Source organism: Triturus cristatus, chromosome 7 (genome assembly GCF_964204655.1).
Source record: "Triturus cristatus chromosome 7, aTriCri1.1, whole genome shotgun sequence".
Lineage (NCBI taxonomy): Eukaryota > Metazoa > Chordata > Amphibia > Caudata > Salamandridae > Triturus > Triturus cristatus.
The window spans coordinates 1803842205-1803914293 of NC_140590.1; the positions used below are offsets into that span (position 1 = coordinate 1803842205).

A 72089-nucleotide genomic window follows, 5' to 3' on the forward strand; every position below is an offset into this window, starting at 1 on the left:
CTGAGGGTGTGGGTACGGTCCGTACCACGCGTAACCCTACATCACCACTACAATGGTGCTACGGACCGTACCCACGCCCTCAGAGCGTGGGTACGCTCCGTATCATGCGTACCCCTACGGCACCACTACAATGGTGATACGGTCCGTACCCACGGCCTCAGAGCGTGTGTACGGTCCGTACCACCATTGTAGTGGTGATGTAGGGGTACTTGTGGTATGGACCATACCCACGCTCTGAGGGCGTGGATACTGTCCGTACCACGCGTACCCCTACGTCACCACTACAATGGTGGTACGGACCGTACCCACGCTCTGAGGGTGTAGGTACGGTCCGTCCCACCATTGTAGTGGTGACGGGTACGCGTACACGTCCACTTCCGTTGTTGCGGTATGCAGGGATTGGTGGACATGCCCCCCGAAGTGACCAGACCCTGGAGGTAATGTATGTCCTCCATATTGTATGTTTTAATTTGTGTAGGGGGTATGTTTCATGCCCCTCACCCCCCCTTTGACCCATGGGTGTTGTTCTCACCTTCTGAGGCATGTGCGTCGGGTTCGGTGCACCAGGTCGTAGGCTAGGAGGGCCGGGATGACACGTAGGATGGGGTCCATGGCTGTCCGTCACGTATCGGTGCTCCTTATTCGTGTCATACTCAATTTCCCGGGAGTTTTTGGTTGCCTTAAAAAATGAGCCGTGCGGAGTGACGTAGGCACAAATCGTACTTGCTGGTCCGTAAAACGCTGCCTGACTCCGTACGGACGTCACATACGCTATGTCCGGTATCAGAATTGTGGGTATTTTTTTTTTAGCCGCACGCAGCTTTTTACGAATCGTACGGAAATGGTATTTCTGTATGAATCGCACTTGGTGGTTTGTAAGGTGGATTTCCCGGGTATGAGTTGTACGGAGAATACGCTCCGTACGACCATTCGTACCCGAGTTTTACAGGATTGGAATCGGCACCTTAGTGGACAATTTTCCTTTAGACTTGAATTTTCTTCTGCAATACTTTCCACAACGGTGACTTTGGAAATGTAAAACTTGCTGTCTAAAGCTTCTATCTCCTCCTTCTCTTGGAATCTCACATGTCACATACTGTTCGATGAAAGACAATACTGTTTCATCAGAATCAGTTCCAAATTTAGGTGCATCCTTGACCCATAGTAGCATATGTATATGAGGTGCACCTCTTGCTGGATACTCCTTTCTCCAAAAGAAATCGGTAACTTCTTCAAGAGGTGGACTCTTTTTATTACAGATAAAAGATATCATACCTTGAAACTTATGATTAAAATATCTGCACACATTTACAGGATCCAATGAACACAGTTCACCAGGACTCTTTATTTCAACATTTTTTATATTAGAATTCACTTCTCTTAAAAACTCAAGCAAATCTTCTTCTGCACAGCTAAGTGTGACAAACCATGTTGGTGTACCTAAGTTCCGTAACATACACTTGAGTTCTCCATGACGACGATACCAATACTCATTTGTTCCACGTTAACATGCCATCAAATTGATTAACTGTGCTTCTAAATTTTCATCTGTTTCTTGAATTTTCTCCCCAAATTCTTTTGCAGAAAGAAGTGATTCATGAACTTCAGTATTAAGTATATGATTCACTGCATAAGACAGATCACTTTCAAACAAAAGGTGAAATATGTATGGAATGCACTGTCAAAATCTAGGATCTTCAGAATATAATCTTGTTGACCGATATTCTGAAGCTGGAAACCGTACAGGCCGGTCATCCTATCGTCCACCTTCTCAAGTAGGAAACAACTGTGGAAAACAATGATCTTCCAAGCTTTTCTCCCATACACTCAGTGGAGTTCCCTGTGCTTTTTTTCATTTGAAATAACTCAATGCTACTTCCTATCACTTCATTTGAATGCAAAGGACATATTGTATAATGTTCATAAATCTCTTCAGTCCTTGACTTGTCCACTTTCTCTATTTGACCACTTGAAATTTCAAAATCATCTTCTAAACGTATTACCTGTTCATCCACATTCCCATTTTTGTAATAAATATTGTTATCTTTAAGATATAAGGTAGCCTTTTCAACTTTATTAACATTCACAAATTCTTGCCATATTTTCCGACTCCTTGTGGGTACACCATTTACTAAAATACCTACTGCCTCATCTTCCTCTTTCTCTCCAGCAATAGTTTCAATGTTTTTCTTAAAATCCAAAGGTAAGTACACCACTCTTCATTTCAGCCCTCTTTGGAAGTCTGTTGGTGGCAGTTTACCTGTTTTAGGCTCCATCCGAATTATAGTTTGAAAAGGATGAACTGATTGAATTAGAACCGACTCATATGTATTCAATTTGTCCAGCTCCTGCGGAATAGCTACTAACTGCAACTTATTATGCACTGCTTTAGCAGGCATTTTGTTCTCTTCTAATGTGTTGTAACAATATCTACATATACGTTGATCACTACCTAACTCAAATCGACCTTCAACAAACAAGTAAGTTGCAAAGTCTTCCCACTTACCATTGTTCTTTTCACTTTTCAAATACAAATCAACATTCCTACTTTGACTTTTATAATGAGTACGTCGACAACAAACAAAAACATAGTTTGGCATTTCAGAGCACACTACATAAACTTTCCAATTTCTTCTTCAAACTGATCAGTGCTGCTAATCACTTTCTCATCCCCTCCAACATCTGTAATTGTCAAACTTTCACTTTCTATGAACTGCTCTTCTGAACCAAAATATCGCATTTCAATATCATCACAATTTTTTTGAACATCTGATAAAGAACCATATAAAAGACTTCCATTCAGTTCACTTAAACTTAATGCAGGACTTTTTACATAGTACAGTTTCTTTACAAAGTTCCGCATTTCTGAATGGTGTACTGCTAACATCCTCAAATGATGAAAAACACTTTTACAAACTTTTCTTGAAAGACAAGTCAGAGAATGCCCATACTTCTCAGTATATTTTCTTACACTACATAGATCTAGTCCTTGTAACAACTTAATCTTCTGTTTTATACTTTTCGGAGTATATTCTCGTAGCAAATTTCGCATTTTATCAATGGATTCCTGTTGAATACTACAAATGCTACTACAACTCCACTTATACACAAGAGCTCATGGACGTTTCCCTTGCACTTCTTCAGCTATTAACTCTTCTGCACTTTTCCCAACAATTTCCTCCTTTGGAAGGGGAACACCATCCTGAACTTCATAGCAACGACCTCCAGTATCAACTGCAAATGATAAATTATTTTCCTGGAAGTAACTTTCCTCATTAAAAAAAGGCTCAGTACTAGAAGTATGTCTCCAATGTTCACTAAAGATTTTACAAAAGTTGGTTCTGTCCACTAGTCTTTTTTTTCTACTTTTGTCTTTCAATCCTTTCACTATTTTATCCAATACTTTCAATCTCTTTAAAATCAAAATGAACAACTTCTGTTTCAAATTGAAAGCAGTATCCACTATACTTTCAATACGCTGCTTCTCTTTGAATTGGAACATTCTTCTTTTATATTTGCAGCATGTTTTCAATACATTTTGAATCACTCTAGATCGAAAAAGTCTCTGACGATTTTCTTGCAATTGTTTTTGTCTCCGAGTACCAGATACTATTTCTTTATCATCTTTCCTTTTCCTTGTATTTGAAATTGAACTCTGCTTCACCTTACTTTTTTGCTTTGTGTGATGTTTTTCTCATTAAATGTTCGTAATATTTTTTTCAAAAATTGTCTTTTTGCTTTTACTCGAACAAACAGTTTCTCTACTACTCACATTTTTTTCTACTTCAAGATCTTTACTTTTGGTCAAATATATATTTTTCTTCTCTTTTCTCTTTTTTTCACTTATTCTAGGCATTTCCAGATTTCAATCCAAACGAAATAATTTTCTTAAAAAACAAAAAATAGATTCAATTATTTTTCACATATCTTCACTATGTTAAAATAATACCATACAATTACAAAACTTCCACTAACAACTTCCAGACCCAGTGCTGCAACGTGATGGAGCACGACAGATGAGCACTAGGATGACAAGTAGTGCCATAGAACATACAGCAAGTATTTATTTAATTATTTACATACTCCTTTACAATTTATATATAACTGTACTACCTCATACTTTTCACCTCTCCGCCATACCCCACCACCCCACACCACTTTCTCTGCAACCCACCGCACACAACTTTATAAATATTATTTTTTTAAATTTAAATCTATGTACTTAGAATGATATTATCAACCAAACAGTACACATACAAATTTCCATTATTACTAACAATTTTATCAACAACTTCGCAAACATAACACTGCACCCAGGGCTTTAATTGGAGGGGGTGTCTGTGGGGATGTGACCACCAGCACTTTATTTTTGGGAGCCTCAAAACAGGTCTTTATAGGGCTCTATTTTCTGACCTCACAAACGTATTCCACTTTTTTCTTTATTGCACTGCAGTGACACTGTGAGAGCATGCACATTGCTCACTACTTAGAAGTGCAGACATCATGCCAAGTGACTTGCATTGTAGGAGTAGGGAAATCCTTTAAAGAGAGCCATTTTCTCTCAGTATTACCCTTCTCTTTTTGCAACGCACAGCAACATCATCGTGGGGTGATTAGCAGACAGACCACCATGCGTGCAACACCCATTGCCCCGGACTCTCTGACACAGATTCCTGGGCGCACACACAAAGCCGCACCCGAGTACTTCACCGGTCTTCAAAACATAATTTTTTTGTAAAGGAGACTCTGTTCTTTTTCACCCCTTTTTACAACCCCTACATGCCCACTCTGCCTATTGTTGAAAGAATTAGGCTCCCCGAAATTTCCCTCTGGTTGCGCCTCTGCAAACGACCAAAACAAGGCAACTCCAGCACGAACCTGCTCTCACCTTACACACGGTCTTGTTTTAGTGCTACGAAAACAAACACTTTGCCTGCCTCACTAAGTTCTCACACCCCCTCTTTAATATGAACATAAAAGCTTTCCAATTACTTTTATATTCCTATACTGTACTTCACATGGATTAATAGAACTCAAGGTTCCCACCACTCCAAATTAGCTCTCTGGTGTACTTTCTCAAATATAAGAAGTGCAGGTATTCAGTATCTGTCAGTCACGGCCACTTTAAAACAGTGTACCTATAAACAACTCGACAAAATGTTATGTTTCTAAATTAACGTATTACACTTAAAAGCTCCTTTACATTTCTTTCGCTAGATGTACCTTTGTTTAAAACACCACCAGAGAAGGGTGTTGAAGTATGCTCCACAAAGAGTAATTCAAAGCTTTGTTAGTCTTTATTAAAAAATCTGCCTGTCAATGCTTTACGCAAGCCTTTTCAATGCCTTAAGAAGGTAGCTGGATGAGTATAATACGTCGTATTTAAGATCAGGGCGGACGATGCACTGAAATAAGAACGTATATTTGAATAAAGGGCGAGTGGATGCATGGCTAGATGCATCAATGGATAGATACATAGATCAATGTATCAATGTATGGATAGATGGAAGGATGAATGAATGCAAAGACCAGTACTTACGATAGACGGGTGGGCTGATAAATGGTTATGATTGATTCTGGGACATATAGCATATATAGGCGTATCGCTGCATGAATGGCACAGTGCTTACTATAGGCGAGTGCGGTCATAGATGCTTAAGATAAGCGGACAAACAGATTTATATATATATAAGTAGGAATATATCCATCAATTAACAGATGGTTGAATGGCGCAGTGCTTAGGATGCATGGATACTGCGCTTTAATTGGGCCGGATCTGTGGACCGCCACTTATTTTCAGGCAGCCTCCAAACGACTCTCTACCAGGCTCTATTTTTGGCCCTCTCTATGTATGGCTATAGTGGCGGTAACGGGAGTTCTGGGGCTCGTTGTTTGATTTCGTAAGGATAAGCAACGGATGGGTGGGGGTGGGGTAGATGCGTATGTTGCTGATTATAAGACAGATAATTGTAACGTGGGCATGTGTAGTTACTAAAGGTAATATAGTTTCACTGGGCCCATTTATAAACAGTGCTATGGGATGGTTTATGTTTTACCTGCCAATTTGCATGTTTGAATAGTTGCTGATAAGTGTTCTGGTAGACACATGTTAAAATTAAGCCTGTGTATGGGTATAGTGGCGCTACTAGGAATGGGGGGTTTCTGTTTGATTTCGTACTGTTAACCAAGGGCGGGGGTGGGTGTGGGGGAGGTAGTTATGTTGCTGTTTTAAATACAGAATATAGTAATGTGGAGATGTGGAGCTAAACGTATTAAAACATGCAAATTTGCCACTAAAACATATCCCATGCCATAGGGTGCTTTATAAGTGCTCCCAGTGGTACTAGATCACCTTTAGTAGGTCAACATCTGCACGTTACTAGTCTGTGCTTCAATCAACAACATAACCACCTGCCCTACACCCACCCCCGCCCTTTCTTAACCATATGAAATCAAACAGAAACCCCCACCATTCCCAGTAGCGCCACAATACCCATATACAACGTTAATTTTAACAGGTGTCTTGAAGTACTGGGTTTTTCAGAACCAACCCAGCGGTGCCAGGGAACACACCCGAAGACTTCGAGTTCTTCCTGTCCCAGACCACAGAAACACAGAGTCTTCTAGGTGAAGTCAAAGATCGTATTTATTGGCTTCAGACCAATCACAGGTATCCGAGAAGTACAACACGATGTATGTTCTCAGTAGACTGCTCCCAACCAAAAACCAGTCTTTTCTTATATACAAAATATTACGCTCTGGGCAACACCGCCCCTATTTTACAAGTGGTCGTTCACATATTTTCGCTTCAAAGAAACAGCAAAGTCATGATGATAATCCCACATTTCAGCTCGGTCAGCACATAATTATTTACCCAGCGAGGCTCAGAACCCTCATCAGATATCAGCAGACCCCAATAAAATGGGCACCTCCTGCTCGTAAAACAAGCCATAAAGTAGGAAACAGAGTCAGGTGTGAAAGAGATTAGTCAGGGTTCGTGTGGGAAGAACGACTTTATGGTGTGTCAAGCCCTGGTGCTAATCCCATTTGGCCGCAGTAAAAGGAACCGGCCGAACAGGACTGACCTCGGGCCGTGGAGTCAGGTTTGCTCAGGTCACCAAGAAGGCACAGAAGGTGTGCGTGTCCTTTAGGCCTAGGTATGGCCTTAAACCACTGCCTATGTTAGGGCAACCACAGAATGGTTACCGTTCTAAAATGGAACCCGAGGGTTCGATATGTAGTATCGTATACACGGTGAATTCGTCGGTGAAACATGGCGAAAACACTCATACATACCGCATTAGTCCTTTGCGGTTCGCTGATACCAAAATCGGCATGGTGGGACCATGCCTCCAACATGGTTCCGAAATTTACAGTACCACAGTCTGCCGGAACACTTATCAGCAAAGAGTATTCAAACATGCAAATTGGCAGGTAAAACATAAATCATCCCATAGCATGGTTTATAAATGGGCCCAGTTGAACAACACCACCTTTACTAGCTAGTCATCTATATGTTACAAAAGCCGTTTAAACACTCTGTAGAGTGTATAGCAGGGCATGAGAGAGTAAACAAAGTTCTTATTCCCAAACTGTTGATATACAGTCCCTTTACTGTATCTATATTAAAGATATTAAATGGAATGAATAAATTGACGAGTGTCTCAAAAGGGATAGTAAAGCTCACCATCAGTAAAACACGAACCACTTCATCACCACATATATCTGCCACAGCGACACAGCCTGACAAATAGTATCACTTATAATCACATTATATGTCATGACATGATAGTTGAGACATCATCAGTGATGTCATCAGTGATGTCACTGACCATGTCATGAGTGATGTAATATGTGTCATCATCAGCAGTGCATTGCGGGCGCGCAAGTTATAGTTAGCTCAACTAACTATAACAGGCGAAATTCTCTGGTTTTATATGAGTCAAATGTTCAACTAACTATAACGTCCCAGAATCCTATGTTTTTTTGTGTGAATTTCTAAGGTTTTTTAAATGCTAATTCCTAACTATAACATGCCTAAAACCTATGGTTTTTTCATTGAATTTCTAAGGTTTTTTTAAATGTTAATTTCATATTTTAATGTTTCTAAAACCTATATTTTTTGCAAATATTTTTTTAAATATTTTGCAACTCTATTAAACTTCTTTTTTTAACTTTCAAAATTATGTAATGTTTTATATCTTCCCAAAAAAATATGTATTTTTTTTGTTTTTCGGAGAAAATTGCACTCCCATACCGGTAGCGCACTAAGCTCCATCACCATGCGAATCCTATCCGTCATATTGCTAAACTCATAAATGATGCGCATTTCGTATTCGATGACTTTGTGGCACCGCATCCCGCCTAACATCATATACGCATGAAGTCACCCCAGCTGTTACTTTGGTATCCGACGGGTACACAGTACCAAGCCACATGTTACGTCATGTACGTATGGGGTCACGCCCGCCGCACATTGCGTATGCGACAAGTACACGCTGCCAGGCCCTGTGTTACGTCGCAGACGTATAGTGTCGCACCGGGTACACCATTCCCTTGATTTTCTTTTTCTCTCAAAAGTATATCTAAATAACTTTAAACAGTATATGAGAGCAAGCGATAATCTAAAATATTTCAAACATTTATATATTTCTTACTGTAATAAACTTACTTTATGATAAATATATTTTGCCAAAATCGCATTAGTTGCGGCCTCGTTGCTCACTCGGTGTGCGATTGCCATGTGACCTAAAAAAAGCATTTGATTGCTTCATAACATTTCCCGTTGTAACAGTTGGACAACTCCACCCATTTTACTCATTCTCTCTACAACGTTTGATGAGAGACACCTCTTCTGCTTAGAGAGCTTTTTTGATTTTGTTTTGGCTGTGTACACATATCTTATACTACACACAACGTGCAACGTTCATCTTGATCAATATTCATGGTCTGTACATTAGCCTTTCACGTGTGATTGCCATGCATCTCAAACGTTCCATTAAAAAACAAATATGTGTTACACCATGCCCCTGGTGTGTGTGGGTGCACATTATTGTGCTCCCTTTCGGCCTGGATATTCGTGGCTCTAAGAAGTATCAGGAGTCACGGGCAGAGTGCACATCCTAGATCACATGTGTCAAACAGTAAACAGCAATGTGTAGATTTCTTTTGCTGTACGCTCTGTTGTCAGGCTTTACCAATATACTAATGTGTTACATATGAGACTTTCAGATTCACATATGACATGTATTCCTTGACTGTAATGAGTGTTATCACTGTGTATGACGTAGCCTCACTGCTGATCCTCTCTCCATCCGACCACATTCACATGTGTACGCTTTGCGATAGGAAAACTTTCAATAATACCGCACACCATTGACATGCGTGTCTGCGCATATCCACAACCTTGACAACAACATGTAATGTTCACCATTCAATCTTTTCAAACACCATCTCATTAACGATAGTTTCCCCCCTTCCGACACATGCTACACTAATGTAAATTGCGAGGTCAAAACTACAAAAGAAACGCACATAAGTATACTTCCTGGCCAGACAGGAACTGAACAACGCCCAGGTCCCCGGAATAATTATTCTCACCCCTACACTGGCCTGGCGTACGCAAGCCCAGCCCACTTTACGTATGTATAAATAGGATAACCACGACGACGCACATCCCTCTTCTTCCACACTGCCTCAGGTGATATGGCCGCATCCACCATGCATATCACACTGCGCAATAAAAAAAAGGGATCCATGAGGTGTACACAATCCTGGCAATCAACACGGGCTCTAAATTGTGAGCCCCACTGCCCGTCATCTACGAAAGGGATCCATGAGGTGTACACCACCCTGCAAACATCACTCCACATGAATTGTGAGCACTGCTGCCCTTAGTTTTTGCTCACACAACAATGACAGCAGGTAAGCAGAACGACCTGGGGCACAGGGCCTACAATTGAGCGCGGTGTGGTGGGATGGGTGGGGTGCATCACCGTGGCTGTGCAGGTGCAAACAAACGATGTTGCCGTGCGTAATGATGTGATCTCTGACCTGATTCAGTCTCCTCTCTGTCTCATGTTAAAGACCTGCTGGACCGTACAGTAGACCTGAGCCAACGGGCAGCGCTGCCCTAAAAACACCTCTTGAGCGTGATGCTGCGGGAGGGGTGGGATGCATCAGCCTGAGTGCGCACGTGCGAATAAGTGATGTTGCCGTGTATAATGATGTGATCTCTGACCTCATTCAGTCACATCTCTGTCTCATTTTAAGGACCTGCTGTACCATACTGAAGGCCTGAGACAGCGGTCAGCGCTGCCCTACAGACACCTGTTGAGTGCGATGCTGCAGGAGGGGTGGGGTGCATCACCCTGAGTGCGCACGTGCGAAAAAGCGATGTTGCCGTGCGTAATGATGTGATCTCTAACCTCATTCAGTCACATCTGTCTCATTTTAAGGACCTGCTGTACCATACTGTAGGCCTGAGCCAGTGGGCAGCGCTGCCCTACAGACATGTGGCGTTGGCTTTTAAGGCACTGTAGTGAGCTCGTTATTAAGTGTACATTCACACAAGCTTCCGCCACTGCATTACACGCGCATATTATGCTTCTAGCATGCGCGCTGTTCCTTTCTATATAAACCTTTGTATAATGTATCATTATTTAACGTTGTGAATTCTCGAGCACTCCAACTCCTCTTTGAACCATGATTACCACTAACAGTTGGTAGATCGTACTTCAAAAACCTACGATGCACTCAACTCCTGTTTTCTATCAAGCTTGAAATAAACCTTTATTTACCTCCAGTAGTTTGCACCATTAAATTATTCCTCCCTTTTCAGACATTCAATTGATTGCCCCAAGAAGGGCGGAGTGGGAGCTGACCCCGCAATGATGCCCTGGTCATTCTGACACCTTCCATCGAGGTATCAAGACACCGTCCCCGACCGGAGACCTGGTCTACCATACAAACGTATCCCGGACTCGGAGCTTGCACCAACACGTCGTGGGACACACCGGTGGTGGCAAGTAAGCAGTGAAGCCTCGGTGTGCAAGACCTACAATTTAGCACAGTGTGGGGGAAGGGGCTGGGGTGCAGCACCCTGGGTGCACAGGTACATGCAAACGATTTTGCCGAACCTAACAATGTAGGACTATATTATCAAAGAATGGCGATAACATTATCGCAGCTTTAGCGGCAGGAAACTGCCGCTAAAGCGGTGATAATGGGCTTGATGATATACCCTTGTGAATTCCCGTAGAAGCCCAGGTTCACATCAGAACCTGGGCTTCTATGGGAATTCACAAGAGCAGATTATCAACCCCTTATCGCCGCTTTAGCGTCAGTTTCCTGCCGCTAAAGCGGCAATAATGTTATCGCCGTTCCTTGATAATATGGCCCCTAATCTCTGGCCTCATGTGTTTCATTTTAAGGACCTGCTCAACCACACTCTTTCTCGTGGACCCCAACATCCTAGTCAAACGGGTAATGGAAGGGTAAACACTAAGGGCTGGGTGCAGTAGGCCGACACTCTGTCTCCTCATCCCTCTCTTCTTTTGACCCTCCCTCCCCTTCTCCCTTCCACCCACTCCCCCCCTTCCATTCTCACTATCGTCCTTTCATTCGGACTACGTTTCTTTAACTCTTCCACATAGCACTCATACTTATGTTTCATTTTTGTCTTGCAGGTTTCCTAGGCTGCTTCCACTGGAGTCCAACCCACGCTTTTTATATTATACTGTTTGTTTTATTAAACTTATGTTTCTATTAATTTATTTTTTTATAAAGGTTACTTTTTTCAAATAAATAACTGAGTGTATAGGTCTTCTTTTTCTGACAACACTTGTCTATTATTTATTGTGAAAATCATCTATTTATAGGACATTTTATGGGCAAACTTTTCTACTATTACAGTGCACCTACCAAGCATAATCTAACTGACTATTAGAAAAATGAAGCCTGGGTAATTCTACAACTGCAAGAGTTCTATGAGTGTATCACTTTATAACACCATAAGTACTGCCCTTGTGATTACCGAACAAATAAGGCCCTGCCTAGGACCACCAAGGCTTCAGGGACTGCCGAGCCCCACCCTGCATATTTAAATAAAGCCCCAGAGTGTGGCGATCCCCAGACTTCAGTTGGCCTCGAACCCCCCCGAACAATTAGCAAACAATACCCGGGAAGGTGGCGGTCCACTAGGCTGCCAAACATCTCTGTGCACTTCCGCGACACATTTACATGTGACATTAAGATCCCCAGTCCTACAGACAGAGGATTGCATACCTCTGAGGCGGAAGCCGGAGGCTTGTTCACTCGTTTTAAACAAATTGTATTATTTTTGTGTTGTAAGCTTTTAAATTACCTGCACCTCATACAGAGCTCCTCTCTGTCTTGAGCACCATTCCAGGCTTCCCACTGCCAGCGGATCGAGCGCTGCTCCGTGGGCAAGTTCTCAGGGCCGCCATCGCAGCGAACGCGAGGCCACGCCCACTTCCTCTTTCCCTAAATGTGCCTACCACGCAAGCGCAGCGGACGAGCGCAGCGGGCGCACCGTTTGTGCGCCGAAGGTGCGCCTAAGGCAAGCCCGTCTGCGCCCGTCCGCGACGGGCCGGGACCAGGGGCCACAACCCCTTCATCTCCCGTCATGCAAACTCGGCACTACACCTCCGAGGAACTCCGGACCTTCAACTCCCAGGTAACTTTGACCTGCGCCCACAAATATGCCCCACTTGACATACCTCCTCAATGCAATGATTGCAAGACTCACCTTAAGCCTAAACCACACACGTCAAACCTACAAATGCTTAGACTGTATCTGCTGAATTGCAGGTCTCTCTCAAGACACTGCACAGAGCTTTCTCTGTAATTGACGAACAAAAACCCGACGCTCTCTTCTTAACGGAGACATGGCTAACCCCTCACTCCGATCCTGAGTTGGTTCAAATCCTGGGGCAGGAATACCAAATCATAAGACAAGACCGGGAAGGTGAAAGAGGGGGTGGTCTAGCCATCATCTTCAGAGACTGTTTCACCTGTCGCTGTACCCCCAACCCTTTTCCAGAATGCGAAAGCATGTCGTTCACCCTGGAATTCTCCCCCAATATAAGTTTCTCCGGAGTACTTATATACCGCCCACCAGGCACCCCCAAACAGTTCTACGAGTCTCTGCCCCCGTTAGTCGCCGATTTGGCATTATCACCCTCTAACTTTACGTTATTGGGGGATCTCAATATACATTTTGATGACCCCAATAACCCCATTGCTAATAAACTAAGCGGGGACCTATCCGCTCTGCAGCTGCTCCAGCTGGTCTCATCTTCTACGCACGTGAAAGGCCATTTGCTGGATCCTGTTTTCAGCAACTGCCCACATTTAAAGGCCTGTCCCCCTATAACGCTTCCTTGGACAGACCATGTTCTAGTCCCGTTGCTGTGGACAGTTGAAAAATTTACACCCCCTATACCTATTGTCCAAGAAACCCGAAACTGGTCTAAAATACCACTGGCCCAGTGGACCCTGGAACTGCAAAAGACTATTCCCCTAGTCGGTCAGACCCCCTCACAGGCCAATGAATCCTTCAATGAATGGATACAGAACTCTCTCAACATCACGTTCCCCCTGAAGAAAACAGTCTTCAGAAGATCCAGAATCTCAGCTCCCTGGTATTCCACTGAACTACGGGAGAAAAAGCGCTTTTGTAAGAGACTGGAACGCAAATGGCGACTGGAATATGCGGAAGCAGAAAAAACTATCTATAGAGACGCCATCAGGACATACAAAAAAGACATAAAAAGCGCGCAATCTTTATACTATTCAAACCAGATCGCAGAGGCCAGTTCCAGCTCGAAAAAGATCTATAAAATAGTAAAAAGCCTCACCACCCTCCCCACCCCCCCTCCCATAACTGAGAATCCTCAGCTCCGTTGCGAAGAGCTGGCCAACTTTTTTTCCCAGAAAATCAACCTTATCTACTCTTCCTTTCCATCTACAGGACAGACCGCTCTGACTAAAGCAGCTCCATGTCCCCCTCAAGTACACACATCCAATCACCCTCCGGTGCTAGCGGAATTCCCCCAGTTACATGCGGGTCTCCTCACCTCCCTCATGTGCCAGGTGAAGTCAGGCTCTCCGAGAGACCCAGCACATGTCCTAGTCTCCGCCAGTCAAACCATTCTTCCCACACTGCTTAGAGTACTTAATACCTCGATCTCTACTAGCACAGTACCAGTAAAGTGGAAGCAGGCCATGGTAAGGGCTCTGGTCAAAAAACCTAACCTTGACACCAAGAATCTCAACAACTTCCGCCCGATCTCCTTGTTGCCTTGGGCAGCCAAAATCTTGGAGAAACACATAAACAGCATATTAACAACCTTTCTCGAGCAACACCATCTGCTCGATCCCTCCCAGACTGGTTTCCGCCCAAGGCACGGGACTGAGACGGCACTGTTGGCAGTCACAGATGAGTCCAGGAGAATCTTAGATCGGGGAGGTTTGGTGGCAATCATCCTCCTCGATCTGAGCGCGGCATTTGATACCGTGAACCACGGTATCCTCCTGCAGCGCCTCCTGGACATCGGAATAGATGACAAAGCTCTGGAGTGGTTCAGGTCTTACCTGAGTGACAGATCTTTCCAGGTCTATGAAGGTAATGTCACCTCCTCTAGCAAGCCTCTAAGGTGTGGAGTCCCGCAGGGATCATCGTTAAGCCCGACGTTATTTAACGTCTATATGAGGCCACTGGCTGGGATCGTCCGTCCGTATGGTATTAAGATCGTTACCTACGCGGACGATACCCAGCTGGTGATCTCTCTGGCACGGGCAGGTGGACCCTCAGCTAATGTAGACCTCGCTGGCTGTATGGAGATGGTCAAGAGCTGGATGACCAAGTCTTGTCTCAAACTCAATGAAGACAAGACTGAGCTCATGCTCCTGGGTCATAGCGTACCATCCACCATAGGCACTCTCTGGCCTCCCAGCTTAGGCCCTGCCCCTGTTCCCAAAGACGCCATCAAAAGCTTGGGTGTCTGGCTTGACAGGTCCCTGTCTTTCAATCAACAGGCAACAAAACTATCTGCCACCTGCTTCGGCATCCTGAGAGTTATCAGGAAGATCTTGCCCCTTCTCCCCTTTGAAGCAAGGAAAACCGTGGTTCTGGGCCTGATTCAATCGCGGCTGGACTATGGTAATGCCTTGTATCTTGGAGCTCCGGACTCCACCCTGCGCAAGCTGCAGATAATACAGAACTGCGCAGCCAGAACACTCTTACAAATCCCCCGTAGATCGTCAGCAAAACCCGGACTGAGGACACTGCACTGGCTCCCTGTAAAGGAAAGAGTAAACTTCAAATCACTCTGCATTGCTCACCAGACTTTCTGGTCCCTAGGACCGGCAATCAATCTCCCCCTCATCACACCCTATATCCCCACAAGACAGCTGCGCTCCACCACTGCGAATCTAGCCATTGTGCCGCCAATAAAGAAATCAAGGTCCGGAGGCCGCTCCTTCTCTTACAATGTAGCTAAGAGGTGGAACGCTCTGCCCCAGCATCTTAGATCCAATCCTGATATTCTCTCCTTCCGCAAACAGCTGAAAACGCTCCTGTTCACTACATAACTGTGGAGCTGAATCTGCCTCCTCCTAACCCAAACCTCAGTTGGTATGCTCAGCGCTTGGACGCCTCAGGGCAGCTACGTGCGCTTTAGAAATCGGAGTTAATTCATTCATTCATTCACAGAGTCCCCGCAATATCATAATTGGATTGGCCACAGAACATTACCCACCAGGGATCTCATTTAAAAGAACGAGTGAGACCCCGCTTTTTTTGTTGTTTCTTTTTTCTCTCCATTTTTACCATCCGCATCCTCTCTATTAAAGCGATACAAGGTTTTCCTCCCCTTGCTTCAAGTAGTCAAACAAGTATTTGCTATCACAGGGTGGAAACCATGCACCAGCCCTTTAATAGCAAACACAAATGTCCCTCAAATGCACACCCTGGGACATTGTATGTGCTGCACCTGACATGTCGCCCTCCCTAGGACCATGATGCATTTGTTAGTATAAACGCATACTAACACTACTTATACACGTGTAGTACAGCGACCAGAATGTAGTGAAGAAGCAGAGGAAGCGCAAAATCTAAAAATTCAAATCCTACCAGAAGTCGGATGACATAGTTCAATTAGCCGAGGACCCTGGCATGAGTAGAAATAGCTACACGAAGAAAACGGGTCTTCAGCAAAACACAAGCAATTTTGAAATATTGGTGAGTGCTACTTTCTTTCTACCTTCTTCCACTCGTCGCCAAATTTATGTAGTGAAGAGTCAGACAGAAGTGGATCCAATAAATAGATTTATTACAGAAAAACAAGACACCTGAAACAGCCACCAACAGGAGCAGACAGCAAGGCAACCGTCTTCTCCAGCACCGTGTAGAAACTCCGCAAGGTTCCCCTCATGACAGCCCTACATTCTAACATTACATATTTAGATTCTAGTATAATTACATACTAACATTCTACTATAACTTACATTGGAATACTACACAGAGCACATAACTTTACAGCAATGAGCTCATGGTTTCATCCACGAGTCCTGAGACCAGTAGGGGTAAGTAGTTCGCTTCCCACTCCCTATATACCATAAATGCATAGTAACACTACTTACACACTTATACTACAGTGGCTAGTATCCTACGGCGCCCAGAGCCCATCACTTTTCAGCAATCAGCTTGGTTTGATCCCCGAGACTTCCCACCGGTAGGCGTGAGTACTTCGCTTCCCACTTCCGGTATAGTATACACGCACGGTACCAGTCATTAGTTCGCTTCCCACTCCCTGTATGGTATAAACGCCTACTAACACTGCTTGCACACGTATACTACAGCGCCCAGAGCCCATCCTTTTACAGCAATCACCTTGGTTTCATCCAAACCCATACTCAATGGATGACGTCATCAGTGATGTAATTTGAGATGTCATCAGTGATGTCATCAGTGATGTCACTGACCATGTCATGAGTGATGTAATATGTGACGTCATCAGCAGTGCATTGCGGGGGCGCGAGTTATAGTTAGCTGAACTAACTATAACAGGGGAATTTCTAGGGTTTGGTACGAGGGAAATGTCCAGCTAACTATAACGCCCCTGAAACCTATGTTTTTTTCAGTGAATTTCTAAGGTTTTTTTAAATGCCAATACCTAACTATAACGCCCCTGAAACCTTTGTTTTTTTCAGTGAATTTCAAAGGTTTTTTAAATGCCAATTCCTAACTATAACATGCATGAAACCTATGGTTTTTCAGTGAATTTCAAAGGTTTTTTAAATGCTAATTCCTATCTATAACTTATCTCTGAAGATATCATGAAAAGCATTCTTTTTTAAAAGTAGGGTGCACATTAGTTTTGTGGAAAAGCATCTTTGTGATTGGTTAAGAAAAAGCAGTTTCAATGTGGAGTACATATCAAAGGATAAAATTTGCTCAGATCAACCACACCTGCTACTTGCATTTGGAAGGCACTGTTCGAACTTAAAACAATCGTCAACTTTTAACCTGTACGTGTCGTTAAATATTCAAGAAAATGTTACAAAAAAATATCTTTAAGTTTTAAAAAATTTATGAACTTTTAACCTGCACGTGTTGTAGAATGTTCTTTAAAGTGTGTTGATAGAATACGTTGCACTTCTGACTTCTATGTTTTGTTGAATATTAAAAAAATGGTTCATATGGAAAATTAAAAAGAAACCAATAGAGAAGTTTTGAAACCTAAAAGAATCAAGGAACAATTCTAATTTATTCTTTACATGTATTTATGTGTGCAGCAACAAAATTATTGTCCTGCTTAACACCAGCAGAAAGCAGGTGTAAAATCCCTGGTGCTAACGTGTCTTATCGCCGGAATTTGTTTTGCATTGCAATTGGTGTGAAAGTTGTGATGTGATTTTTTTTGTGTGCAGAACAATATACAAACTGAGCAGTGTATCTCATCAAGATCCAGCACCTGACGCACTATTCCCAATCAATATAAATAAAATGAGATTTCTTAATAGATTTTGTGTGTACACTGTAAGTGCAGCCAATACCTCAGTGCAATTCAATACAGGATTTTAGTATTTAGAATAAATCGGAAAGGTGCACCTCGTGTCTTTTTGCACGGGAACGGCTACTCTCCATTTCATTATCAGCACTTTAACGGAAGTAAAGTTGAGATAAATCTAACACACTATTCAGAATTTGGTGCAAACTGCAGATATCACCAGTATTCCAGCGATAAGTCCCCCAAAATTTAACACCATGGTGGACTTCATCAAATAACAGTAATAAAAACAAGAAAGAGTCACACAGCAGTTAAGAGAACAACCAAAAACGTTATACATTTTTTTTTCAAACTTTATTTTTTATAATAATGAATATATAAACGGAAAACTCTTTTCAAACTTTATTTTTTTATTAACATATATATGAACAATAAACTAATAAACAAAATGTAACAACAATAATAAAAAAACAACAAGGCGGAACACTACTGTGGGGACAATGTATGTAGACGACAGACCTGGAAAATAAGAAAGATTATTAAAAAAATACCAACATGTTATTCTCAACAAAATACCACAAGAAACAAATCACAGATATATAAAATGCACACAGCTAACAACATTTTATAAGTTTAACCCCTTCCCCGCTCATGACGGAACCGCTCCGTCATGAGCCACGGTTGCCGTGTGCTCATGACGGAGCGGTTCCGTCATGCCACGACCGTTGGCGGCCGCTCCGCCCACGCGGCGCTCTTTCCCCGCCTGTGCGGGGGGACAACGCAACTGGGAGGAGTCATGACGGAACCGCTCCGTCATGAGCACAGCTCAACCGTGGCTCATGATGAAGTGGCTCCGTCATGAGCACAGCGCCACCGCGCTGCCCCCCCGCACCCCCCAGCGCTGCGGCGGAATTCCCGCCGCAGCTAAGTGGTTAACTTACAAAAACTGTAAAGGTTGCTGCTTTAAAATATTTACCGAATCTGAAGAAAATGTTTTGCAGAAGGCACCACACCAACAACGTTTTTCTTCAGTGGTGAGGACATTTTTTACTTTTTCCAAGGAGCAAACAAAGACCAAAGCCACCTTCGTCACTCGCACGATTTGCCAAAGAGTTCTGTGACGAGGAGATCCTAACAAAAAATACTCGTGCGGCACAGCAAGTATGATGAAACACCTAAGGACCCTTCATCCAAACAATCTTGCATGAGAAGAGTGCAAACAGATGAGAAACACTCCTGTTCTGTATCTGTAAAAAAGAATCACAAATAAATGTATATTAATAACTTTCAAATTTATACTATTCCATTACTGTACAAACACATTTTATATAAAAACTGACTATGAAACTATAGCCCTGAACCACAAGTGTGACGATTATTAAAACACTACATGCATAGTGCATACTACTTTGAAGCAGTTCATGCCCTAAAGCCTACCTCACTAAAAGACTACATGCTAACTGACTAAATGATTACAGTACTATAAGGAGACACACTGGGTGACTCACAGGGTGTTTGCTAGAAGAGTATGAATACTAACTAGGGAATAGAAGGTGTGAAACACAACTGTGTATGTGATTAGAGGACTGCATCAATACTGCATAGGCATTTAAAGCAGTCCATGTGCTAAGGCCTGGCTCACTGCATGACTACTTGGGCACTGACTGAATGATTATCGTACAGCAAGGAGAGTGCCTAGGTGAATTTATAAGTGCTAGGCTTTTCGCACAGGGAATAGATTAGTACTTGGTACTGAATGGGTCACTAGAGGAGTGCAAAGGCAGTGACAAGTGCTGGACTGTATGGATACTGACTATGAAATTGAAAGTGTGAAAGACAAGTGTCTAGGTGGTTAGAAGACTGCATGCATAGTGCATAGGGGTTTGAAGCAGTCCATGTGCTAAGGCCTGGCTCAGTGTATGAATACGTAGGCACTGACTGAATGATTAGAGCACTGCAAAGATAGTATCTTGGTGAATTTATAAGTGTTTGGGTTTTAGCACAGTGAATGGATTAGTACATGGTGCTGAATGGGTCACTAGAGGACAGCAAAGAGAGTGACAGTGTATTTCCTGGAAGTGTATGGATACTGACTAGGGAATTGAAGGTGTGAAAGACAATTGTGTAGGTGGTTAGAGGACTGCATACATAGAGGATAAGGGTTTGAAGCAGTCCATATACTAAGGCCTGGGTCACTGGATGAGTACTTGGGTACTGACTGAATGATTAGAGTACTGCAAGGAGAGTGCCTGGGTGAATTTATAAGGGTTTGGCGCTGTGAATGGATTAGTACAGGATGCTGAATGGGTCACTAGAGGAGTGCAACGGCAGTGACAGGGTGTTTGCTAGAAGTGAACGGATACTGACTGGGGAATTGAAGATGTGAAAGACAAGCGTGTAGGTGGTTAGAGGACTGCATGCATAGTGGATATGGGTTTGACGTAGTTCATGTGCCAAGACCTGGCTCAGTGCATAAATACTTAGGCAGTGACTGAATCATTAGAGTACTGGAAAGAGAGTGTCTAGGTGAATTTATAACTGTTTGAGTTTTGGCACAGTCAATGGATTAGTACATGCTGTTGAATGGGTCTCTAGAGGACTGCAAAGGAAGCGACAGGATGTTTCCTGGAAGTGTATGGATACTGACTAGGGAATTGAAAGTGTAAAAGACAAGTGTATAGTATGTCAGAACAGATTTATTTGAAGCAATCTATTTGGTACTTAGAAACTGACTAAATAATCAGACTACTTCTAGGACAGTGCTTAGGTAAAACTTTTACATTTTCAGTTCTGCCACAGTGAACAGAATAGTACATGGTACTGCACCTTCGTGTCAAACCCTGACTCATTTTATCAATGCATAAGCAAAGACTGGCTTCTAATGCTACTAAAACTTGACAACATGACATGTTTTAAAACAGGTATATGTCAGCAAATACACGATGTTACCAAATGCTTCTCTCACAATCCTTACCCAAATGCACACAGACTCAAAGTGTGATTTTAGACAAGCAACACTATCCTAGGAGTTTACCAAAACTCATTCACTTCTCTGGAAGAGTTAATGGTACTGCACACAATCTACATATTTAAGTACACCACATCAGTGTCAAAGCATGACTCATTTAATCAACGCATAAGCAAAGACTGGATTCTAATCCTACTAAAACTTCACAACATGACAGGTTTTAAAACAGTTTTCTGTCAGCAAATACATGATGTTACCAAATGCTTCTCTCACAGTCCTTACCCAAATGCACACAGACTCAAAGTGTGATTCTAGACAAGCACCACTATCCCTATGAGTTTACCAAAACTCATTCACTACAGTGCAAGTGGTAAGGGAACTGCACACAATCTACATATTTCACGACTGCAATTTACTGTCAATGCCTGACTCATATAATGAAAGCATAAGCCATAATTGTCTTCTAATGCTACTAAAACTTGACAACATGACAAGTTTTAAAACAGTTTTCTGTCAGCAAATACACAATGTTACCAAACGCTTCTTTCACAGTGGTTCCCAAATGAACAAAGACTCACAGTGTGATTCTAGACAAGCACCAGTATCCCTAGGAGTTTACCAAAACTCATTCACTACACTGGAAGTGATAAGGGAACTGCACACAATCTACATATTTCATGACTGCTCTTTAGTGTCAATGCCTGACTCATTTAATCAACACATAAGCAAAGACTGGCTTCTAATGCTACTAAAACTTGACAACATGACAGGTTTTAAAACAGTTTTCTGTCAGCAAATACACGATGTTACCTAACGCTTCTCTCACAGTGGTTCCCAAATGCACACAGACTCACAGTGTGATTCTAGACAAGCACCAGTATTCCTAGGAGTTTACTAAAACTCATTCACTACACTGGAAGTGATAAGGGAACTCCACACAATCTACATATTTCACGACTGCACTTTTGTGTCAATGCCCGACTCATTTAATCAACACATAAACAAAGACTGGCTTCTAATGCTACTAAAACTTGACAACATGACAAGCTTTAAAACAGTTTTCTGTCAGCAAATACACAATGTTACCAAACGCTTCTTTCACAGTGGTTCCCAAATGCACAAAGACTCACAGTGTGATTCTAGACGAGCACCGGTATCCCTAGGAGTTTACCAAAACTCAATCACTACACTGGAAGTGATAAGGGAACTGCACACAATCTACATATTTCACGACTGCAATTTACTGTCAATGCCTGAGTCATATAATGAAAGCATCAGCCATAACTGTCTTCTAATGCTACTAAAACTTGACAACATGACAGGTTTTAAAACAGTTATCTGTCAGCAAATACACAATGTTACCTAATGCTTCTCTCACAATCCTTACCCAAATGCACACAGACTCACAGTGTGATTTTAGACAAGCAACACTATCCTAGGAGTTTACCAAAACTCATTCACTAGTCTGGAAGAGTTAATGGTACTGCACACAATCTACATATTTAAGTACAGCACATCAGTGTCAAAGCATGACTCATTTAATCAACATATAAGTAAAGACTGGATTCTAATGCTACTAAAACTTCACAACATGACAGATTTTAAAACAGTTATCTGTCAGCAAATACATGATGTTACCAAATGATTCTCTCACACTGATCGCAAATACACACTAACTCACAGTGTGATTCTAGACAAGCACCACTATCCCTATGAGCTTAACAAAACTCATTCACTACAGTGCAAGTGGTAAGGGAACTGCACACAATCTACATATTTCACGACTGCAATTTACTGTCAATGCCTCACTCATTTAATGAAAGCATAAGCCATAACTGTATTCTAATGCTACTAAAACTTGACAACCTGACTGGTTTTAAAACAGTTATCTGTCAGCAAATACACAATATTACCAAATGCTTCTCTCAAAGTGGTTCCCAAATGCACACAGACTCACTGTGTGATTCTAGACAAACAACACTATCCCCTACACTATATCAAAACACATCTAGAAGTAGTACTACATTTTAGTATAGAAACATAACTCAATTCACAAATTCATAAACAATGACTGGTTTCTAATTCTACCAAAATATAAAAACTGCACAGTTATCTGTCTACAAACACATGAAAAACACAAATGCCTATCACTGAATGGTTTCTACATGAACACACATTGTAGAGAAAAGAAGTACTCCCTACACGTTAGCATGAAAAATACATTAGTCTGATTAAAATCAAAATAGTCTACATACATCCCCTCACAATTAAATAACTCATCTTTCAAGTTCTTTTGTAGATTAAGGAGTATATCAATCACTCACCATATTTTCTTTTACAGAATCTCTGCACTGTGCACCTCTCAGCAAAAGCAAAGAATGGAAAAGTTTCCCTTTCATTTTCCACACATATACATGTAAACATCAAATCACAATCCTTCGCACATAAACTCAAAAGCAAATTTCTATTGGTTAAACATTTCAACCCTTTCCAACTGAAATACATTTCAACCCTTCCCCCAATGTGCCATCTGCCTGTTACCATAGAAACAGGTCATGGAACACTGCACTGAGCTCACAGGTCACAAGTTCAGCACAGAATGTTCCTACACAAGACAGGAAGTGTGCTTGACTTTTCAACATATCAGCTTATCATATATAATGTTCCTTACAATCTGTTTTTGTTAACCAATAACAATCATACCTTTAAAAAACAAAAATATACACCCTACCTTTCAGTGAAGAACGTTGTTATACAACCAATGATTTCTTGTCGTTGTTCAAAAAACGTTGCCGTGGTTCCGCGCACCCACCGCGAGAGAATCCGTGCATCCAACGCGATAGGATGCGCGCACCGTGCGCGCATTTCGCCGCTTTTAAAAAAAAAAAACGGGGGGCCACAGGGGGTCCTTCTGGGACCCCCAAGCAGATCTAGAGGGTCGGAGTATTTCCACTCTGCCCCCTTTATATCTTTTACACACTTATTCCCCTTCCATCTTTAGGGATGTATGACGTTACAACGCACACTTTTACAACGCATGCACTTACAACGCATTTTTTACAACGCATAATCCATTACAACGCATGACATTACAACGCATGACACTACAACGCATTTTTTAAAAATATCTTTACAACGCATTTCCATTACAACGCATACTACCTTTACAACGCATACCATTACAACGCATAATATTAAATTACATTTAAGGTAAGTATTAGATAGTATAGGGGTAAAAGTTACTTTTCTAACTCCTGGGGGTGCAACAGTAGGGTAAGTGTTGGATAGTATAGGGGTAAAAATTACTATTCTAACTCCAGGGGGTGCAACAGTGGGGTAAGTGTTGGATAGTATAGGGGTAAAAATTACTATTCTAACTCCAGGGGGTTCAACAGTAGGGTAAGTGTTGGATAGTATAGGGATAAAAATTACTATTCTAACTCCAGGGGGTGCAACAGTAGGGTAAGTGTTGGATAGTATAGGGGTAAAAATTACTATTCTAACTCCAGGGGGTGCAACAGTAGGGTAAGTGTTGGATAGTATAGGGGTAAAAATTACTATTCTAACTCCAGGGGGTGCAACAGTAGGGTAAGTGTTGGATAGTATAGGGGTAAAAATTACTATTCTAACTCCAGGGGGTGCAACAGTAGGGTAAGTGTTGGATAGTATAGGGGTAAAAATTACTATTCTAACTCCAGGGGGTGCAACAGTAGGGTAAGTGTTGGATAGTATAGGGGTAAAAATTACTATTCTAACTCCAGGGGGTGCATCAGTAGGGTAAGTGTTGGATAGTATAAGGGTAAAAATTACTATTCTAACTCCAGGGGGTGCAACAGTAGGGTAAGTGTTGGATAGTGTAGTGTAATATTATGCGTTGTAATGGTATGCGTTGTAATGGTAGTATGCATTGTAATGGAATGCGTTGTAAAGGTAGTTTTTAAAAATGCGTTGTAGTGTCATGCGTTGTAATGTCATGCGTTGTAATGGATTATGCGTTGTAAAAAATGCGTTGTAAAGGTAGTGCGTTGTAAAAGTTGCGTTGTAAAGGTTGTTCCCCATCTTTAGCCTCGCTTCTACCGAGGCAGAAAATGGCCGCCAACAGTTCCTGGTTTCGAATGTAGAGAGACCCTCGATAGCCAATTAGCAATCAGCGCGCGATTGGGAGGGTGCGCGCTCCGATCGGGGAGGGTACGCTTACGGTGCGGGTACGGTCCGCGGATCCTCCGCGGCCATAGATATCTCTAACTTTTTTACCCTAATTTTCTCAGGAACTACTGAACAGATTCACACCAAATATGCAAAAGGCACGAGTCCGAACTGAGGACTACCTCTTTGCCAAATTTGGTGTCATTCCGTTCAGCGGTTCGGGCTGTAGCTGCGACAACAGATCCTATGGGAAACTGCATGGGGAAAACGTGTTTTGGGACTCCCCTTTTTTCTCAGACCCCGCTTCACGGATCACCGCAAAACTTTCCGGGTAGGAGCGGAGCGGAGCTGGCCAAAAGTTTGGAGAATTTTGCGAAGATTCGTCAATCGGCGCCAAAGATATTCCCAATAGAATGTTGCGGATTTCCTATGGAAAATAGGTCCTAACTATAACTATCTACTGGCGACCGCCAGTAGATAATATGTATATGTATATATATATTCACTGAAAAAACCATAGGTTTCAGGGGTGTTATAGTTAGCTGGACTTTTCACTTGTACAAAACCATTGAAATTCCCCCGTTATAGTTAGTTCAGCTAACTATAACTCGGGCGCCCGCAATGCACTGCTGATGACGTCACATATTACATCACTCATGACATGGTCAGTGACATCACTCATGACATCACTGATGACATCTCAAATGACATCACTGATGACATCACTGATGACATCATCCAGTGAATGTGTGTTTTTCTGAAAATTAAATATGTTTTATATATGTATATCTCAAGGTCGATGGAAGAATAAATGGGTATATAAGTGTCTAAATGGATGATTTGTTTTTGAAAAATTGATTGTGTAACTGACTGATTAAGTGTATCATAGTGAATACATGGCTTAGTGAGTAATGTTTAAATATGTAAATATCTGTATCAGTCTCTCACTTTGTGTATAAGTGGCTGCATGGGTTGGTGAGTAGCTACATGGATGTCTATATAGGTTATTAGTTGGTTTTTTGAGTATCAGTCTGAGTGTCTGCATGGTTCGGTGGGGGGTATTACGTAGTGCATAGGTGCATGAATGAGTGACTCACTGTTTGTATGTGTTGAACACAGCATGTGTGCAGGACTGTATGGGTGGATGAGTGTGTGTATGGGTGTGTTAGTGAGTGAATGACTGTCTCAATAGTGTCTTTATGAGTAACTACATATGTTTTAAACTAGTATATGTGACTATTGGTGTATATATGTGAGTATATGTGAGAGTGAGAGATTGAAAGAGTTCCTGTATGAATAAGTATGTGTTTCCATAAGTGATTGTTTAAAAGACTAAGTATGTGTAAGTTTCCGTAGAAGTAAGTATGGTGGTGTGTGTATAACTGTATATGCAAGTAAATGTATGTTTGATTCTTTATTAGCATGAGTGACTATGTGTGTGAGTAACTCTATGGATGAGTGGCATTGTGTAACAGGATGTATAGGTGTATGAGTACATATGATGAGTGAGTACATGTATGAGTGACTGTATAGGACTGTTGGTGAATGAGTGGATGTGTATGTGGATCTTAGAATTACTGAAGAGGTTGTTGTAACTGGTATTGGTATGTCCATTGTTTTGAAAATTTTAGTCTCTATTTTTGAATGTGTGTATCAAAGGTTATATTAGGGTGAGAGGAGGTCTGCCACTCTATCACAAGGATGATGTCATCAGTGATGTCATCAGTGATGTCATTTGAGATGTCATCAGTGATGTCATGAGTGATGTCACTGACCATGTCATGAGTGATGTAATATGTGACGTCATCAGCAGTGCATTGCGGGCGCCCGAGTTATAGTTAGCTGAACTAACTATAACGGGGGAATTTCAATGGTTTTGTACAAGTGAAAAGTCCAGCTAACTATAACACCCCTGAAACCTATGGTTTTTTCAGTGAATTTCTGAGGTTTTTTAAATGCTAATTCCTAACTATAACGTGCCTGAAACCTATGTTTTTTTCTGTGAATTTCAAAGGTTTTTTAAATGCTAATTTCTAACTATGCCTACAGAGATAGGACATGTGAAGAAAGAAGAAAAAATGCACAGAAAGAAACAAAAGAAGTGCAGAAAGAAGCAACAGAAGTCCTCAAATACGAAGATAAGTGCAGGAAGAAGGATAACGTGCAGAAAGAACAAAAAGAAGAGCAGAAAGAAGCCTTGTTGCAAAATCATCCTGTACCCTCAACTTTTTCAGACGGATACTGGTGGTAACTGAGCCTGACTAACCAGTCCTAGAGCCAGTGCTATGTTAAAAGACACTTAGAATACAGTGAAAACACCTACATACACTAGGGAACATTATGCGTTGGGGTCCCCCTGTGATGAGCATGACCTCCTCTGTAAGCCCCTAGTATATAAGAGGGCATGGGGATTAAAACTACCTCTTAAAACAGGCCACAGGGCGTTTTTGCACACGTTAACTCAGGCCCCGTCCCCTCCCTTCACCACTGTGTAAACACGCCCTGTGTCCATTTTTAGTTGGGAGATTAAGTTCATTTGAATCCTGAGGGTCCCTGGGGTCCAACTAGCCCACTAGGTACCTCCAGTAAGTGCCACAGAGCTGCGTTGCAGAGAGGTGTAAAAAGTGGCACGGCCTGGACCACCTCTCTGCAATGCAGCTCAGTGGCGCTTACTGGAAGCACTTGGTGGGCTAGTTAGCCCCCAGGGGCCCTCAGTATTGAAGGGAAATTATATCCCCAATTTAAAACGTGCCATAGTGCGTGTTTGCACACGTCACCTCAGGCCCCGTCCCCTCCCTTCACCACTGTGTAAACGCGCCCTGTGGCTGTTCTAAGTTGAGAGATTAAGTCCCCTTGAATCCTAAGGGTCCCTAGGGTCAAACTAGACCACTAGGTACCTCCAGTAAGCGCCACAGAGCTGCGTTGCAGAGAGGTGTAAAAAGGTGCTTGGCCTCAGAACACCTGGCTGCAGCGCAGCTCCCTGGCGCATACTGGAGATACCTGTTGGGGGCGCGTTTGCAGAGTGCTGCACGGAGGGGGCATGGCCTCCGGCACGATGCCAGTCTTTTATTTATTTTAGTTTTTTAAGAAGGGGGGCTGTTTGGTTCCCCTTCTTATTCTAATTTATTGGCCCTGATGACCCCATACCCCAGGGCCACTGTTTTTTATTATTTTTAAAAAATATATATTTATAGACACACCTAGGACATGCTGGACAAACCGTACGTACCTATCACCATGACGATTTGCGTGATATTCATTAAAAGGCGACTATGCATGCAATGAATCCACGTGGAATGTATTTACACCACTAGTGAAGCTCTGACATGTCTGATGCCCTACCGTGCCTAATCCCGGTAGACACCCTTGTCGTTTATTTATACAAACTTGGGTAGCTATTGACGGGCACATTTAATACACATGCACACCAAGCCATTCAAAGGGGATTCGACAAAAATTCGACCAAAACTATGCAAGAAACCCCCCTCACGGTTAATAAAACACACATCCACTGCCGGATGTGTAATACTTTTTATTTTACTCTCTGGAAAGGGGACGAACATCACTTGAGAGTCACAGCGCGCTCCTGACAGAGCCCAATGCTGTGTTACACCCACCATTGCCTGCCGTGTGCCACACACCTCTGTGTTGTATTCCACTAGCTAGTGCATATGCTATGACACTCTCTAGCCCATGTGCACTGTAACACCACCCCGTGAATATGTCATGCCACACTTGTCTTCGCACGGGTTATATTGCCCCATCTAACGTGCCTTTCTCGATGCCTATGTTATAACGCACAGTGCTATGCCATACATATTACAATCTGGGATCCATATCTTTGTCACAGTGCATATGCAACCTTACACTCCCCAGCACATATTTTATATTACAACTTTAGAGACTAGTTAGGTTACACAACACTGCCCTGTGCATATTACACTCCAAGGCGCATATCGCATAGCACGCGCTAGTGCCTGTGCTATCTCGCGCTCTCCAATGAATCTGTCATTGCGCACAATGTATTGCATATTATATTTCACGCCCGGTTCATTTTATATCACACTTTTTGGTGCATAGTTTATACCATACACTATATCTAGTTTTCATTTTCAATCGTGCTCTCAGGACTATGTTCTATATAACACTGTGTTCACCTACCCTTTTCACGGGCATTACATTTTGCGATAGGGGGTGGAGGGTCAGGGGGTGTTTCTGCCAAGTGAGCCCGGAGTCAAAGTCACAAACGTCCTCTTCTTCCTGAATAAAAGTGAGATTATGCTGCATACTTGTTCATATTTTAAGTAGTTCGCACAGACACAATGTTTTAAAAACAATAAAGTTCCTAATACCCGCCTTCTCTGAACAGTTAGCTTGCTGCCCCATCCCCTTCCTCCCTATCCTCTGTTGTGTGAATCCATGGACTAGCCTCCTCCCTCCTGCCATGCATGGTCTGATGTGCTGCCACTGCCCTCAGTATGATGTACCAGTCCACTCCTCCTGCCCTCCATTGCCCAATTCTATGCCCCATCATTGACCTCCTGCTTAAACTCTGTGCTTAGCTTGCTGCCCCTATTCTCCTTCCCCCTGCCCTCCGATGTCTTTGTGCATGCCCCTGCTCCATCCTTTTTGCCCACCATGTCCCATGGACCTGCCACTCCTATCTACTCTGAGTGTTCTGTTGAGCTGCCACTCCCCTCCCACCTGCCTAGCATTGTCAGATGACTGTAACCTGTCCCTGCCACCTCCACCCTGCCTGTCCACATGCCATGCCCCTATCCTCTTCCTCCTGTCCTACATGGTCCATTGTACTGCCACACCCGTCTGCCCTCCCTGGTCTGTTGTGCTGCAGCTGCTCCTCCTGCCTGCCCCGTGTGGTCTGTTGTGAGGTCCCTTCCCCTGAACTTTCTTGTCTGTGCACAGGTCCTGACACTCCCTTCTATCCTCCATCGTCCTTTGTGCATGCCCCTCCACCCTCCTTCTTGCCCATCATAGCCATTGTGCTGCCACTAACCCTCCCACTTGCCATGCATGGTCTTCTGTGCTGCCATGGCCCCTCCCACCTTCCCTGTGTGGTCAGTTAGCTGCCCCTGACCCCCTCCCACCTTCCCTCCATGGTCTGTGTGTATGCCATCACAGTCTCACTGTTGCTCTTCATGGTGTGTCTTGATTCTAGTGCCCATCCTGCCTGACCTCCATGGCTATCTTGCTGCTCCTGCCCTGCCCCCCTTGCCCCCAGCCCTACTCCCTCCCTCCTGGCTTGTCTGTTCCATTGTAATGCCCCTGATCCGTCCCTCCTGCCCTTTATGGTCTGTTATGCTGCAGCTTTCTCTCCTGTCTGTCCATTATGGTCAGCTAGCTACCATTGCCTCTTGCCCCTCTGTTCTCTGTTGTCCATGTGCATGGTCCTGTCCCCTCCCTCTTGCTTTCTATGGATTGTTGTGCTGCACTCCCGTCCTGCATGCCCTGTGTGGTGTATTGTGCTGCTGCAAACCCTGATGCCTGCCCTGCAGGGTCAGTTTGGTGCACCTCTCCATGTCCCTCCTGTCCTCTGTTATCCAAGTCCATGTCCCTATCCCATTTCCTTCCATGATCCAATGTACCATACTTGCGAACATTTGAACTTGGTAAGAGGGAGATTTTGAAAAAAAACTGGGGTATTGATTTTCCCCTTTGAGTTACATTGAAAAAGAGGATATTGTAGACAGGAGACAGATCAAATAAAGCCCATTTGAGCTTAAAAACATTGGACGTTTCCTGGCTGAATCGGGTCTGTTGGCATGTATGGTTGTACTACCATTGCCTCTTCCTTCTGCCCACAATGTTCTATTACATTGCCACAGGCTTGAAGGAGGGTAGATTTTGTATCACAGGGGGCCCCTGGCCCGTTCTGTCCACACCTGAAGTATGAGACCCTTGTCCTTGCCCTGCCAGCTGCATTTGTAGGCCGTATTAAATTGACCAGCGGGTCCTGTGTTGCTATATAATTATCCTGAGACATCCTTAAAACTCAGCCAGTATAAAACCCCTGTGTAGGCCCTTCTGTTCAATATGTAGGCCTCTTTGTTAAATTGACCATAGCTCTGCAATTTTAGTGTATAGCAGTCTGAAGGCAGGTCTGCGAGGCCTTCTGCTCCAAACCAGTAGCCCCCACCCTACCCGAGTGCTCCGTGCTCGGTATCAAAGTTCAACATCCCCCTGAAGCTGTCGACATACAGTAGGCTGCATCCTGGACTGGTACTTGCTTCCTGGGCAGGTTTCCCGCTTTTAAGGAAGTGGCAACCGCAGAGCGTCAAGTTAGGAGAACTGAGGAGATTTTATACATGAATATATTGAATTCCCGTACAATACCCATTATTTTCTGCTTGCTCTATGGAACTTACGATAAGCGATTGGCCTGAGAGACTGACCTTTTCACCCAGTCCATTGTCAGCATTAAGTGGGTAAATGACGAAATGTCTGGTAAAATCTGCAGACGAAGCTTTTGGGTAGCATACGTAGGTAGATGTAGCGTGCAAAGGAGCCCACAAAATGATATAAAAAGGGAGCACCCACAGATATCGACGGACTACCTCGCCGTCTGTATGTAGGTTAACAGGCAGTGCAGGTTTTCCCCAAGAGCTGGGAGCTCTTGTCTTCCTTTGCTTAAAATGTCTTGCTCTGCTTTGCTTGAAGTATCTTATTCTATTTTACCTATATGAAATGTCATGTTATGTTTAACCATTGTTCTCTTTACTTTTGCATTTAAAAGATTTTGTATTGTAATTGCAGGAATGCTTGCTCTAAGAGTAAACGTGAGTGTTCCTAGGTAACATTTTCCTTGGTGTAACTTGTTTCTCATGATGCATTTATAGATGTGTTTTCTCTCTCTCTCTGTCAGTACATTAATTGAGATACAGAGAATATCATGACAGCTGTATGATTATCTGGATTCTGTATTTTGTACTTTATGTCTCTATTCTGCGGTTTCTTTGAAGTTGCATCTTCTCATTAAACTGCCATTGTATTCTGCCTCCAATTCCATGTCTCATATGTCTGTTTTCTTCATTTTTGGAGCAAGCGTTCCTAGGCACCCCGGCTCAAATTAAGGTGCCCCTTTTGTCCCTTACTCACTTTCCTGCTCAGTTCTGTGGTGGCTCCCGGGGATCTGGGGACCGCCCCTAGCTTCCTTGACCCGTAATAGATCTTGCCTCCAACAGCCTCTCTTGCAAGCTCTGTATTGTTGGTTTGTTGCCCCTGCCCCCCTTTCCACTGCCCTCCATAGTCTGTTGTGCTTCCACGGCCCTTCCTGCCTGCTCAGTGTGGTTAAATTGTTGCCTTTGCACCCTCCTACCTGCCTTCAATTTTCAGAGTCCGTGCCCCTGGCCTCTGCCTCTCAACAGTATTCTAATGAACAACTAGATTGCTAACATTCTATATTTATTACAAAAGTGTGGAACGCCTGACATCATCTTGATGTAATCAAAACTGTAATACCTAGAGCATTTCCTTTAGAAATTACATATATGAGAGGGTCTTATTGGCATCAAAATTATGGTTAGTGCTCTAAAAGGCTAAAATAAGGACATATTTTCTGAGTTTTCAAATAGCGACAAAGCACTTTTAAATTATTTGTTATCTTTATGTTTTTTTATCCAGTTGACCACTTGATTAAATGTTGCACTTAGGGGAGATGATGTGGTGTTACTTCCAGAACTGCAGACTTTGCAATTGGGGAACCAGGTTGAAGTTTCTGCTTCAGCTCGACATTCTGTGATTCTGGTCAAATCACTTAGTCTCCCCATGTCTACAACCAAAATGAATGTGTTCTTGTGTGATGTAACCAATGCTCATGTAAAGCACTCCAATACCTGACAAGTCTGCACTATATAACACTGCAAAAACACAAAATAATAAGTGTTTTGCACACTTCTGTCATTGGGCTATATTTGGGCTACATCTGGGTGATTTTGGGCTACATTTGGGCTCTTTTGTCTCCGGTGGCCATCTTGGGAGATTTATTTGTTATGAAGTTTCCTAATTTCCTCATGTACTGCAGTCTCCTCAGTAGGAAATGCTTTCAGTTTTTTACTTTGATTCCATCATGAAGGTATTCAGATATGTCACACATTTGCCATAAATTCTGAATGTTAGCACTCTAGTTGCTCATTAGATCACTGTAGTAAAACTACTGCACCATGGAAGTCTGCTCCTGGTATTAAAAGTGCATGTTTCAGTCTGCATGTCAGAATTTTTTAATGAAATAGAAGAGGATTTGAGAAGTCACTCAAAATGTGCCCTCATTTTCTTTCTTCAGCATTAATCATAATTTCTATGGCAAAATGAACCTCCTCATTGTGTTCCCTTTTAAATTAAATGTTTTAAGTGTTACCAGTTTATTCCAATCAAGATGGCTTCAGGTGTGCCATACTTTTGTCATAATGAAGACAGTAAGCGCTCTAGTTGTTTTTAAGAACATTCTGGGACATTCTGTCATTGGGCTATACTTGGGCTACATCTGGGTGATATTTGGGCTACATTTGGGCTCTTTTGTCTCTGGTGGCCATCTTGGGAGACTTATTTGTTATGAAGTTTCCTAATTTCCTCATTTACTGCAGTCTCCTCAGTAGGAAATACTTTCAGTTTTTTACTTTGATTCCATCAAGAAGGCATTCAGATGTGTCACACATTTGCCATAAATTCAGAATGTTAGCACTCTTTTTGCTCATTAGATCACTGTAGTAAAGCTACTGCTCACCAGGGAAAACTGCTGCTGGTATTGAAAGTGCATGTTTCAGTCTGCATGTCAGAATTTTTTAATGAAATAGAAGAGGATTTGAGAAGTCACTCAAAATGTGCCCTAATTTTTCTTTCTGCAGCACTAATCATACTTTTTATTGAAAAATGAACCCCCTCATTTTGTTCCTTTTTAAATTAAATGTTTTAAGAGTTACCACTTTAATCCAAGCAAGATGGCTTCAGGTGTGCCATACGTTTATCATAAGTAGGACTGTTAGCGCTCTAGTAGTTCTTTGGAACACTCTGGGAAGCTGCAGTAGAACACAAAGGAATCAACTGACAGTCTCTGCCCTTGTTGGATGTACATGTTTTACTGAGAATGTCAGACTTCATTCTCACATGACTGAGAAAGATAATGTGAATTTACAGAAAATAAGCTCTCAGTTTAGCCTATAGATCACCTTCCAAACCTCTGTGGTAAAAGCATGAGAAAATATTTTTCTCTCAATCATGATATCCCAGCAGAAGGCTTTTTCACATGGTGAAATCACCTTAGAACATACCACAATTCCTAAAATGAGTATGGTACCATCAACAAATGATTTATAATGTAACTAAAGTCTTAAAACCTTCTATTAACTGCAATGCTTTTTAATGAGGTGCTATCATGTATATTCGTCCCAAGATGGCTGCCAACACTTCTTGGATGAAGTGCTGACAGCCAATCAGATCTCAGGATGAGATGTGTGGTTAGGCTCCGCCCACATATATATATGCTTTTAAATGCTATTTTCTCAGGATCTACTGAACAGATTTACACCAAACCTACAAAAGGCACTTCCTTGACCTGAGGACTACCTCTCTGCCAAATTTCAAGTAATTCTGTTCAGCCGTTCGGGCTGTAGCTGTGTCTAAAGGTCCTATGGAAAAATGCATGGGAAAAACACGTTTTGGGACCCCCCTTTTATCTCAGCCCCCGCTTGACGAATCCCCCCGAGACTTTCAGGGTAGGAGCGGAGCGTAGCGCCCCACCTATTTTGAAAAATTCGCGAGGATTCGTCAACCGGCGCCAAAGTTATTCAAAATAGAATGTTGCGGATTTCCTAAGGAAACGTGGTCCTAACTATATAACTACCTACTGGCGACCGCCAGTAGGTAATATATATATATATATATATTCACTGAAAAAACCATAGGTTTCACACATGTTATAGTTAGCTGGACATTTTACTGATAAAAAACCAATGAAATTCCACCGTTATAGTTACTGCAGGCAACTATAACTCACGCGACCGCAATCCTCTGCTGATGCTAATACTGTATTTAGACACTTATTTGCCCATGTCTTCTTCCATTAAATTTTAGCTATACATATATTACAATTATTTTTTTTCATAAAGACACATATGTCATCAGCAGAGGATTGCGGTCGCGTGAGTAGATAGTTATAGTTAGGACCGTGTTTCCATAGGAAATCCGCAACATTCTATTTGGAATAACTTTGGCGCCGGTTGGCGAATCCTCGCGAAATTTTCAAAATAGGTGGGGCGCTCCGCTCCGCTCCTACCCTGAAAGTCTCGGGGGGATTCGTCAAGGGGGGGCTGAGAAAAAAGGGGGGTCCCAAAACGCATTTTCCCCATGCAATTTTCCATAGGGACCTTTAGTCCAAGGTACAGCCCGAACGGCTGAACAGAATTACTTGAAATTTGGCACAGAGGTAGTCCTCAGGTCAGGGATGTGCCTTCTGCAGGTCTGGTGTCAATCTGTTCAGTAGTTCCTGAGAAAATCAAAAGTAAAATCATATATATATGTGGGCGGAGCCTAACCACACATCTCATCCTGAGATCTGATTGGCTGTCAGCACTTCATCCAAGAAGTGTTGGCAGCCATCTTGGGACCAATATACATGATAGCACCTCATTAAAAAGCATTGCAGTTAATAGAAGGTTTTAAGACCTTAGTTACATTATAAATCATTTGTTGATGGTACCATACTCATTTTAGGAATTGTGGTATGTTCTAAGGTGATTTCACCATGTGAAAAAGCCTTCTGCTGGGATATCATGATTGAGAGAAAAATATTTCCTCATGCTTTTCCCACAGAAAGGAAGGTGATCTATAAGCTAAACTGAGAGCTTATTTTCTGTAAATTCACATTATCTTTCTCAGTCATGTGAGAATGAAGTTTGACATTCTCAGTAAAAAAACATGTACATCCAACAAGGGCAGAGACTGTCAGTTGATTCCTTTGTGTTCTACTGCAGCTTCCCAGAGTGTTCCAAAGAACAACTAGAGCGCTAACAGCCCTACTCATGATAAACGTATGGCACACCTGAAGCCATCTTGCTTGCATTAAAGTGGTAACTCTTAAAACATTTAATTTAAAAAGGAACAAAATGAGGGGGTTCATTTTTCCATAAAAAGTATGATTAGTGCTGCAGAAAGAAAAATTAGGGCACATTTTCAGTGACTTCTCAAATCCTCTTCTATTTCATTAAAAAATTCTGACATGCAGACTGAAACATGCACTTTCAATACCAGCAGCAGTTTTCCCTGGTGAGCAGTAGCTTTACTACAGTGATCTAATGAGCAAAAAGAGTGCTAACATTCTGAATTTATGGCAAATGTGTGACACATCTGAATGCCTTTGGAATCAAAGTAAAAAACTGAAAGTATTTCCTACTGAGGAGACTACAGTAAATGAGGAAATTAGGAAACTTCATACCAAATAAGTCTGCCAAGATGGCCACCAGAGACAAAAGAGCCCAAATGTAGCCCAAATATCACCCAGATGTAGCCCAAGTATAGCCCAATGACAGAATGTCCCAGAGTGTTCTTAAGAACAACTAGAGCGCTTATTGTCTTCATTATGACAAAAGTATGGCACACCTGAAGCCATCTTGATTGGAATAAACTGGTAACACTTAAAACATTTAATTTAAAAAGGAACACAATGAGGGGGTTCATTTTGCCATGGAAATTATGATTAATGCTGAAGAAAGAAAATGAGGGCACTTTTTGAGTGACTTCTCAAATCCTCTTCTATTTCATTAAAAAATTCTGACATGCAGACTGAAACATGCACTTTTAATACCAGGAGCAGACTTCCATGGTGAAGAGTAGTTTTACTACAGTGATCTAATGAGCAACTAGAGTGCTAACATTCAGAATTTATGGCAAATGTGTGACATATCTGAATACCTTCATGATGGAATCAAAGTAAAGAACTGAAAGCATTTCCTACTGAGGAGACTGCAGTACATGAGGAAATTAGGAAACTTCATAACAAATAAATCTACCAAGATGGCCACCGGAGACAAAAGAGCCCAAATGTAGCCCAAAATCACCCATATGTAGCCCAAATATAGCCCAATGACAGAAGTGTGCAAAACACTTATTATTTTGTGTTTTTGCAGTGTTATATAGTGCAGACTTGTCAGGTATTGGAGTGCTTTACATGAGCATTGGTTACATCACACAAGAACAAATTCATTTTGGTTGTAGACATGGGGAGACTAAGTGATTTGACCAGAATCACAGAATGTCGAGCTGAAGCAGAAACTCCAACCTGGTTCCCCAGTTGCAAAGTCTGCAGTTCTGGAAGTAACACCACATCCTCTCCCCTAAGTGCAACATTTAATCAAGTGGTCAACTGGATAAAAAAACATAAAGGTAACAAATAATTTAAAAGTGCTTTCTCGCTATTTGAAAACTCAGAAAATATGTCCTTATTTTAGTCTTTTAGAGCACTAACCATAATTTTGATGCCAATAAGACCCTCTCATATATGTAATTTCTAAAGGAAATGCTCTAGGTATTACAGTTTTGATTAAATCAAGATGACGTCAGGCGTTCCACACTTTTGTAATAAATATAGAATGTTAGCAATCTAGTTGTTCATTAGGATACTGTTGAGAGGCAGAGGCCAGGGGCACGGACTCTGAAAATTGAAGGCAGGTAGGAGGGTGCAAAGGCAACAATTTAACCACACTGAGCAGGCAGGAAGGGCCGTGGCAGCACAACAGACTATGGAGGGCAGTGGAAAGGGGGGCAGGGGCAACAAACCAACAATACAGGACTTGCAAGAGAGGCTGTGGCAATGTAATAGACCATTGTGGGCAGAAGGAAGAGGCGATGGTAGTACAACCATACATGCCAAAAGACCCGATTCAGCCAGGAAACGTCCAATGTTTTTAAGCTCAAATGGGCTTTATTTTATCTGTCTCCTGTCTACAATCTCCTCTTTTTCAATGTAACTCAATGGGGAAAATCAATACCCCAGTTTTTTTTCAAAATCTCCCTCTTGCCAAGTTCAAAATGTTCGCAAGTATGGTACATTGGATCATGGAAGGAAATGGGGTAGGGACATGGACTTGGATAACAGAGGACCGGAGGGACATGGAGAGGTGCACCAAACTGACCCTGCAGGGCAGGCATCAGGGTTTGCAGCAGCACAATACACCACACAGGGCATGCGGGACGGGAGTGCAGCACAACAATACATAGAAAGCAAGAGGGAGGGGACAGGACCATGCACATGGACAACAGAGAACAGAGGGGCAAGAGGCAGGACCATAATGGACAGACAGGAGAGAAAGCTGCAGCATAACAGACCATAAAGGGCAGGAGGGATGGATCAGGGGCATTACAATGGAGCAGACAAGCCAGGAGGGAGGGAGTAGGGGTCTGCACATGTAAACAGAGGGCTGGGGGCAAGGGGGCAGGGCAGGAGCAGCAAGATAGCCATGGAGGTCAGGCAGGATGGGCACTAGAAGCAAGACACACCATGAAGAGCACCAGTGAGACTGTGATGCATACACACAGACCATGGAGGGAAGGTGGGAGGGGTTGAGGGGCAGCTAACTGACTACACAGGGAAGGTGGGAGGGGCCATGGCAGCACAGAAGACCATGCATGGCAAGTGGGAGGGTTAGTGGTAGCACAATGGTTATGATGGGCAAGAAGGAGGGTGCAGGGGCATGCACAAAGGACGATGGAGGATAGAAGGGAGGGTCAGGACCTGTGCACAGACAAGAAAGTTCAGGGGAAGGGGTCTCACAACAGACCGCACGGGGCAGGCAGGAGAAGCAGTTGCAGCACAGCAGACCAGGGAGGGCAGAAGGGTGTGGCAGTACAATGGACCATGTAGGACAGGAGGAAGAGCATAGGGGCATGGCATGTGGACAGGCAGGGTGGAGGTGGCAGGGACAGGTTACAGTCATCTGACAATGCTAGGCAGGTGGGAGGGGAGTGGTAGCTCAATAGAACACTCAGAGTAGATAGGAATGGCAGGTCCATGGAACATGGTGGGCAAAAAGGATGGAGCAGGGGCATACACAAAGACATCGGAGGGCAGGGGGAAGGAGAATAGGGGCAGCAAGCTAAGTACAGAGTTTAAGCAGGAGGTCAATGATGGGGCATAGAATTGGGCAATGGAGGGCAGGAGGAGTGGACTGGTACATCATACTAAATTGAGGGCAGTGGCAGCACATCAGACCATGCATGGCAGGAGGGAGGAGGCTAGTCCATGGATTCACACAACAGAGGATAGGGAGGAGGGGGATGGGGCAGCAAGCTAACTGTTCAGAGAAGGCGGGTATTAGGAACTTTATTGTTTTTAAAACGTGTGTCTGTGCGAACTACTTAAAATATGAACAAGTATGCAGCATAATCTCACTTTTATTCAGGAAGAAGAGGACATTTGTGACTGTGACTCCGGGCTCACTTGGCAGAAACACCCCCTGACCCTCCACCCCCTATCGCAAAATGTAATGCCCATGAAAAGGATAGGTGAACACAGTGTTATATAGAACATAGTCCTGAGAGCACAATTGAAAATGAAAACTAGATATAGTGTATGGTTTAAACTATGCACCAAAAAGTGTGACATAAGATGAACCGGGCGTGAAATATAATATGCAATACATTGTGCGCAATGACAGATTCATTGGAGAGCGCGAGATAGCACAGGCACTAGCGCGTGCTATGCGATATGCGCCTTGGAGTGTAATATGCACAGGGCAGTGTTGTGTAACCTAACTAGTCTCTAAAGTTGTAATATAAAATATGTGCTGGGGAGTGTAACGTTGCATATGCACTGTGACAAATGTATGGATCCCAGATTGTAATATGTATGGCATAGCACTGTGCGTTACAACATAGGCATCGAGGAAGGCACGTTAGATGGGGCAATATAACCCGTGCGAAGACAAGTGTGGCATGACATATTCACGGGGTGGTGTTACAGTGCACATGGGCTAGAGAGTGTCATAGCATATGCACTAGCTAGTGGAATACAACACAGAGGTGTGTGGCACTCAGCAGGCAATGGTGGGTGTAACACAGCATTGGGCTCTGCCAGGAGCGCGCTGTGACTCTCAAGTGATGTTCGTCCCCTTTCCAGAGAGTAAAATAAAAAGTATTACACATCCGGCAGTGGATGTGTGTTTTATTACCCGTGAGGGGGGTTTCTTGCATAGTTTTGGTCGAATTTTTGTCGAATCCCCTTTGAATGGCTTGGTGTGCATGTGTATTAAATGTGCCCGTCAATAGCTACCCATGTTTGTATAAATAAATGACAAGGGTGTCTACCGGGATTAGGCACGGTAGGGCATCAGACATGTCAGAGCTTCACTAGTGGTGTAAATACATTCCACGTGGATTCATTGTATGCATAGTCGTCTTTTAATGAATATCACGCAAATCGTCATGGTGATAGGTACGTACGGTTTGTCCAGCATGTCCTAGGTGTGTCTATAAATATATATTTTTTTAAAATAATAAAAAACAGTGGCCGACCCTGGGGATTGGGGTAAAAAAAATATAATTAGGAGACAGGCCCTGAGGGATGGGGTCATCAGGGCCAATACATTGGAATAAGAAGGGGAACCACACAGCCCCCCTTCTTAAAAAATTAAAATAAATAAAAGACTGGCATCGTGCCGTAGGCCACGCCCCATCCTTGCAGCACTCTGCAAACGCGCCCCCTGGCGAGTTGTAAGTTGGGGAATTAATTCCTGTTCAATACTGAGGGTTCCTGAGGGCCAACTAGCCCAACAGGCATCTCCAGTATGCACCAGGGAGCTGCGCTGCAGACAGGTGTTCTGAGGCCAAGCCCCTTTTTACACCTCTCTGCAACGCAGCTCTGTGGCGCTTACTGGAGGTACCTAGTGGTCTAGTTTGACCCTAGGTACCCTTAGGATTCAAGGGGACCTAATCTCTCAACTTAGAACAGCCACAGGGCGCGTTTACACAGTGGTGAAGGGAGGGGACGGGGCCTGAGGTGACGTGTGCAAACACGCACTATGGCACGTTTTAAATTGGGGATATAATTTTCCTTTAATACTGAGGGCCCCTAGGGGCTAACTAGCCCACCAAGTGCTTCCAGTAAGTGCCACTGAGCTGCATTGCAGAGAGGTGGTCCAGGCCGTGCCACTTTTTACACCTCTCTGCAACGCAGCTCTGTGGCACTTACTGGAGGTACCTAGTGGGCTAGTTGGACCCTAGGTACCCTCAGGATTCAAATGAACTTAATCTCCCAACTAAAAACGGACACAGGGCGTGTTTACACAGTGGTGAAGGGAGGGGACGGGGCTTGAGTTAACGTGTGCAAAAACGCCCTGTGGCCTGTTTTAAGAGGTAGTTTTAATCCCCCTGCCCTATTATATACTAGGGGCTTACAGAGGAGGTCATGCTAATCACAGGGGGACCCCAACGCATAATGTTTCCTAGTGTATGTAGGTGTTTTCACTGTATTCTAAGGGTCTTTTAACATAGCACTGGATCTAGGACTGGTTAGTCAGACTCAGTTACCACCAGTATCCGTCTGAAAAAGTTGAGGGTACAGGATGATTTTGCAACAAGGCTTCTTTCTGCTCTTCTTTTTGTTCTTTCTTCACGTTATCCTTCTTCCTGCACTTTTCTTCGTCTTTGAGGACTTCTGTTGCTTCTTTCTGAACTTCTTTTTTTTCTTTCTGTGCATTTTGTCTTCTTTCTTCACATGACGCGTTTCGGCTATGCCTTAGTCGAACATTCGACTAAGGCATAGCCGAAACGCGTCATGTTTTTCATGCTTGCAACGCAATAAAAGGATTTAAAAGATTGCAGGAGTTTCCCGTAGAGTGCTTTCCGAGTCTTGAAGAGATTGGGAGTGAGCGCGTACAGGTAAACGCGGATGCACCTTCGCGTTAAAAGCACCCGTCCAGAGAGTGCGGTGTCTCAAGGTGCAGAAGGAGCAGTGATATATATATATATATATATATATATATATATATATATATATATTTAAAATGCTGAGCAAAAGCAAAAATGTTTCAAACAAATCCCACCTAAAGTTCAAAAATATTTTTATTATGCATTATTAATGATTACAAGTGATGTAGAAGAATTAATTGAGTGTATTTTAATTCTATTTTTTTAAATAATGTGTTAGGTTCATTTTAAGTTTTTTAAATTCATTTTGTAATATTTATTCAATAATATATATTTATAATTATTAGATAATTTGAATAATTAACTGTCCTAAATGTATTTCCTATGGGGTTTTATTTTAAGTTCCTTTTCCCATTATTTGCTGTGGGAGGATGTTGCAGTGCTAGTAGATGACCATGGGTGGTGCTGGACTTACTGCAGTTCGAAGCTGGCATAATTTACTTCTGTTTTTGCTCCCTTTTGACTTTTGTAACTTTATAAGTGCAGTTCATGAAAAGCAATTGGCTTACTTTTGTTGATGGGTGCACATCTCACCGTAAAACCCCTCCAACACTTTCTAAATCCCTTCTGACTCTTCCATATGCCTTGCTCGTTAAGTCATCAGTATTGCCAATTTTCTAGCCACTCCCCACTGTCTCTATAAAATTTACTACTAAAATTTGTACTAATATGTGCAGGGTCCCTGCAGTCAAGGATGAAATCTCCACAGAGAAATAGAAAGGAGAGGCATAACCCGAACATGTAAGTTTGTGAGATGTTTTTTGTAGTACATTTGTAGTGCTAAAATGTTTCTGAATGACTCCTATTATTGACCCCACTCCAGAAAAGCAATTGAAGATGTTTTGAGCTGGGAAGAAATTAAATAACATAAAGTTTGCATTGTATTTACTTTTCTGCTGAAGTTAAAGCAGAGCAATGCTAGATTTCACATGAAAGAGAAATGTGAGTCAAAGGCTTTAGGTTCATGACTCATATCAGTCATTTCTCATTAGATTAAACTCTACATCTAACCTTTTTGATCACTTGTTTGCCTTCAGGCGTTAGTCATTTGTATGATATATTTAAATAATTGTTTCTTCATCATTAAATTAGGGTCTTTACCATCCCAAAGATATGCGTTGTAATGACTTACTCTTAATTTTTTTGTAGTTCATGCTCAACAACCAGAGTCCTTGCAGATGGCAAAAGAAAATCAGACAGGAGATACAGACTTCTACCTTGTGGGGTTTTCAGATGTTCCTCAGCTACAAGGTCTTCTCTTTTGTATTTTTATTTTGATATATCTGATGATTATAACAGGAAATCTCATCATCATGATAGTTGTTTACTCCAACCTATGTCTGCACACTCCTATGTACTTCTTCCTTTCCAACCTTGCTTTTGTAGACATCAGCTATACCTCTGTCACATTTCCCAAAATGCTGGCTGGCTTCTTCTTAGAAGGTACCCGTATTTCCTTTGAGGCCTGCATGCTGCAGTTATACTTTTTTATTGTTCTGATTGTGGTCGAAATTATTCTCCTGTCCATCATGGCTTATGATCGTTATGTTGCTATCTGCAATCCATTGCATTACTCGATCATTATGAACAAGACAATGTGTCTCAAGCTTGCAACTGGAGCCTGGATTTTAGGTTTTCTGGAGCCTGTTACTCATGCTATACTAATTTCAAACTTCTGCTTTTGTCGAACTCATCAAATCAACCACTTCTTCTGTGACATTACAGCCCTGCTGAAGCTTTCGTGCACCAGTACCCGCAATGTTGAAATAATGAGTTTTACCTTGGGTGCTATAGGTCCAATTTTATCAACTATTTTAGTAATCACATCGTATGTCAAAATAATTTCAGCTATTCTGACAATAAAGACTATAGCAGGGCGCCGCAAAGCCTTCTCCACATGTGCCTCACATCTCACTGTGGTGGTCTTATATTTTGGATCCCTCATGTTTGTCTACTTGCGCCCAGCCTCAACGTACTCCGTGGGTCAGAGCAAAGTACTCTCTTTTTTGTATATTGCTTTGAGTCCGATGTGCAATCCTATTGTGTACACCTTAAAAAACCAAGAATTTAAAAAAGCCCTGAACAGAAGGACACAAAATAATGTCAAACTGAGCAACTTCAAGAACTGAGAATGAACTAGATTGAAAGAAACTCCAAGAAAATTAAACATGCCAGAGTTTTACATGCTGAGGTTCCCATTTCAGTCCATGCATTTGAAGACCTACTAGATTCAATGAACAACAACAAAGATATTACTAGTCTGAATATCACCACTGCCCCCAATTAAACCACTGTGTGTTGTATAGGATCTGGCCAAAACAGTAACATGTTAAAATTGTTTGTGGCACTAAATCTAAAGAATGTAGGTACCTCATTTCCACTTTATTTAAGATTGCTAAAGATTTTAATTTAGTTAAAAATACAATTATTGCAATCATAAAGAAACATTAAGATTAATTGTAGCATGAAGATGCTTTATAGTTAAAAGAAATCTCCCTGGGAGCTGTTATTGGGCCATGGCTTGGTGCATGGCTCCTCTGTTTGCATATCATGAGAAAATCCTTATCAGCTGGTTCAGCCTAGGATCTGTGAAAATTCCAGTTGTCTTCAACTAATGCACACCCATCCTCCTCACAATCATGTGCCTTCGCCTTCCATATGTGTACGGGAGCAAGAAGTAATCTACTGAAGTTTAGAGCTGTGATCATTATCATTTCCAGGGCCCTTTTTGGTTGACTAAAATGTTTTTGACTCCCAGTACTAGCAATGCAGTTCTTTTATGGTAGCAAGGAACACAGTATGAGTTAAATGGGTTGCTCAACCTGTCCCTGCCTTCTAGTACGACATGGTAGCATACAGCTAATTTTGTTTTATATTACAACAAATGTTTATCTAGTGGTCTTTGAATTTAGGCAAGGTTGTTTGGAAAAGACCCTGGATGCAGAGTGGGATCCATTTCTACTCAACAAGTTCTACATAAATGGGACTCCCAAGCTATTATATTAAAGTATTGTCCACTTACCATCATTGAAACATTATGAAACCACTGAATTATCAATTAAAACAACAATAACTGTGATCCTGTTAATCCATTAACAATCCCTCAGTGTGTAGAATTTGTGACTTTAAAATGGCTGGTTATTAAAGATGGCACATCATATGCTATTTGGCCCATACCTCAAGCAGCCTTTAGTTTCTGGTGGACATTGAGCCAAAAAGTACTGGTCTTGTCACAATTATATCTTGTAATGTTTTGTGCAGCAGGGGACACATGCAGGAATCATCTCAGAATCCCCAAATCTTAGTATCCCAGTTATTTTATTCCCCCTCCCGAATAATTGGAACACATGGTTATGATAATTCTGAGGCAGAGCTATCAGGTATTTTAATGGACTACTCATAATGAGGGCCTATGTGCATTTTCTATTTATTACTGTCACAGAACTATTCCCCAGGGTTTCAATACTTAAATTTGCTAAAGTTTATAGACTGATACATGTCATGTTTTATATACAGTGTAACAGAAGAAAGTGCTCCATTGCTAATACTTTACTGTTGCAATTTCAGTTTTTCATCACACAGGACCCTTCCCTATGATCTTTTCCCTCACATGACCACTTTGAATCCCTGTACAACCACAATGAATAGTCAGGTGCAAACAAATTGCGAATTGTCAAGTTGGATGGCCCTGATCAATAACAGCTCTGGCAGCATTTTTACAAGAACATAAGTAAGGCTATAAAGGATTAGTGTATATAATAAAATTCTAGTGGATTAATAATTATTATCACATAAACTATTAGTTAATGATGCACTGACTCCCCTATTCTTATTTTCTGGAAGCAACTAATGCAACAGTGTACTTGATTGTGTGTGAGGTTTTTTGACACTGAGATTAAGAAGATAGTCAGAATGTCCTCAATTCCAAGCAATCAGTTTTTTAAGGTTTTTCTGATGTATCTTTGAGTCAGACATCTATCAAGAAGGCAGTTAAGATATTGGGACTTGATGAAGCAACAACAGATCCCTAAAATCAGATTATTGAACCAAATTGTAGTAATTTAAACAATAGTGATAACAAAGATCTGCTGAGATGCGAAAGAGCTAATTTAGTGCAATAAGATTATTTGTCTTCAAAACACTACCTTTTAGATTATCTAATTATAATTGTAAAAAACCACAGAGTAGCTTATTTCAGAAGGATTTTTTACGTGGTTCAACAATTCTAGATTCGAAGATATTTAATTCACGGTTTACATGAATTGGACAGTCTGTAGAATACTTGTTAGTAAATACATCTTACCTTCATGAATAATATGTTTATGGTGAAAAAGAGACAAGGTGAAAGAAGCTAATGACAGTGAGATTTCCATGCACTAAATTGTATGTTTAAAACACTAGGGGTCTTAAAACCACCTTGCCATGTAAAGGTAAGACAGCCTTTATCTGATTGCCTAGTTTATTAGCTCCCAAAATATAGCATGTCTAAAGAACTGGCTGAGTCACTGTCTTCAGCACATCAGCATTTTCAAGATAAGGATATGTTCAAGATTGAGGGCCTCATGTATGAGGTTTTGGTGCAGGGCAGTGCTGCAAGGAATCTTGCTGTGCTACCCTACGTCAAAGCAGAAGGGCAGAAATGTGCTGTGAAATACAGTGCATTCCTGTCCTTTTCCCGTGTGCTGGCGCACAATGGGCTGCCATGGGCCAATGCAGGCACCCATGCGCCATGGTGCAAGGGTGCCTGCATTGCAGGGCTGAATAATTTTGTGAAGGAAGGGAGACCTTCCTGCACAAATTCAATAAATTCATATAATTCTCCTTATTGCGCCTCCCTAACGCCACCACTGTGGTGTCGTTAGAGTCTGGCACATTCCCAGGTTTTTGATTTCTCATAAATCTGGGAATGCTTCAGATTCCATGGGTGTTTTATGGTAACAACCACAGCAATACCCTTAGAAAGCCCCTTTAACACAGTGTTCTGAGTGAAAGGTGTACATATTTACTAGGCCATAGAAAATATGCCCTGGCACATTGCGCCAGTTCAAGCGGCTCAAAAGGGCCACAGGAGGCCTCATAAATGAGGCTCTGAACTTTTTGATAGAGCCGTATCAAACTTCCAAAAACAGACCATACAATCTTATGGATATACACAATCCAATAATACAAGGGTTAAGTATTATTAATGAAAGAGATAAATGTTGAATCTTTTGAAGAGCAGCATGTTTTTCATGGGGGAATTAACAAAGGCAGTCTCAACTTGAATGTAGAAGCAAAGGTTGGTGCCTTCCTTTTTTTCTGGTATCTTATTGAGGAGCAGGGAACATTGGATTTGATATAACAAAGCATTTTGTGGTGACAAACCCAGCATTTTACAAAATCATGGGGTTTGCAACCGCAAAATGATATTCTCAGGTGACCAAAACACATTTTCTAATTCAGAAACGCGTTTCGGAAACACAAAAGACATGTTGTAATTCATTATGATGTGAATATGGAGTGAATGTGAAAGGGGCATCAACTCCTAACTTTGATAATCGCGAGGCAGATCATTCTGCAACCTTCTGTAACTGGTAATTTTATTATATGCAAAACGCACAAGATGATGGACGGAATGTTGCACATTGGCAAAACATTCACCCCCAGTCACAGATCTGGGTTTAATCCATCATTATTTTGCTCACCACGCCACCCCAGTTCAGACATGGCCATATGCAAATCAGTCTTGACCCTGTGCCTCATGGGAACAGCCCAGCCAGAACTGCCAACCCATGTCTTTCCTGGACCGGAATCAAGCATCCTAGGACCGGTTTCGGTGTTGTTTTTGCATTTTATTATATGGCCTATTAGAACAAACAGAGTTTTATATAGCGCAAACTTAACCCGAATTGGGTTTCAGAGCGCTTTACACAGCAGCAGTTGCATTACATGAGGACACATTCATTTTTGTTAGGCACAGGGAGATTAAGTGATTTGCCTAGAATGACAGGAAGTTCAGCGACATTGTCGAGACTCGAATCCAGCTCCCCAGATTCGAGGTCGACCGCCCTAGCCGTTAGGCCAACTCCTCTCCCAAGAGGAGACTTTGCAAGACTCACAATTCAGCACACAATTTGCTTCATTTTTCCAACATGTCTGTTAGGACATAGGACCCTGTGTTCCTAGTGCCATTTCTACATCCAAGGAATGTGTGTACATTATTTCTCGGAAAGTTATCTTTGTGCAATATTTTGCCATAGAAGGAGTCATTAGGACTTGATCAATAGTGCAGCAAAATAAGGCTTTGATGAACAATGCTTGGATAGAGAAGATGTTATCATGTTCAAATGCAGGATAAAATGGAGGCATTCTACACAAAGTAGATGATTTCTATTTAGGATGAGCAGCAGTGATAGCATAAAAATATATCAAGAAATCCAAGTGCCAACTCCACTTGAACAAACACTTGCCAATGGTAATATTGAAAGTGTTATCCATGGTTTTTTCTGAAAAATAATGAACTGAAGTTGAAATATTTTATCATGATATTTGGGTTAGACCAGGTGTTATCTGCAACATTTCTAGTCTTACCTGTCAACTTGATACCACAAACCTATCATTCATTCATCAATGACAGCTGCACAGGCCCAGAACATCTCGTTATTGCCTTTGTGATTATTGGAGCCACTTCTGGATCAACAGCTATTGCATATCACTCGCACTGTGACTTGATATGTTTGATGCTTGCTCTCAGTTGTCATTTCTATAGATTACATGAATTGCCTTTCTGACAAATTATATTTTATACATTCATTCATATGCACCATTTTCCAACACTTGTGTTTGAGTAACTCTGCCATCAGTCCTTCCACCACCTGGCTGGGCACATACCCACTAGACGTAAGTCCTGAGCACAGACACTTCTACCACCACCAGCCTTTAGGCACAGGGACCACATGATCCTTCCTCCTCACTCCTTGTCTATTCTACCAGATTCTTCAATATCTCTTGCTAACTGGCTTGATGGCATCTCTAAGTACCCCAACTCTCTTTCCATCCCTTCCTCAATAATATGAGAAGACTCTCACAACTAACCTGACATAATCACCCAGTCCCTGCATTACACATATCATGCCTGAATCCACATTTGCTGCCAGTTGAGACTTCCTTGCTTCCTCTTTCAATAGTGTCTAGAAACCCATGAGAACTCTTATAACAGCATCAAAGAAGTGAAACAATTGAATCCTGCTCAGAGGCAATGTTGGTCAACTCAGTCTGAAAGCATCTCATATTTTTTTTGCACGAAGCATTTCACAGTAATACACTATGTCAAGGGGCAAATACTGGCAAAATGTTAACGTGTTGGGACACACAGAATTGTTGAATTTAGATTAGCAACTTGGAGAACACATATGCCACTTTGACGTCTGAAAATATACACATTTTGTTCCTCAATTCCAGCTTTTTGTTTTCATTAAATAAAAACAACACCCATAAAAGTTTAATGTAATCAAATACCAACTTTTTGTTTAGTATACCAATGAGTTTGGCACCAAAATGGCCATTTATATTCAATTGTGCCACTGCTCCATTGTGTCATAACTTCATTGTACAGTTACCTATTGTTAGATATGTGCTTATTGTACTGGAGGAGGGTGCACCAACCAACTTAATAAACACAATCTAGTCAGGTCACAGCAAACATTTAGGAGAATCTATGCTCAAATCTTATCAACACTGACAAATCCCCAAAGAAATGGGTGTTTACATCAACCACTACCAAAGAATCTGAAAGTCAAGAACATGACAAAATAAAAGGGTGAAAGAAATTCAGAAAACTCAAGAAACAAAGTGGCCCTTTTGGGTGGTCAACCCCAGTTTTTCATTGTAACTTCTAACACTGGGACACTGCTATCCTGTGCCAGGTGTATGTGTTGTGACCCCTAAAGCATGTTGAAATTGGCTTAAAACCTGCCTTGCCAATTATACATTTCCCACAAGGCAATAGTATATGGTTCAGAAGGTGCTGCCGCTCCGTCACTGTCGGTTTACCCGTTCGAGTGTTTGGTCGGGAATCGTTTGATGTCGTAGGAACTCCAAGGAAATAGATGTCATGGCTTAGTGATTGAATCCCTGCAACATAAACTTCTGTTGAAATAACTGGTCTTGAAGACGATTCCCTGTTCGAATTTTATAAAAGATTTAGTGACATTAGAAAGGTGATATCGCACTGGCTTTTGGCATCCCAGAAATACATTTTGATACGAACATCTTTTGGAGACTGTGACCCCGCTATAATGTGTTGATTTTTGAGGACGGGCAGTGAAACCTAGTATTAATTACAGAGATTTTCGAAATCGTTATAACCTAATATGTGACGACGCATCTCTAACAGGAATTCTTTGATAAACAAGTATTCCCTGGGCTTTGTCATTTTTTGAATATATCTGTGGTCCTGATGAAGGTGGCGCTCATGCCATCGAAACGCGTCGACCTCTGATACTACCATCCTGACTCTGCAGTTGCTTTTGTTAGCCATAGGAGATCACTATGTACCTTGTGTCCCTAATGTTCAATATATGACAAAGTTTTTTTCCTTCCTTGTTTGTTCTATGGAAGGTGTATGAATGTGGAATGAGTTGGTATGTGTGTAGATGAGATCGTGTGATGATATAGTTCCTTTTGTGATCTATATTAACTTGCTCCAGGGACTACTGTTTGTTGTTAATTGACATGATGCAGTCTTCACTGTAATGAATTTAATCAGTGAGTAGTAAATAGTGAATTTGTTCTTTGTGAAACGAAAAGAAATGTATTGACATTTTTTTTTAAGAATATTAGTAAAAGATGAAAGGATATAAAAAATAAAAAAGTAATAAATTATCATATTCTGTGTGGTGCATCACTGGTTTTAGGCCCTTTTTCCCCAGCACAATTTAATTTATTACTAAGAATAGAGGTCGTGAGGGAAGTTTTACTATATGATGGTTCAGAAGTACAACCATGGAATGGAAATTTAAATGTCACTCTAGTGGAATTTAGTATCTAGTGTGCTGTCCACTGCAGTGGCAGTGAAAACAAGCTGAATGCCTCCACTGTGTAACAACAGCAGCTTGAATCCTATTGCACAGACCTGTCAAAATCACCTTTTTGACAAGTAACTCTTGAAAGCGCTAGATCATGGCACCAACCTTCTTCAACTATGAGTCCTTCATTCCATGACAACACCTACAATTTCAGTGGCAGGCAGATCAATAAGGATTTTCTCTTTCTGTGTTGAGACTTGGGCCTGATTATGAGTTTGGGGGTGTGGGAGCGGGCCACCATGCCAGCGCCCCACTGCCATACCACCAAACTCAAATGTCGACTACCTACCAGATTAGGAGTTTTTGCCTGGTCTGGTTGGCGGTGATTTGGTGGTCCCACGGCGGTGCTATGCTGAGGCTAATATGTGAGCCTTAGCACGGATTCGCCGTGGGACCACCAAAGCAAGTTTCTGCATGGCATAGAGTGGCTCATTCTATGCTGTGCAGAAACAGGGGGGCATGTAGACAGGAGTGTGCAACAGGTGCCCAACTGCATTCAGCCCCCATGCACAGGGGCAACATGGGGCCCTGTAGGGACCCCTTAGTAGCCTGACCACCACACTTTTTATGGCAGAGAAGATTTGAGGTCTGGAAACTCAGAATTTGCCTGGCAGTGCCATAGTGGCACCACTACATATTGCTGTTCCAGACTGCTGAGCCACCACTGAGGGATCACGGATCCATGGCTGTAGTATCGGTCCCATGGCAGTCCGACTGCCCAACTTGGAATAGGGCAGTTGGACCGCCAGTGTCCTCAGAAGACAAAGGAAACAACTAACTACAAGTTCACGCAATGCAAAGCAGCAAGGCAAATTAGTGCACTGCATTGCATTAATGGTAGAGAGCTGAATAGAAAAATATGTATTATTTATACATATATGAAGCTGTTCAGCTCTCTCGCTGTGCTGGTGCACTTGTGACTACCTAGTGCCAAATCAGTCACCCTTAGGTCATACTGTACGGTGTCTTCATTGTGTCAGAATTGTTTTTGTGCATGAATAGATATCTTCCAGCACAAAAACAATCCTCAGAGGCATATTCCTCTTTCTATGTTTGTTAGTTAATGCAGCACACATGGAAAGAGGAAATAATGAGGAGCAATGATGCTATTTTCCCTTGTAATGCCTCTCTCAGGTAGGGGAACTATTTTGAAGCAAACACAGGTTTCCTGCTCATAGCAAACCTGGGTTTGCGCTAAAATATGTGTGGGTGCACGGGAATGTCCATGCTCCGCTCAGGTAATGCCTATTTGACATAGTGCAATGCAAGGCACGGCACTGTGTTGCTTTACTTCTTTGTGGACTGCAATGTAAGGTGACACATATTGGCCTTTCCGGGGGTTTGTAAATCTCAAATAGCATTTTGCATGGTGACTGCACCAAAAATAGAAGCTGCAAGCACGATGCAACATATGAGTAAACCTGAGCCCAAAGCTCTCTCTGCATTAGGACTCAGAAAACAATCCACCATTTTCTACATAAGAGTGAAAAGGCCGCTTTCCGCACTTTTCAAACAGTCTTTCACCAGGACCATTCCACTTGTTGTATCCAATCAAGGTTCCATCACAGACCTCAAATTGCCACTAGGTCCTGGTCCATCCATTTCATAGAATGCCACTCTGTTCTTTTTGGCACTATTTAATTTAAATCTTAAACAATTCATATGTCTGGGTTCCGGATTTTTGTGATTTTGGTCTTCTTTTACCCATAACAATTTTCTCTTCATATTAAGATTTTGATTTTTTGTGACTGTTTCTACTGTGTATGCACTGCTTAATTAAAGTACACATTGCCTCTGAATTCACCCTGCTTGCTTTGTGTCACGTTACCAGGAACTGATTATTGGTTTAATGCAGGCTTCTGCAATGTGTAGCTTGTGAGCTACTGGTAGCTCTCCAGCTACCCGTGAGTGGCCTCTCCTGTGTGCTGCTCAGCCTACTAGATTACAAGTTTTTCTTATGGCTAAATTAATAAATGCATATAAAAATTGAATGGCATGTATTTTTCAGAATTCATAAGCTGATGTTTGGAGAAAAAAGCTTTTACTTGGCTGAAAATATTTGTAACAAAATTGAAAAGTGTGTATTCAAGACGAAATTGTGTCCATTGTCGAAACTCATAGATATTTAAAGGACAATGCTTGAATTTCTAAAATATTTTAAAGCTAATATTTCAATGATAAATCATGTAGCGATGGAGACACTTCTTATGTATATTTTTACTTTGGTGGTACGAGAGTAGCATCTATGGCTGCAAGCATTCCAGGGTTGATGAATACAGGCCCCAGCTAGGCCCGCAAAATAGAAGGGTTCGCCCTCCTATGTACGAAAACTAGAAGGAAGTTGGCACGGAAACTGCAAATACAAAGACAGAGTTTATTAACCCTTAAGGGTGGTCCTACAACCTACACAACACTCTTCAGTATTGCATAGAGTAGCACACAGAACTTGCGTACACAGTCCCCTTTTATACACAACAGAGGGGCTCATAAGTGGGTGGATACAACATAAAGCAAAATTCATTACCATTTATGGACATTTTCGATACAGGATCAATATATGGGCTGAGTTAATAATTTCCTGAGCCCGCGAAAACATGGTCAAACAAGGACTAACTGATAACAGATGTGGTCAAGTCTGGGCATGCGCCAGACAGACAAAGGAGCTATTTATAGACTGTTACTAGGCAGATTACAAGAGCAACTAGCGAAGAGTTAGGACTCTTCTCGTGCAAAGCACGTGGAGACATGGCAATACAAAATGGAGTCCGGACATTGGTCAACATAAGACAAGAAACACGTTTTGACTGTAGAGAATTCATGTCTTCAGTGAATGCTTAATCATATCGCTGTTTTAGTTTTCAACAGGCTGACAAAAATGTTTTTTCACATTGCGAATGGCAACCCTGCCTGATGCGCTGACGTGATCATTGCTGGTAATCTAGCATAGCGTGGCACTAATGTGGTGTGTTCACTGTTGCATCACTAATAATATTGGTAGTTCAGGATAATTTGTATTGCTCTTATTACAGAAAAGGTTGGAGACCCTTGGTTTATTGTATTTCATTATGTGACAACTAGTAGGTGTTGTTATTACCCTTCAAGATAAACACTTACCCACCCCAAATAATAATGCACTTTACAACTACTTAATAAGTAGAAAAGCACTAAGAAAGCTTTGCTTCCTTAACCCCTTCAGCGCTGGGCGAATTCCGCCGCGGTGCTGAAGGGTTCGAGCGCGGGCGGGCTCATGACGGAACGGTTCCGTCATGAGCACAGCTCAACCGTGGCTCATGACGGAACCGTTCCGTCATGAGCATGGAAGGGGTTAACCATTACACTGTGATCTGAAATATCCAAATGGACATGGACACTTGACCAGGTGTGCAGCACCCACTTCAGTAGTATTGTAAAAGCACAGATGCATACAGCATTGACATTAAGGGGTTGTTAACCCTGCACAGAAAAATGTATAATTCATCCTCACAAAAGAGTCTCTCCATTATGCCTACCAGTTAGGGCTCGACTGTTCCCATGAGGCACAGGATCAAGACTGATTTTCATATGGCCAGGTCTAAACTGGGGTGACATGGTGAGCAAAAGAATGATGGATTTAACCAAGATCTCTTGACTGGGGGTGAATGTTTTGATTTGTTATGCATTCTGTCCATCAATGCTGTGTTTTTTGCTTTCTCGCCCTAAGTGCGCCAGGTATGCCCAGATGTGGGTCCTGGGCTCACTGTGCCACTGGAATCAAGCTATCCTGGCTGAAGAGGGGTGAAACCGTGAAAAAGGTCCTAGGATGCTTGTTTCCAGTCCAGGGAGGACCAGGCTTGGCAGTTCGGGCTGGACTGTTCCCAGGAGGCACAGGGTCAAGAATGATTTGCATATGGCTAGGTGTAAACTGGGGTGGCATGGTGAGCAAAAGAATGATGGATTTAACCCAGATCTCCTGACTGGGGGTGAATGTTTTGATTTGTTCTGCATTCCGTCCATCAACTGTGTATCTTCTGCAGTATAGAGGAACATGTTTCCAGTGAAAGAGCTAAACGTGCATGTTAAACATGCCAGTACTGAATCACAAAACCAAGTTTGCAACTAAATAGTATGTTACTAAATCGCAAAGTGGGCTTTTTACATCATCAAAAAATGTTTGGTAGACGCAAATGGCACAATTCAAAATGCTCTGTACATGTAGCCCTATGCACCTGAGTGTGTGGGTAAATTTGGAAGAGGTGTGTTGTGGGCATTCCTTCCAAATACTGAATAGAAATTGTGTGTCTGAGTATTTTGTGACTGAAATGCGGTCACTAAACATTCACAACTTACCACCATCTCAAAGTTGGTGGTAACTCACAGTTTTCTTCGACATCAATGGAGCCAAGGGGGTCAAAAGGCAGGTCGCCCCCCACTCATAACCATATACACAACAAGACCTGCCTTGAACAATAATTTTTGTTTTTATAAGCACAGTGAACACATCCTACTCAAAGGCCCTGGCACTTACAAAACATATTTCGATTTGCACCATCTGTGCGGCACTATTTGCCAATCGCCAAATGGGTCTAGTGTCACTAGCTCTTGAAACTCCTGAGTGTCTAGGTGTATTTACAAAAGTGTTTCCCTGGTAATCTATTTCCCCAATGATATATGTGAAAAGGAAAGCTCGACAGGACCCTGTAATATGGTACCTGTTCAAATACCACAAAGAGAGAAGTGCAAAAAAGTGAGGGGGCCGGCAGTGCCTCACGGAAGTAACCCCAACGAGGATGTGCAGACAGGTACTCGCCTGCTACCTCACGTTCTCATCATAGGCAACTGCCATCCAAAATGAAGAAAAGGAATAAATCAAGAGTTCTCATGTCAACCCTAATAACTAGTGTCTAGTGGAACTAATAATCTAAACTGTGTCTATGTTCCAAAAAATGATAAAGTGAGTGTCGACCCCAAAAACAAGGGAGACTGAGTCTGATCAGGACCCACGTCGCTCCCAATTAAAACCGGGCAAGACCACACTAGCTATATGAAACTTTATTCTGTGCTGTGTGTCTGTCCAATAAAACCAACATGTTCCGTTGCCTGTTTAAATTGGCGGCAACTTCTTCAGGGCTAGGGTCGACTGGCCTCTCAGCTTTGCTAGTTCTGACCAGTATTATGTCTGTCAGCACCGTAAGGGTTGCTCACTTACAGCATACCTCAACCCTCGGTATAGGTTGGTGTGTACTACCTCGGATAGTCCAGGACTGCTTGCCCCCTGGCCGCGGATTTGCGTTTCTCGTCGGCCTGGCGCTCCGGGTACTTCTTGTTTCTCGTGCGGCCATCTTAGAATAGTCTGGCAGCTATAAGCTATTATGTGCTCCAATTGGTAGGATCAGAGAATGAAAGGTAGAATTCCCTTCTGTATTGGGCTAGAGAAGCATGGATAGAACTTTCCTGTGCTACTCAGGTTGTGGCCGTCATGGACTAGCCTGGCTGCAACAAGGCCCCTTGGGTACAGCGCCTGATTCTGTACAGCGCACAGGGACATACAACGCAGCATAAAGGTCTGGTTGGGCCTGGGCTGATCATCCCTCACATCAACTCACTCACCTTAGTCCAGGAGTGTAGCAGCAACTGAAGGAGCTATGAACAAAATGGCCCCAGCACATGCTAATTGCTGTACTTTACCTGCAATATCATTACCACCAACATTTGCTGTATTGGGGCTGCAGATTCACAGGCAACTGAACCAGCGACCCAACTATCAATTACCCCTACAGCAGTGAGGGTCATTCTTACCATCCTGACTGTCACTAAGATGGCCGCCACGAGTGGGCCTCCCACAAAAGCACTCTTTCTCTCCTTGTTGGGGAGGGATCCAGCATTTGTTCTCTGGGATACAGAGTCCTCTCTGAGAGTGAACACAGCGGCAAGAGAGACACACTCAGTAGAGAATAGGTGATTGGTCCCACTACCACTAGGATCACAGCACCATACACAGTGACCTGCGCTCTCGATGGAACTTTTGATGATGCCCCCTAGGCGGAATCCAAAACTGTCTGTACGCACTGCGGTGCCCGAGCAAGCCTGGCTGATGCCCGGTGGAGCTGTCCTATGCAGCTATAGAGGAGTTTGGCTCTGGTTCACCCCTGGGCCGTCACCTACCCAGCCGGACATCAAACATTGTTTTCCTCATCTCCCCATTTGTTTCTTTTCCCTCCCCCACCTCCTCCCTCTGTGATTCTTTGTCTGCCTCCCTTTTTCCAGCCTGACTTCTCTGTGTCCCCTGAAGTACATACACCTTACCATTTTTTTCTAAAGTTATGCTATGCTTTTGTAACTCATGTAACTTTTGTAACTCCAACAACTGATGTAACAATGTAACAATGTTCTGAAACAATGTCCTACCTCATGTAAAGCGCTCTGATACCTCCGGATCTAGCCAGCGCTATATAAAACTTTTCAAATAAAATAAATAAACTCATTTGAGAATGGCTTTTAAAAAAAACACTGCCTACTCTTAAAAAAATGAAACTTCAAAGTTTCATTTTTTTTCTTTTTAAGCACATCCCATTCATCCTTAATGAAAACGGGCTGTATTTTTCTTTCAGAAATTGCTTTCTTTAGAAGCAATCACAGACATGGTGGTTTGCTGATGCCAGCAGGACTTCATATCTGGGATGGCTGCAATTCCTAATGGGTTCCAAATTGCGACCCACCTCATTAATATTCATGAGCTAGGTCTAATTGCAATCCACTAGGAATTGCAAATAAAACCTCAGCCTAAGGTTGTAGTACAGCAAATGGATTTCAGAAAACGTGGACAATATTGTACAATATTGCAGATTGGAAATAATAGCAGTTTGGTTATAGAACCAGTGGTTAGGACATAATTTTAAGCAGACAGCATAATCACACAAGGAGTGAGGTCTGGCCCAGTGCGTCTGCTGTTTCTGCTCATCTGACCTTCAGCAGATCAAATGGAATGGTGGAAATGCTAACTGCTATAGAGGAAGGGAGAATGGACTGTCCGCAGAATGATTCAGAAAGAATTGCAAATAGGTTTACAGAATCCTTTATTGTTGATGTTTTGTGCATTACTGTTTTTTTTTAATGGCCTAACATTTCCAATCCCTCCTGTGGTTGTAGAAGGATTGTCCTGCTATTAAAACCTATTAATACCAGACTTCAAGGTTTTGTGTGGAATAACTATCTTGAAAATTATTTTAAAGGAATATATCAGTTTTCAGTCCAGATTCCAATGTAGTCCTGCTTCATAATCACTTTTTACCTTCCTAATATTAAATACATGATAATGCAAATTCCTTCAAAGAAGAGTTGAGGGTCCCACTAGTGGGATGCATTTCCTTCCAAAAGATTAGATTCTCAAAAAAGATTCTCTTCTGCTAATTGTTGCAGTGATTGTTTCCTATAGGTAAATAACTTTCACGTAAACATTTCTACGTCAGATCTCAGTAGATTAAGATGCACATTTTTCACCTTAAATGCTTGCTCAGTTGGTACCGCTTTGAAGGGTAATATTTTGTTTTTGGAAACACTGCAGGCGACTTTTAAGCCCATAAGGTCACACATGTTGCCGCTCTTCCTTGCCACGACGTGTATAGTCAGCCCTGATTTTCAGCTCATAAATCCACTTCCTGCCAAGTAGGCTTTTAGAAGGCAACCTCTGACAGTGGCTGGAAGTGTCTGATGCACTACAAAGCAAAGAAGTGTAGAGCCCCCTGGGGCATGGCCAGTGTCTGTGCAAGATGGAGGCTTCTTCTCATTGGTATTTGATGGATTTTCCCTCTAATGGAGCAACCCCTACTTACCAGCTATAGGGGCTATGTCACAGACTAACATGGAATGCTCTGAAAATGCTTTGGAATAGCGCGGCAACCTCCCTGTGAGTGAGACAGGACTAGAGTTGGTAAGCTGCCTCATAAACAAATTCAAAATGGTGGCTGACACAATCTTTGAAGCAGCCTGACAAAGGTACCAAGCGGGCCAGCTGAAGAGAGACAACATGAATGACAGTACAGACATCAGGTGGGATGATCATTTGTGATATAGAACCCTCGACAAGCCTCTAAGATGTGACCAGGGACCCGCTCGCATTTTCCTGACATCTCCTCACATGGTGCATAAAATTGCCGACCTTTCACTACAGATTTTTATTAAATGCAACTGGCCTTTCCTCCTATTCAATGGGACTGCTTTGCCATAGGATCTCCAAAGGCCCCAATATCTCTGCAAGTAAGTGCAGCACCCTCTCACAACAAGCCTCTGCATGCAACCCTTCCCAGGGGTGAGTCCTTCCCCACCTTGCCCGCCTAACTGCATCCCTTTTACCTTTACATTACACCACTGACGTGATGTGGTGCCTTAAAAGGTCACAGTTTATTTAGCCATAACATGGTTTTACATGTTGCATTTCATTGGTCATTGATAACATCCATGTTATTGTATACTTCTAATGTCTTTGTACATTCGTTGTTATTTGCTCCCAAACAGGATAGCTTTTGCGAGGTGCCCCTTTTGGCCAGGCCTCTGTGTCTGCGGTTCCAGACTTCAACTTGCTACCGAATTTGCTGGGTGTCAGTCAGGACCTGCCTGGGCTACAAGTGCTGTACCACTTGCCCTTTATTGGCCCCTCGCCTGCTCCTCAAGAGCCCCTGCCGTGTGGCATCCCAAGGACCCTGTGTGAGCATCTCATCTACTCAGCCTGTGGCTGTGTTCTGTTATTTAGCTCCCTCAGTACCCCTGCCGTGAGGCATCCCAAGGGCTCTGTGGGAGCGTCACATCTACTCTGTCCGTGGCTGTGTGCCGTCATTAGCTCCCTCAGTGCCCCTGCCGTGAGGCATCCCAAGGACACTGTGTGAGCATTCCATCCACCTCTAGTAAATTTTCTCTCTTTTGTATATCTTTCCTGGGTTTCTTCTGCCACGCAACCTATGTTTTCACGATTGTAGGGAGTTCTCCCTGCTCTCCCTTCCCTTCCTTTCTCCCTAGAAACCCATCAGCATTTCCAACCGACGCAGGAGGATTTTCCAATAACCTATCTCCAGTTCCACGTCTGCCCGGTGTCTGCAGGCCGTTCCTGAGTTATCTGGTGTGGGGGTCACCACCTCCCTGATCCTGCGTGCTCCAATGAATGCCAGCGCTATCGCTACCCTAAACAGCTTCGCCTCCATTTCCATGGAGCCTACCTCATCTAGTGCCCCCCTTAATAATGCAGTTCTACAAAACCAATGGGCCTCACTATTGTGATTGTTGACAGTTATGGGAGATTAATGTCCTGCTGCTGGTAGCAGAAACTTGGATGGATTTGACCCTGTGATTGCCAACTACTGATTCAACTATTATTTCCCAGCCCCTGGTGGGATGCCAACAGGAGGCTGTCTTACAACAGGCAGCGTGGCTACACCAGTCTTACCATCGAATGCAGTGATGTCGGCTGCATTTCCTTTATTTAAAGTATTCGTGGTATCCCTGCCTACCACTCTGAGGGTACTGGGGCCTGGTTTGACATACCTGAGAGTTCTGTTTTTTATAACTCATTAAGCTATGCTTCAATCCATCTCTGAAGACAGTTACCCAGGTGGGAGACCGGTACTTTGTACTGCACCCCCACCCTGCGCCAATATTATCAGTTCTCTGTGTTGAAAGCAGTGCACGGGCAATGTTATACAAGACCGCTGGCTACAAGTACTCGGTACAGAGAAAACAAAATGCAGAATTAACCCGTTGGACCATGGTTTCTGCCCAAATGAGCCCTTTCAATCAATCAATCAATCAATCAATCAATCGAGGGAATTGTAAGCGCGCTATTCACCTGTGAGCGTCTCGAGGCACTGGGAACGGGGGGGTAAGCAGCTTTGTTCAGTCAAAGAGACAGGTCTTGAGTGCCTTCCTGAAGATATTCAGGGAGGGGCATGTTTGATATTGAGTGGGAGCTCGCTCCAGGTCTTGGCTAAGATATAGGAGAAGGTTCTTCCACCTATTCTGGCTCTGGCATATTGCTGTTTCCTGCGGCGACAGGGTAAATTAAAAAAAATTAAAGACTGGGAAGTCGTAACACTTTGCTCCGTATCTCGCATTTGGATGCAGCTCTCTGCTAACTATGCGTACACGAATCGTCACGTCAGCTGATGCCATTTATAGCTACTATAATTTAGGGTATAGCTATTCCCCCCCCATTAACCAAATGACGCTCAGCAAGTACCTTTGCTTGTTACCTTGTGGATTTTGAGGTCTACTGAAAAAGAGGTCCCCAGACATAAAATAATTCCAAACCCTAGACCATCTAGCTGCACTGAACAAACATACGTTGTGCATATTTATTTGAATAGCCATATATTCCATGAAATCAGGCATGTAAAAATACAGCTTTTATCTACACCTAAGCAGATAAGCAGCCGCCGGCTGAGGGGGGTGGAAAACCCTTTGGAGGCATGTCCACCATGCACGGTTTTGTATGGCTGGCAATCCATCGGCCCATTTTTCTACCTAAACCCCCGCTGGGTGACTCAGATCCGCTCGGGGTAGGGTTGTTAACACCTTTAGGTCCGCGCCTTAGGTCAGGGGAAATAATCTCTGATGGCACTGCTCTTGTCTAACTTGGTGGATGGGTGACTGGCTTCATACGCCGCTGTGATGCTGGCCCCAGTGAAGAATATATTTCCCCCCTATAAGTTTGCTTCCATTGCACTTGCATACTTATCCGTCGCTGTGCTTATCACTGCTAAGAGCATGCCTGCGCTAGGGTATCCCATGGTGCTTTTTTGTTGCCCAAACTATGATGGACAGAGGGTGAGAAGCAGCTTCCTGGAGGTACCGAGAGGAGTTGCAGCTGCTCCAGATAGATACTATGATCTAACCTCCTCCATGCTGCTAGCTGGAAGGGGCCCATCCTTTTCCATCGGCGTGCACCATTGTCATGAATGCATCAGTGCTCCTACCCTCGCCTTATTGTATTTCCTACCTGCTTGGGGGTTCGCTTACTACTATGTTTCCCAGCAGCATTACATACTCCCTCACTAATTAAATACGTACAGACTAATCTGATAAACAACAATAGAGTGATGTATTAAAAAACAGCCTGCAGTTCCAAAATCACCTTAGAAACGGAAAACATTATTTTTAGTAGGGGTGGGCGGAATTTGCGGAATCGCGTTACGCAAATCTCCGCGAAACGGTAATAAATCTCCGCGAACACGCAGAAATTCCGCGAACACGCGGAATTGCTTGTTCGCGATGCTTTTTTCCTGTTCACAATTGCTGTTTGCGTGCTCGGGTAGAAATATCTTGCGAACACGCATTTTGAGAACGCAAACAAGCAAAAAATTTCGCGAAGCTGCGGAAAGCAGAATTTTGGGCAATTTCGCGTTCTCCGCAGAACGCAAAATTACCGAAATTCCGCAAATTCCACGAGCCGAACGGAATTTACCGCCCAGGCCTAATTTTTAGTTGGCAGCGTTTTGCTACAATTATCTGCTGCTGTCTGCTACGACTGAGGACGTCCTTCAGCCCCCTTGAATGCTCTCTGACAAATTACACCAAGTACAGGGGGTCCTGTGAGGTTTCAGCTTCTTGTGATTGATGCATGCTCTCTGGTTTGGGGAACGATGCCAGTTGGCTTTAACCTCACCATAGCAACATCACTTGTGCAGGGGGAAGCACTAAAATAAGAAAAAGATGCACTGGAGACAGAGAGATGGAATACAGAAAGTGAAGATGCACTAAAGAAAGAACTTCCAACCGCCCTTTCCCAATCAAGATCATAGCGGGTAAGACTGCACGCAGACTCCAGCACCATCCGCAAACAAGCCACATGGCATATGAGCAGCTATTGAGAACATTAGGCCAAAAGAACAGCCTTCGCTCTGACCGATGTTAAAGGGAACATCCTGCTGTCCATGGACATAGAAGAGCCTAAAATCCTTACCCTGCTAGACCTGTCTGCAGGAAACTACAAGAGACTCACCTGGAAAATGTGGAAAAATGGGGTGCGATCTGGGTTGATCCCTACAGTGCAAAAAAGCTTCCTTTTGTAAAGGAGTTAAATAACCCACATCCTGGTTGCCCCTCCTTTCGCGAGCTTCGCAACGGGGGAGGGCTTTCCGCCTCTGGGCGGCGTTTGCCTAGGCCCCCAATGAGTGCGGCTGCACTTTTCCCAGCCCTTGGCTTCATCTCTGTCCCATTTGTTTTTGTTGGTACAATAACAGGTATCATCACTCTATGAATCAGAAGGGAAAAGTAGCTCATATTACTGGCTCATCATTCTGTCTCTCTCCGGCAGGACTGGCCAGATGCCAGATCAGCAGGAGCATCTGCATTCTAGCTGCTATGCATCAGTAGTTTCCTGTACATGCAGCCCCTGCACGAGGCAGCCGGGGGCCCGGCGCATGCACGCACTCCTCCCCGCCCACGAGGTCCGGGAGAAGTGCTCCATTCATTTGTTACTATCGAATTGCTGCTCGCGCCACAAGTGACAGATCGCTTGGCACTGATCTCTCTGTTATTGGCTGGCTCACACTGGAAACCTTATCTGATGAATTAGTTTATCCTCAGTATTCCGGGCTCATATGTTTTTTAGGTCTCGTCTAGCGTTGCAGCGCGAATGAGCTGCCATCGCTTCGCGAGGCATGCAGTATACACTATAGTGAGGAAGATTCGTGGAAGCTCTGCCCACTCTCCGGCCCATCTTCTTCATTGGCTTAGGTTATAAATACTGCCTTCTGATTGGTTTTGAGCTTGTTAGTCCCTCCCCATGACAGCCATGTCAGTCATGTGTATCCTTCCATGGCTACTGGCCCCTTCACTGCTCAGACTACTTTCTTCCCATCCCTCCCTATCCCCCTCCCACAGTCTGTGACTACTTTGGGCCCCTGCCCCCTCCCACGCACTCCCAGTTGTTCTCATGCCTACTCGCGCCTGCCCACACTCCCTTTCCTGTGTGCCCTTTAGCTACGTTCTTCAGCTTCACTTCTTCCTGTTGTGTGTACTGATCTGCTGTCAGCTGCAGATTCAGTTTCTCTACTGTTTGGAGTCCATGTACAAACACCAAAAATCCTCTTTACTCATCGATACGTCTACGAGTACAAGCTGTTAACTGTAGCATCTCGTTAGCCTTCACGACGGGATGAAAATGGGGCGGAGAGTGAAAGCCGTAGTTCATTAACATGGACTCCATTTCCAGTGTGCCCTTTAGCTACGTTCCTCAGCTTCACTTCTTCCTGTTGTGTCATGTGCATGTGATCTGCTGTCAGCTGCAGCATGGCAGAAATACAAGAGCAGGTAAAGCTTGGTCTGTACCGGTATGGGGAGAAGAGTTGCTGTGATACTTAGTTGTTCTGCTGCTATTGCCTGTATGAGCTGTCTCTCGCAATATTTTTATTTTCATTACCCTAATTTTGTATGGTTAAGTGGGTATTTATGTTGGCATTATATCTACGAATATATCACTGGGAGAGCTCGACGATTGTGTTAACTGTACCAGTCCTTTCAGTGTTTGAAATGAAAAATCAGAATAATCACATTTCTTTTATTCGGACGGCCGCTGTACCATCTTGTAGTGAACGTATTTAATTATTTTATGTGAAACCTTGCTACTTCGGTACTGGGGTCTTCTGGACAGCAAACCTATTGGAGGCAAGTTCCACTACGAGTGATGACTCCAAACCTGTCAGTCTGTTGATAGAGAAGTGAAAGTGAAGACAGACGTTTAAGAGAGTGACTGGGTGACGTAGAGTGAACAGCCTCTTGAAGGTTGATATAGGTCTGACAAGACAGCAGCCCCATTGACATCTATAGGGGTGTTTGTTTGTAAGGAGCCTGAATATAAGTGAAAAGAGTGCGAAATTCGCCAAATGTGTGTAAGCTCACCAGCATGTGACTACGGCTTCTGATTCTTTTCTATACTTCAAACTGTGAGAGCAAAGAAAACAATCACTGGAGGCACAGAAATGCTGTGGTTACAAAGTAGTAATCTTCAGCAGATTTCCTCACCTTTTCCTCCAGCTACTGCAAATTCAAATTGTTATTAGGGACTGTGTATAATTGCTAACTGCGGGGTTGAGAAGTGGTGTTTTTAGTGGGGGTATATTTGAAGGTGTTTTTTTTAATGTTTATCTTAACTACTAGGAATTGTGTACAATTGCTAACTGCAGTCTGACAATTAGTGTTTTTATCGGGACGATATACAAACGCATTATTTTAGAATAATGCAAATGATTTTAATTAATCGCGCAATAAAATCTTTGTATTCATTCATGAATCCAAGAATCCCAATACCAATAAAACCGAATGTGCTGCTGGTTGTGGTGTTTGCAGAAACCAGTGATATTTCAGAAAAATGACTCGTACCCTTTCCTCCAATGGATACACTTCTACCTTTTGTGTAATGAGTGTCGCTCCCAGGTAGTTAAGAACTTGCACCAGAGATGACACTTCTTGAGATTAATGTGCAAACCTAGGCGACATAATATGCTGGCCATTGTGTTGGAGTCCACATGAGCCTATTGTGTAGAGCGTGCCTCCAGGTAGGGATATACATAGATCTTTTTCCTCTGAGAACTTCGAGAAAGGTTTTGAGACAGATTTCAGGCCAAAGGGTAGAACTTTGAATTGATAATGGCTTGTTCCTACCATGAATCTTAGAAGTGTTCTGTGTATTGCTGCCACTGGTATGTTAAAATAGGCATCCTGTAGATCCACAGAAATCATCCAGGCTCCCTTCATAAGCCATGGATATATGTGATGCAGTCTAACATTCTGATTTTTTGTTTCCTGATCCATTTGCAGTTTGTCCTAGATCAAGGATCGGCCTGAACTCTACTTTGGGACCTTTCTTGGGAACCTAAAAATATCTGTACAATGTTCCTTTTCCTCTTTGAGAAGGAGGAATTGGGGCAGAGATTTAATCTTTTTTAAATTGACAGCTGATGTCTCGGCACCGGTATGGGGACATTGATGGAGGAAGAGCTATGAACTGAAGTGCACAAATGTCCTGGGTGATCAGTAAGACCCATCTGCGATGGTGAGTAATCTCCATTCTACCAGGTGTTTTTTTTTTACATTCCCTACCACTGGAGTGGCAAACAGAGTAGAATAAGCAGAGATTTTATTGTTTAGATTGTGAGCAAGACTTCCCTGTTGAGTAGAAACACTGACGTTGTCCTCTTCCTGACTGGTTCTACAATGGTCCTTGGTGTGCTGCTATTGGTACTGCCCTTGAGCTTGAGTATAAAAGTAACATTGAAGGGACTGACCTTCTGTCCAGGTTGGTAACTATTATCTCAACTGAAAGCAATAAAATGTCTTTCTTTCCTCTAACCCAACTCTCTTTTGAGTTGCTGCCTTTCTTCATGTGTTCCATCTTTCATCTGTATGAGGACCAAAAAGGATGGCTGCAGTGAAGGGAAGATTCCTTATTTTGAGTTGTGCATCTGGCTTTAGCATGGTTAATCTCAGCAAAGGCGATTGGTGGAGATGCTGTGACAAACCCCCATGACAGTAGGGTCTGCAGATTCATAAGCAGTGCTGATTGACTGGTTGGAGACTATCTACCCTTCCCGTACTACCTCCACAAAGTCCTGTCTCCTGTTTTTGTGCATTTCATCGGCAAAAGAGTTTTGTCGTATCACCCCAACAAAGCAGATGTGCTAGCTGTTTAAAAAGCTACAGCTGCAGAGCCAAATACCTTATCTATCCTCTTACTTTCTCTCTTTTGTAGCACTGAGGCTTCTGAAGCAAAAGTGTGTCTCTTTCTTACAGATTAGCCTATTACCGAGTCTGACTTAGAATTTTATCTTGAAAAGACTGGATGCTGCTCTGAAGGCATGTATTTTAAGGTTGAGCATTTGAGACCTCTTGTATATACTTTAGTATATACTTATTATATACCTATATGTGGATGTACTTTGTGGGCTCTGGAGATCAGCCCTAGGACTTGTCTACGTCCGCTTAGGGCCTTTTTTCTCTGTTCAACTGCCTCTATTTCACTGTCTTGAAAGAAAACAACCAGGAGAGGTCAGTAAAACACCCAAATTGCTTTCTGCTGAGGGACTTTATTTTTTTTATTTTTCTGCAACTGCCTCTATTTAACTTTCTTGATAGAAAACGACCAGCAGTGGTCAGTAAAATACCAGAATCACTTTAGCATTCTCTAGATTCCAGTCCATAGAAATTGCCTTCCACAAGCACCCTTAGACAATAATATTTTTTTCAAATCTTGTATTTTCAGTGAAATGACCACCAAAGGCCCAGATAAAAACAGAGCTTTGGACTATACCATTTCCACCAGAAAGTCAATATTTCTCCCCATGTGTTCCCATACCTGGCGTGTCACAGAGTTTGGTGCTTACTTTCCCTCCATGTAAAAGAACAGCAGATGTTTTAGCACCCAGGGTAATGTGCTGCATACCTAAATACATATAAGGTCCCAAAGGCGAGACCGATTGCATTGCAAATGCTTTTTTTTTCCTAGTCGAAGAGCAGTTAAGGGCAAGATGTATTCTCCTCGCCTAGGAAATACTGAATTGGGCACATCCCCTTCCTAGAATCATCTTCACATATTTGAGTGCCGTATTATTATTAGGATGTTAGAGGCCACTAAAATCTAGCTCTGCCATGGGGTTTCCCACATCATAGTATTTTCATTTGCTGACATGGTAAGGAGCAGACTTGTCCCTAGGTCTCCATTCCATTAATTTTGCATCAATATGAATATGTATGACTAAGTCGCTGTTCCAAAAACAAAATGTCTTAAGTGCCGATAACAGCTACCATTTAGAACATGACATTTAGCATTTATGTCAATTTTCTGGATATGCAACTGTGCAGAGAGTTGCTATGGCACTGTCCAATAATCACTTGTAGTTACTGCTAATTAGATTTGGTAAGAACAATCTGTAAACAGTTTCTCTGTACTACTGACAATACCTATAGATACACAAAATGCCTCAGCGGGTTAAAAGGCTCTTGCTAAGGCCCGTTGCGTTGTGTCGGGTGCAAGTTCCAATCCATGCAAGGCATTACCTTCTACTGGAATCCTTACCTGAGGGACAGTTCCATTTGGCTGTAATAATACTTGTCGTGTAGCACCCTCAGAAACAGCAAAAGTGCGGTTAGAAGTGCTACATGCAAAAGATAAAGGGGGCAGATTTGTCACTGCTTTGCTGTGCCACGAAGTTACTCGAAGAGGCACAGTGCAATAATTGTATTTTTGAGCTGGAGCCATTTTCGAGTTCTGTCTGGAACAATCTAAGCTCAGCCTCAACTCTCTCGTGGCGCTACGTAACTTGCCACATTGCCCCTCACTTTACAACGGAGTTCCTGCCTCCTATGGTATGGGGAGTGTTTTTGGGAAACTCTCAGCTGCTTTGGCTCAACTCCGATCTTACCCCCGCGGTGCAGTGAAAGTGAACCTCGCATCGCTTTGCAGCGCTTTGGGAGGGCGTGGCTTTTGCGCTCCACTATCCACAAAGAGATTTTAACAAATGAGACCCTCCCAGACTTGGCGCCACGAGTTATTGCTTTACAAATGACCGGCCAGGAAGCGTGTGGATGCTAACAAACCTACTGCTCTGTGGATATCCTGAAGCTCTTCCCTGACACATTACTGTGGTAACGGAGCCACCCGGCCCGTTCCAGCACGCCGTTCACGCATCCACGCACCCGGAGGGCGGGCACGCCCGACGGTATAAATAAAGGGGCGCGAGACCGCTCGTGGTCTTCGGCCCACACAGCAACCCCGGCTGTCGTGTCCTTATTTGTTACATGCCCCTAGGCCTCCCCTACCACCACGTGCCCCCCAAAGAACACTACATTGGCGACGAGGGTGGAGCCTACCCGCGCCTCGCCTCTCCGGCACCAACAACTTGCCTGGGGGGGTGCTCGGCGCTCTCCGCAGAGGCGGAACGAGGAGGACCTCGCCGCGCGCGTCCTCGCGCTGGAGGGCAGCTGGCGCTCTGCAGGTGAGCTCGTGGCTGGCTCTGGGTCTGCCGGGGAAGGCCCCGAAGGCAGTGTGTAGCAGAGGCGTCCTCGGCGGTGCCTGAGGGGGAGTGATACAACCGAAGCCCAGCTCAGAAGAGAGAAAAAAAAAAGGAAACCGGCAGGTCTCGCCTACGCGCAGCATCCAAGGGGGAGAGAGACCAATAAAGCACTGCACAAAAAAAAAAAAATACCCGGCAGGTCTCGCCTCCGCGCAGCATCCCGAGCAGCGCAGGTCTCGCCCACGCACAGCTCCAGCAGCGGCAGAGGTCTCGCCTGGACACCTGCCACGCAGCGACGGTCTGGGGGCGCGAGCAGTGAAGGGCGACGAACATGACGACCCCGGCCCCCAGCGGAAGTGGCACGGCGCAGCAGCCTCCGCCGGCAGCCGCCGCGCAGCCCGCGGCCGCCGCGCCTGGACACAGCGCGGTGGCCCCGCTGCCGCCATTCAGCGGATTGTCGGACCCCGCCACGGCGGCAGTGCGGTGGCGGTCATGGATCGGACGGCTGGAGCACTATTTTGTCGGAGTGCGGGAGACGGACAACACGGTCAAACGATCGCTCCTCATGTGCTACGGGGGTGAAGAGCTGTACGACCTCTTCGAAACTCTGCCGGACCGGGGGAACGACGACGACTATGCGGGCGCCCTAAGGGCCCTGAACCGCCATTTCGATCCCCAAACGAACCCGGATTTTGAATGGTTCAAGCTTCGCCAGGCGCGACAGGAAGAAAACGAAAGCATTGACGTCTTCTATGCACGCCTGCGGAAACTCTCGCTGTCCTGTGTGCTGCCTGACCAGAGGGCAGAGATTCGGGCGCAACTCATACAGGGGTGCAGGTCGGTCCCGTTGCGACGTCTCATCCTGCGGGAGCCAGGTATCACCCTTGAAAACATCCTGGTCCTTGGCCGGTCTCACGAGCTGTCCAATGCTCGGGCGGATGCGATGGAGGCGGCTCTCAATCGGCCGACGACTGCCCCGAAACCGCCAGTGGTCAAGGAAGAGAGAGTGGACGCGCTGCAGAAGCGACCGGGTCAACAGCGAGGAGCCGCGAGAGCTCCACAGGGCAGCACGTGCGGCAACTGCGGCCTGGGTCACCCACCTGGCGGCCGGTGCGTCGCGATGGGACAGACATGCCTGAAGTGTGGCCGAGCGAACCACTTTGCGAAGGTCTGCAGAGGTGGCCGAAGGGGGCGCGGTGGTGCATCCGGCCCACGGGGAGCAACGGCGCGTGTACACCAGCTGACCGCGGAGGAATCCGCCGCCCTGCGTGAAAACTCCAAGCCAGAGTTCGATGAAGAGGGAGAAGAAGAGGAAGGCTTCTTCGTGTCGTTCGTAGGCCGAGAAGGCACGAGGAGAAGACCGCCGCCCATGTGTGACATCATGGTGGCCGGGTCCCCGGTGAGTGCTCTCATTGACACGGGGGCGTCGGTGAACGTCATGGACAGCTGCCAGTATGAGAGGTTGTCGCCACGCCCACCCCTGAGACCCTCCAAAGCCCAAATCTTCACGTACGACAGTGACCGGCCACTGTCTCTGCGAGGGGTGATCGACGTCGAAGTCGTCAGCGAAGGCCGGAAGTTGGCCACGACATTCCACGTGGCGGAAGGCAAGAGGGGCACCCTGCTGAGCTGCCACACCGCCGAAGATCTGGCGCTGGTATTCTTCGCAAATCAGGTGCACGAGCTACATGCAAGGGAGATACTGAAGGACTTTCCGATGCTGTTTCAAGGTCTAGGGTGCCTACGCGGAAAGCAGTTCAGACTACACGTGGACCCGACGGTCCGGCCCATGGCGCTGCGTCACCGGAGAATACCATTCCTCCTGCGACCACAGGTAGAAGAGGAGTTGCAAAAATTGGAAGACTTGGGGGTGATTGAGAAGGTATCGGGTCCGACCCCGTGGGTGTCCCCCCTGGTCGTGGCGCCCAAACCCAAGCAACCAGGCGCCATCCGACTCTGTGTAGACATGCGCCTCCCGAACAAGGCGGTCAAGCGCGAAAGACACCTCACGCCCACCATGGACGATATTGTGGCCGACCTCAACGGCGCACAGTGGTTCACGAAGTTGGACCTCAACGCGGGGTACCACCAGCTTGAGCTCCACCCCGACAGCCGCAACATTACCACCTTCTCCACCCACGTTGGCCTGCGGAGGTATAAGCGGCTGAGCTTCGGAATCTCGTCAGCGGCCGAAGTTTTCCAAAACGCCATTCGGGAGACTCTCTCAGGTCTCCAGGGAGTCATCAACCTGAGTGACGACATTCTAGTGTTCTCACGAACTCTGGAAGAACACCATCGACATCTGCGCGACACGCTGCAGCGGCTGGCGGATAGTGGACTCACCCTTCATGAGGCCAAGTGCTCCTTCTACCAGGAGTCGGTCGAATTCTTCGGCTACATCTTCTCGAGGGAAGGCCTGAGAGTGGATCCGAAGAAGGCGGCAGCGATCCGCGCTGCCCCGAGGCCCACATCTGCCACCGAGGTCAGGAGCTTCCTGGGGATGGCAACCTACTGCGGGCGGTTCATTCCCAATCTGGCGTCCCTGTCGGAGCCGCTCCGGCTTCTCACGAAGAGTGGGCATCCGTGGACCTGGACGGCCAAGGAAGATATGGCGTTCCAAGCGGTCAAGGACGCGCTGATCGATGACAAGGTGATGGCGTACTTCAGGCCCCACCGGCGGACAGAGGTGGTGGTGGACGCGAGCCCCGTGGGGCTGGGCGCAGTCCTGATGCAGGAGACGGAGGCGAAGGAATGGGTCCCGACCGCGTATGCCAGCAGGGCTCTGACGGCTACGGAGATGAGGTACGCGCAGATCGAGCGCGAGGCGCTGGCCATCAAGTGGGCCTGCCAGCATTTCCATCTCTACCTGTATGGGCACGACTTTCGGGTGGTCACCGACCACAAGCCCCTGGTTCCGCTCTTCGCTGGCACTGCGAGGCTAGGGCCCCCGAGGATCGAGAGATGGGCGGTCCAG

General features: G+C 43.7%; 1 protein-coding gene across 1 annotated transcript; it reads left to right on the top strand.

Annotated features, from left to right (window-relative positions):
• Positions 1–13074: 13074 nt before the first annotated feature.
• On the top strand, positions 13075–44207 carry LOC146813219 (olfactory receptor 1G1-like). Its single transcript, XM_085614200.1, has 2 exons — positions 13075–13699; positions 43228–44207. Exons 1-2 carry the CDS (start codon positions 13075–13077, stop codon positions 44205–44207), a joined length of 1605 nt encoding a protein of 534 aa, XP_085470326.1.
• Positions 44208–72089: the final 27882 nt, after the last annotated feature.

Coding starts and splice junctions, on each gene's coding strand:
- LOC146813219 (XM_085614200.1), top strand. CDS start 13,075: ATGTCGTTCACCCTGGAATTCTCCCCCAATATAAGTTTCTCCGGAGTA. Junction 13,700..43,227: donor ACGGGAGAAAAAGCGCTTTT/GTAAGAGACTGG, acceptor ATTTTTTTGTAG/TTCATGCTCAACAACCAGAG.